Source organism: Lissotriton vulgaris, chromosome 10, assembly GCF_964263255.1.
Source record: "Lissotriton vulgaris chromosome 10, aLisVul1.2, whole genome shotgun sequence".
In the NCBI taxonomy this organism is placed as follows: domain Eukaryota; kingdom Metazoa; phylum Chordata; class Amphibia; order Caudata; family Salamandridae; genus Lissotriton; species Lissotriton vulgaris.
The window spans coordinates 769,191,682-769,263,770 of NC_141698.1; positions in this window are offsets into that span (position 1 = coordinate 769,191,682).

Below are 72,089 nucleotides of genomic sequence, written 5' to 3' on the forward strand. Positions count from 1 at the left end.
CTTCGGGGGACCGGTAGGGAATTGCAGCGCCGGCCCTACGAGGAGCAACTGCCCGATGATGAAGCATGACACCTTTCGGGGTGTGTGAGGGCAACAGAGGACAACAATTTGGTTTTCCTATCACTGGTGGGGGCTGTTACCTAGGATTTCTGTTCCTTTTCCCTTTTCATTCCCTGTTTTTAAATGGGTGACTTTTTGCACCCTGTTGCATGGGTGACTTTTGCACCTTGCATTGGGAACAGTGTCCCTTTTTTGGTATACATTTTCAAGGGGAGCCATGCCACCTAGCGTTCAAACAGCAGAAGTGTAGTTGTGCTAAAGAGAAGTTTTGCTTTGACTAAGCATGCAGAGGTAAATAACTGGAAGTATCTAGCATCCCCAGCTTCCACTGCTGATACATTTGCCGCAGTTCTGGCGCATTTGCCCCATCCCTGCCGTCCGTATTGCTGCTGCCACCCCGGCTGCCCATGCGTGTCTGTGCCTAGACTGCCCACTGTCTAAGATTTTACACATCTTTAAAATATCACCTTACACCTATTCTGCGACCTGGATGTATTGTGCGCAAGACTGCACTTGTGAGAGCCTATAGCTGTGTATATGTGCTGTGAGTGTTCGGCCTGGGTGGCCTATGCCTCTGTGTTGATCAATATGTGCGCATGGATTTAGGTTACCATGTCTGACTGTTCATGTGTGTTTGTGTAGGGTGTGTGTGCACCTTCGTGTGCTCTGTGTGTGCCCCAGGATCTATTTATCTGTGCGCCTTTGTTTCTCTGGGTATGGTCTTATGTTTGTTTGTTAACAGAAATATATCAATTCTAAGTCCCCAGGTGTGGATCTCATTGGCTCTCACAATTTGCCAGTCTTATTGTAGAAGGTGGGTATACAAATTAGCAATGTCGGGACTTCCTTCGAAAAGCTACGACTGGTGCGAGTTAAAGAATCAACCCTGTACAAGAGCTTGCTTACACCTTTTACATCCTGCAACCCAGCCCTTGCATTGCTGAAAATCTTTTTCAAGTCCATTGACTGTGTATGCTTCCTGTGTAAGCCACTTGGGAACCAGTGCCAAAAGCCCTGGTTAGTGACAGTCCAGCAAAGCATGAACGAAAAAAAACAATATGACTTGTTCATCGGCTCTGTATGTACATAGTAGGCTGCTTTTGAACAGAGTGCATGTCAAAGTAGATTTGGAACACACTGAGTTCCTGCAGGAGTAGAAACTGTACTTAATGAATAGAACTTCATCATACGGTAAATCATTTATTATTTAAAAAGCTTCAATTCATTACATATTACATTTACTAGCTTAACGTGAGAACAACTAATCAGTTCACCACGTTTATAGATGGTACTGGTCCCCATCTTGGTTGGCGGGCTAGACGATCGCATAGGCGGTCTCCCACGCTCTGCTTCGCATCTTGGTATTTAAGGTGATCCCTTACATCAGCAGGTAGATCTCATAGAACCTGCACGCACGCTACCGCTTCTGCTAGCTTTTTAATCTTTATTTTAACTTTAAATCGCCATAACCTGGCTTTTACTCTCGCTTCGCGCTAGTGCTGTAATTTGCGCAGACGCGCCTGTACTTGGAGGGGTAAATTAGAGAGGCTTACCTGCACGTTAATTTGTGGAAAACCCACCCACATTTGTGGGATTTAGTCAGTGGGGCTACTTTGAGGCTCGGGAGGCTTACATCGCGGCGCTAGCCGCCATCTTGGGTGAGTGGTTTGGGAAAGTGGGCCGGTGACTAGGCGCTATCTTGGTTGGCGGGCTAGACGATCGCATAGGCGGTCTCCCGCGCTTCACGGTGATAAATAACTATGGAGGACCCAGCGCGCAGCGTTGGCGCGCAGCGGGCGCGTCGTAGGCGCGCCGGAGGTGCGCCAGAGGTAAGCCCGTTTGCACCCGTTCGCGCACAGGACGCGCTGGCGGCTGGAAATGCTGCCTCCGCCCCCCTTGCGCCCCTAACTCATACCAAAGAAGATCTACTAGTTCTGACCCCTGTTGTCACGGGAGAAACTCTTCCTTCTACTACTGCTGAAAACCACAATTCTCTGGTCTGTGGCCTGCTAAATGTGCGATCTTTGTGCAGGCATCATACAGAGATAGCGCTACTCATAGAACAACATGAGTTAGACGCCTTATTCATGACTGAAACATGGACGAGGACAGATAGCGGTATAGAACTGGGACAAGCATGCCCCCCAGGATACAGGATTAGACATAACCCTCGTGTTGGGGCTAGAGGAGGAGGTGTAGGACTGATTTACAGGGACTCACTGGACTTCTCCCAGTTAGAAATCAAGCAAATCAAGGATTATGAACTGATGGGTTTCTCTCTGAAGGGACAGGGTGGGGTACTATTAACTGGTCTCTTGTGTTATAGACCCCCGGCTGGCGGTACATCGGCTGTGTCCGACCTTACCGATCTAATCTTCGACCTTTCCAACTCCCATGCCAGATTGATGGTACTGGGAGATTTTAATATGTGGCCAGATGGACCAACAGATTCAGCCTTCACATACCTCACACAGGCTTGTCGCAATATCAATCTAGAGCAGTTGGTTCTCTCTAAGACTCATCAGATGGGATATGTTTTGGATTTGGTCTTTGCTGACGCTGGCCAGGTAAAGGTTAGTAATATCCTTCCGCAATGCTGGACGGACCACGCCCTAGGCCTCTTTTCGGTAGCTTTCCCGACGGGCTGCTCTAAATCTAGCAACACAGAAATGGCTAGGCCGGGGAGACAATGGTCCACGCTTCTGAGAGGCGCAATCCTTCCAAATCTGCTCGCTGAAGCCTTTCAGCTGGCAGACAACGCGGAGGAAAGCTACAACGCGCTCACCCAGCAAATTACGACCTCCTTGGATAGGTTGGCTCCGCTAAGAAAAACGCGAGACAGAACAAAAACTGCCATGCCATGGTTTTCGAGGGAACTTCTTCAACTTAAACAGCAGTGCAAACAGGCAGAGCGGAGATGGAGGAGACACTATCTGACATCAGATAAGATTCTCTTCAAACAGGAATTTGCAGCCTACAAAACACAGATTAAGTGTGCAAAAGCGAGGTTTCTGGAGGAGACTTTACTGTCAGCCTCAAACAAAGCACAGGCTTTGTTTAAAATTGTCAACGAGCTGTCACGACCGGCCTGTGCTACCACCGCTATCCCAGCCTCTCAGTTATTATGCGATTCATTGGCCAAGGCCTTTGAAGACAAGATCGCGACCATCTTGAGTAACCTGAATCCCACGACATCTGGGGCTGCTCATCCTCCTATTTCGGAGATGGAGGCTGGGAAAGCCAGGCTGGAAAGTTTCCCTCTCCCGTCTTTTGCAGAGTTTGGTGCTCTAGCGGATAGTGTATCCTCTGGGTCTCCCCTTGATGTACTTCCGGACAAACTCTGGAAAGTCTTTAGGGAAGAGTTGTTCCTTCCTCTCCACGCAATCTGTTGCCAATCTCTTGGCTCCGCCCAGGTCCCGGACAGCTGGAAATTAGCAGTTGTTTCTCCATTACTGAAGAAAGAATCACTGGACCCCTTATGCCCCGCTAATTACAGACCCATATCATTACTTCCCTTTCCGATTAAGATCCTGGAAAAACTGGTCACAAAACACCTGTCCAGTTTATTGGAAGTTAATGAATGTCTGGATGCGGCGCAGTTTGGCTTCAGACCAGCGCATGGAACCGAATCAGCCTTGGTGACTGTCTTGAGTGACCTTCGTTCGCGCGCCGACCATGGACGAGCAGCCTTCTTAGTGCTGCTCGACATGTCGGCAGCGTTCGATACGGTCAGTCATGCCATCCTGACCGGGAGACTGGAGGAGGTTGGTGTGACGGACTTGGCCCGGGATTGGCTCGTTTCATACTTGGCCAATAGACATCAGGTGGTTGCCCTGCCCCCCTTTAAGTCCACCATTAAAAGGGTTGGTCAGGGAGTACCCCAGGGCTCGGCCATCAGCCCTATTCTTTTTAATCTTTACCTTCACCCCCTGGTCAAGCTAATCAAATCGTTCGGCATTTCAGTCACCAATTACGCTGACAACACCCAGCTTATTTTCTCCTTCGAAGGGGAGAACGCAGTGTCCCAGGAGACCTTTCACCATTGCATGGTCACCACGGCAACATGGCTGAGTAACAACTTGCTGCAATTTAACAGCTCAAAGACAGAGGTGCTACACTGCTCAGTGGACCGGGTCCCTCGACCTCTACCACAGGACTTCTGGCCCCCCTCTTTTCAGGGCACGGCAGCAGCAGCTACCTCGGTTCGGAACTTGGGAGGGACAATGGAACCGAGTCTTCAACTGGACAGTTTCATTGACAAAACAGTATCCACCTGTATGGGCATGCTGCGTTCCCTTAGGAAGATTCTCCCTCTGCTCCCTGTCCATGCTAGACCAGACGTAGTGCGCAGCATCATTCTAAGCAGACTAGATTACTGCAATGCACTGCTTCTGGGGGCACCTGTTACGGCGATAGGAAAGCTACAACGAGTGCAGAACTTCGCGGCTAAGCTAGCACTCTCCCGCCGTCGTTTTGACTCATCTTCCGCAGCTCTTAGAGACTTGCATTGGCTCCCCATCCCTCAACGGATCGAATTCAAGGCGTTATGTCTGGTTTTCCGGGCTTTGCATGGCTCGGGACCGCTGCCCTTACAGGAGATGTTCACTTGGTAGACCCCCGCAAGAGCTCTCCGATCTGCCTCTGCCTATTTGGCGGTTGTTCCTAAGTTTCGGAGAAAGCGAATGGGTGGAGGCTCTTTTGGCTTCACGGCATCTAAGCTGTGGAACGATCTGCCACTGTCGCTCAGATGCTCAGGAGACCTCCCTTCATTTAAAAAACTACTAAAAACTCATCTGTTTCCTAGGCCAGGATAATTCCTCTCTGATCCTTCTTTGATCGTGCTTCAGGATCTGCTTGATCTCAGCGCCAGGATGCCCGTTGGGTGACAGAATGCGCTCTATAAGTGTGTTATACATACATACATACATACATTCCAAATGCCTTGCTGGTTTCAGGTCAAAGTGGATGACACTGTCTTACTGGAATAGATGCAGGGTTGAGTTGGCAGAACAGAGATCTGCTACAAGAGAAGCAGTGTGTGTGGTGTAGGTTGCAACTGAGGCACATAACAGTCTTTTTGGGTCTGGGGGTGCCCTTCCCCCAGGCCGTCATGTCAGCAGTCACTCTTATTGGGTCACGATTTGTATGTAGTAAAAAGAGCCTCAGCATTAATCTCCCTTCATCCGCTCATGATAAAATCTCACACGTAAGGCACTGAAATGTCACACATAAGGGCAGAGAAAATATAAAACTGTCACACAAACTGAAATCTTAGCAACTATGCATTGGTTGATCTTGGTTATAACGTTGCTGCACGTTTTGATGAAAAATTCGAATTGCTTGATTATAAAAATCCTGGTATCAGTATGTCACAATGTTACAGGATTTCATTATTGCTGGCAATGATCTGCTTGTTATTAGGAACTTATACACTTGTAAGGCCCCAAAGGCGAGACCTATCGGCTATGCCAATGCTTGTTTAAGATGGTTATAATAGCTATTTTCAATGTTTTTGGCCCTTTTCATCATGGAGGATGTTTATGTGGCCTTGAATATTTTCTGTCCTTTTCCTATAAAATGATAGCACAATCTGAAGGTGCGCTGCAAAGCTACTGTAATTTGTTTGGCAGTTCCTCGCTCTACAGCCCAGCTACACCTAGTTATTCCTCAAATACATTGATTTTACCTTCCTCATCTCTGTACCGTTCTTCTTCACAACCTCACCTTCAGAATTATTTGTCCTCTTCTGGAATTTGTGGTCTGGAGATTTTTTATGCCACCGACCTTTTCCTCCAAGTACTGTGGCTTATTCTTGCAGGCAGTAAAAATAATTCCCCCCTTGGGAAAACCAATCAAGCATATATGGGTTTTCCTACCAACAAACAACACTCTTCTCTCAGACCTCAAAGATCAAAGATTTGCGATCATAAATCGTTACCACAACCAAATTTGTATGCAACAATTCGTTATTATAAGGTGTTCATATCTAATATGGTGAAATTCTATTTCCACTGATTAAAAACATGCAATATTAAAAAAGTAATAAAAAGAAGGGGCTCCACAGCTCCAAATGTCAATTATACAGGAGTTGATTTCCTCCCCATAATATGGTGCAAAAATGTATATAAAAGCAGAAATATTTTACAAGGGAGAAAATGCAAGACATTGCACATAAAACTATTCCAGTATTGCTGTCCCACTATAAGCATAAAGGTAATATGTTGTGTTTCGCTGGACTAGTCATCTACCATATTACAATGTATAGCAATCCCTGCTTGCAAAATATGTTGACGCGTTTCAGGGGTTCCTGTGACATGTTACCACCTTCTTCGGGACAAGAGACATACAATCTCCCACAACATTTCACAGTAAGATGATTAAAAACCTGCATTAAAAAGTGATAGCAATTATTCCACTGTACATTCCCAATGGTTAAAAGTCCCAGTGCAGACACTATCTCAGTGTCCCCAAATCACTCTCCCAAAGCATTGATCATTCATATCTCATTGTGCAAGGTCAACCTCCCTACAATCATCCTTTATTAGTCCAATTCTTACTGGGGTGATACTTTCCACCATTCAGTCGCAAACATACAGCTGTGCCTATAGGTACATAACCTATTAACTAACCCTTGAGTTGCCCACAAGCGTGCCAGATTTACCACTACAATCGGACAGTCGCCTCGTCAAAGGGAACACCATTCAATCCTCATCAGAGGTATACTATTACCATTAGAAAGCATTTCTTTCATGCTTGCAAAAAGACCCCTTCCCACACACCAAAGTGCAATGGAGAACTGTTCTTATCCGGCCTTTCATAATCAAACAAAGTGCCTGATTAGCACTTCTCATTTAGTATCCGCAAATTGCAATCATTATATAATCACCTTGGAGGGACACAAAGAATATTAATGTTTGCTCAACGATATGTACTTCTTTTATTTTCCCTATTTCTACTTGGGGTAGTTCCACAACTACTTCCCCTACTGGTGAGTATTTATATTTTTCCATTTCTTACCTTTTAGAGAGAGAGAGAGAGAAATAGAGAGCGCGAGAGAGAAAGAGAGAGAGAGAGAGAGAGAGAGAGAGTGTGTGTGTGTGTGTGTGTGTGTGTGTGTATATATATATATATATATATATATATATGTATTACCTACTGGCGGTCGCCAGTAGGTTGTTATAGTTAGGACCTAGTTTCCATAGGAAGAGCATTTTTTGTTTTGCTTTTTACTTTGGTGTCGTTTGATGAATCTTTATGAAATTTTCAAAACAAATACTTATATCAGCTCCTATGTTGAAAGTCTGGGGGTGATTCGTCAAGGAGGGGCCGAGAAAAAAGGGGCGTCCCAAAACGTGTTTTCTCCATATTAATTTCCATAGGAAACTTTAGACAAGGCTACAGGTCGAACGGGTGCACGGAATTACCCCAAATTTGGCATGGAGAAGGGTCTTGGTCTAGAAAGCACACCTGTAGTTTATTTGGTGTAAATCCGTTCAGTAGTTTTTGAGAAATATCAAAATTTACAGATATCGATATTTGGGAATTCTGCCACCTGATTGACTGAGGCGTTACGAGCACGAGCTTGCTGCTGATTGGCTGCGGGCGCTGCAAGCGGTTGCAACTAGGAAGTATTGCCCTCTACTTTGTGATTCCGTTGAAGCGAGTAAGGGGAAAAAAAGGCAGAAAAAGTGGGAAAGAGTAGTTAGGAGCACTGTAACCTCTGTGGGGGAGTGCGAAGCAAAGTAGTCACTCTTACCGGTCTGAAAGTGCGGTTTGCTCAGAGTGACATGGTGCTGATATGATATGGTGCTACACTCGGGTATGAAACCGAGAGCCTAAACCGTGAACTCATTGATGTAAAGTGATGTGATCTGGTCTTTGTAGCATACGTGTGCAAGTAGTGTTAATAGGCGTTTATATCATACAGGGAGTGAGAAGCGAACTACTGACCACTATTGTGCGTTTATACTATACCGGAAGCGGGAAGCGAAGTACTCACGCCGACCGGTGTGAAGATTTGGGGATGAAACGGAGGTGATTGCAGTAAAGGGATGGGCTCTAGGTGCTGTAGTATACGTGTGCAAGTAGTGTTAGTAGGCGTTTATACCAAATAGGGAGTGGGAAGCGAACTACTGACCGCTATCGTGCGTTTATACTTTACTGGAAGCAGGAAGCGAAGTAGTTGGCTGCCATTTTGTGATTCTGTTGAAGCGAGTAAGAGGAGAAAAGGACGTAAAAAATCGGAAAGGAGGGTAGGAGCACTGTAATGTTCGTTGGGGGAGTGCGAAGCGAAGTAGTCACTCTTACCGGTCTGAAAGTGCGGTGTTGCTCAGAGTGACATGGTGCTGATATTATATGGTGCTACACTCGGGTATGAAACCGAGAGTCTAAACCGTGAGCTCATTGCTGTAAAGTGATGTGGTCTGGTCTTTGTAGCATATGTGTGCAAGTAGTGTTAGTAGGAGTTTATACCATAGAGGGAGTGGGAAGCGAACTACTGACCTCTATCGTGCGTTTATACTATACCGGAAGCAGGAAGCAAAGTACTCATGCCTACCGGTGTGAAGACTTGGGGATGAAACCGAGGTGATTGCTGTAAAGGGATGGGCTCTGGGCGCTGCAGTATATGTGTGCAAGTAGTGTTAGTATGCGTTTATACCATACAGAGATTTGGAAGCGAACTACTGACCGCTACTCTGCGTTTATAGTATACCAGAAGCGGGAAGTGAAGTACTCACGCCTACCGGTGTGAAGAGTCAGGGATGAAACCAAGCTGATTGTTGTAAAGTGATGGGATCTGAGTGCTGTAGGATACTAGCCGTTGTAGTATAACTGTGTAAGTAGTGTTAGTATGCGTTTATAGTATATAGGGAGTGGGAAGCGAAGTAGTCACCCCTACTGGTCTAAATACTCGGGGATTAAACTGTGAGCCAAAATTGTGAACTCATTGCTGTAAAGTGATGAGCTCTGGGCGCTGAAGCATACCTGTGGAAGTAGTGTTAGTTTGCGTTTATACAATACGGGGAGTGGGAAAGGAACTACACACCCCTCCTGTTCTCAAGACTCGTGGATGAAACCATGAGCTCATTACTGTAAAGTCATGTGCTCTGTGTAGTATTCCAATGTAAGTCATAGTAGAATGTTAGTATGTAATTCTACTAGAATGTAAGTATGTAATGTTAGAATGTAGAGCTGTCATGAGGGGAACCTTGGGGAGTTTGTACACGGTGCTGGAGAAGACGGTTGCCTTGCTGTGTGCTCCTGTTGGTGGCTATTTAAGGTGTCTTGTTTTCCTGCAATAAATCTACTTATCGGATCCACTGCTGTCTGCCTCTTCACTACATAGATTTGGCGACGAGCGGGAAAAGGTAAAAAGAAGGCAGCACTCACCAATATTTCAAAATTGCCTGCCTTGTGCTGAAAACCCGTTTTCTTTGTGTAGCTGCTTCTACTCATTCCAGGGTCGTCCGCTCATTGACATATGTCATCCGACCTCTGGTAAGATTTATATTTTTAGATTTTGCGCTGCCTCTGCCTCTTCACTACACTCTGGTCGCTGTACTACACGTGTGCAAGTAGTGTTATTATGCGTTTATACTAAATCTGTAGTTATGTAGTAACCAATGCATCATGGGCCTAGTGAGTGCGACCTCCCAAGCGCAGCTCATACAATGTCCCGTGGTGAGCATCCGCAGGACATGTGTGTTTGCTATTAGAGGGCGGGTGCATGGCTTCCACCCTGTGATAGCAAATCATTGTTTGACTGGTTGAATCGAGAGGAGGAAAACCTTGTATTGCTTTAATAGAGCTGATACGATGGTAAAAATGGGAGAGAAGAAAAAAAAAGAAAAGCGGAGTCTCACCCGTTCATTTAAATGAGGCCCCTGGTGGGTAATGTTCCGTGGCTTATCCTAATATTATATTGCTGGGTCTCTGTAGGACTGGGGATCTTAATGTCACGTGTAAATTAGGCGCAGGAGGGCACAGAGACGTTTCACAGCCTATGGGACCGTCACCTTCCCGGGCATTGTTTACTAGTTGTTTGGAGGGTTCGAGGTCAACGGAAGTCCGGGGATCGCCATGCTCCAGGGCTTTACTTAAATATGCAGGGTGGGCCTCGGCAGTCCCTGAAGCCTCGGTGGTCCTAGGCAGTGCCTTATTGGTTCTATAATCACATGGGCAGTACTCATGGTGTTATAAAGTGATACACTCATAGAACCCATGCAGTTATAGATTTACGCAGGCTTCATTTGTGTAATAGTCAGTCGGATTATGTTTGGTCGGTGCACTGCTAGATTACAAATATTTTCCTCATAATCTCCTATAAACAGATGATTTTCACAGTAAACTAAGTTGTCAAAAAAAGAAGGCCTATACACTCAGTTATTTATTGGAAAAAAAATAACCTTTATTAAAACACAAATAAATGGAAACGTACGTTTATTAGAACAAACAACAGTATAAAATAAAATACGTGGGCTGGACTCCTGTGGAAGCAGCGTTCAAAACCTGCAAGACGAAAATGAAACAGAAGTGTGTGTGCAATGTGGAAGAGGTAAAGAAAGGTAGTCCGAATGAAAGGACGATACTGAGAATGGGAAGGAGAGGGAGTGGGTGGAAGGGACAGGGAAGGGAGAGTCAAAAGAACAGAGGGAAGAGAAGACAGAACGTCAGCCTACTGTACCCAGCCATCAGTGTTTACCCTCCCGTCACCTGTTTGTGTAGGACGCTGGGGTGCGCAAGAAAGAGTGTGGACCAGCAAGTCCTTAACCCCTTCGACGCTGATGACGAGCTGGGTTCGTCATGGCGTAGCCTCCTCGCACGCTGATGACGAGCCCAGCTCGTCACGTAAAGTGCGTTTTTTAAAAACCCAGCGTGCGAGCGGAATTCTGCTAGCGCGCATGCGGTTAAAATGAAACATATGAATGAGGACAGAGATTACATTATTAGGTACAGGAAAATCGCTTGCCTGCACCCCAGTCCCTTCCCCCGCACTGTGCTCAATTGTAGGTCCTTTCGCACAGAGGCTTCACTGCTCTCCTGCAATCACCGGTGTGTCCAACGACGTCCTGGTGAAAGCTCTAAGTCCGGGGTGCCTCTGTAAGGTTGGTACAGCAGGTCTCCGGTTGGGGACAGTGTCTTTATACCACGATGCAAGGCGTCAGAATGCCCAGGGCATCAACGCAGGGTGAGCTCCCGCTCCACCCATTTTGGGTCCATCAATTCAGTGTCTGAAAAGAGAGAAATAATTTGCTGGTGGAAACGTCTGGAGGTAAATGAAGGTTTATTTCAAGCTTAATAGAAAACAGCAATTGAGTGCATCCTTCGTTTTTGAAGTACGATCTACCAACTGTTAGTGGTAATCGTGGTTCAAAGAGGAGTTGGAGTGCATGAGAATAGGCAAGGTTAAATAATAATATGTTATACGAAAGTTCATATATAAAGGAACAGAGCGCATGGTAGAAGCATAATGTGTGCATGTAATGCAGTGGCGAAAAGCTGTGTGCATGTACACTTAGTAATGAGCTCACTATAGTGCCCTAAAAGCCAACGCCACGTGTCTGTAGGAATGAGGTCAGAGATCTCATAATTATGCACGGCAACATCACTTATTCGCACGTGCGCAGCACCGTGCTCGATACATGTCTGTAGGGCAGCGCTGCCCGCTGGCTCAGGCCTACAGTATGGTCCAGCAGGTCTTTAAAATGAGATAGAGATGAGACTGAATCAGGTCAGAGATCACATCATTACGCACACCAACATCGCTTGTTCGCACCGCGTAGCCAGGGTGATGCACCCCACCCCTCCCGCCGCACCATGCTCAATTGGAGCCCCTGTGCACCCAGGCGGATCTGCTCACCTGCTGTCATTGTTGTGTGAGCAAACACTATGGGCAGTAGTGCTCACAATTCAGAGGAAGTGTTGACTGCAGGATAGTGTACACCTCATGGATCCGTTTCGAAGACGACGGGCAGTAGGACTCACAATTTAGAGCCAGTGTGGATTGCCAGGATGGTGTACAACTCATGGATCCCTTTTCTTATTGCACATTGTGATATGCAAGGTGAATGCGGCCATATCACCTGAGGCAGTGTGGAAGAAGTGGGACATGTGTCGTTATCCTATTTATACGTACGCAAAGTGGGCTGGGCTTGCGTACGCCAGGCCAGCGTAGGGGTGTGAATAATTATTCCGGGGACCTGGGCGTTGTTCAGTTCCTGCCTGGCCCGGAAGTGTACATATGTGTGTCTCTTTTGTAGTTTTGACGTCGCAGAATGCGCAATTTACATTAATGTAGCGTGTGTCGGGAGGGCGGCAAGTATTGCTAATGAGATGCTGTTCGAAAAGATTGAATGGCGAACATTACATGCTGTTGTCAAGGTTGTGGATATGTGCAGACACGCACGTCAATGGTGTGCAGTATTATTGAAAGTGTTGGTATCGCGAAGCGTACACATGTGAATGTGTTCAGATGGAGGGAGGATCAGCAGTGAGGCTTCGTCATACACAGTGATATCGCTCATTACAGTCAAGCAATGCATGTCAAACGTGAATCTGAAAGTCTCACATATCACACACTACTATACTGGTGAAGCCTGACAACAGAGCGTACAGCAAAATAAATCTACACATTGCTGTTTACTGTTTGTCACATGTGATCTAGGATGTGCACTCTGCCCTTGGCTTCTGATACTTCTTAGAGCCACCAATACTCTGGCCGAAAGGGAGCACAAAAATGGGCACACACACACCAGGGGCATCGTGTAACACACATTTGTTTTTTGATGTAATGCATGTCCATCACACGTGGAAGGCTAATCTACAGACCATGCATATTGACCAAGATGATTGTTGCATGTTATGTGTAGTTTAAGATATGTCTATACAGGAAAAGGTTTTCAAAAAAGCTCTCTAAGCAGAAGAGATATCTCTCATTAAAAGCTGTAGAGAGAATGACTAAAATAGGTGTGGTCCTCTAACTGTTACAGTGGGGAATGTTATAAACAAATCAAATGCTTTGTTTTAAGGTCACAGGGCAATCGCGCACCGAGCGCACAAGGAGGCCGCACCCAACACGATTTTGACAAAATATATTTACCATAATATAAGTTTATTACAGTAGAAATATATAAATGTTTAAAATATTTTAGATTATCGCTTGCTCTCATATACACTTTAAAGTTATTTAGATATACATTTGAGACAAAAAAAAACCAAAGGAATGGCGTAACCGGCGCAACACTATACGTATGTGACATAACACAGGGCCTGGCAGCGTGTACTCATCGCATATGCAACACGCAGCGGCCGCGACCCCATACGTGCATAACGTAATGCGTGGCTTGGTACCGCGTAGTGCGTACCCGTTGGATACCAAAGTAGGAGCTGGGGCGACTTCATGCGTATATGATGTTACGCCGGACGCGGTGCTACGAACTCGTAGATACAAAATGCGCATCATTTACGAGTTTAGCAATATGGTGGATCGGATTCGCGTGCTGATGGAGATTGGTACGCTACCGGTATGGGAGTGCAGTTTAAAAAAAATATATATATATACATATTTTTGGGGGAAGATATAAAACATTGCAACATTTTTAAAGTTGAAAAAAAATGTATAATAGAGTTCCAAAATATAAAAAAGGTAATAGAAAAAATATAGGTTTTATAAACATTAAAATATGAAATTAAATTTTTTAAAACCTTTGAAATTCACTGAAAAAACCATAGGTTTTACAGACGTTATAGTTAGGAATTAGCATTTAAAAAACCTTGGGCAAGTTGTAATTAGCTCAACTAACTATAACAGGCGAATTTCTCTGGTTTTATATGAGTCAAAGGGCCCCTAACTATAACATCCCTGAAACCTGTTTTTTTAAGTGAATTTCAAAGGTTTTTTAAATGCTAAAAGCTAAAGAACTGGATCAGTCGAGCAAGTTCAGATACATATATATATATATATTAAAAAGGGTGGGACTGAGCAGGGACCCCAGCGGGACCCCTCATGGTAGCAAGAATGTTTTGGAGCAGAACGTTTCTAACATCACTCTATTTTCCCTGTCCATAAGGAAAGATCAAAGTAGGTATAGAGCTGAACCCCTTATGCCAAAATTCTTGAGCCCTTGGCATAGTGTAAATTGATCTACGGTATCAAAGGCCGCAGATAAATACAACAAGATCAGAGCAGCATTGCCTCCTTCATGAAGGATAGCTTTGAGTTCACCAGTTGCTTTGATGAGCGCTGTCTCTGTACAGTGGTCTCATCTAAAACCAAACTATGTAGGGTCTAACAAATGCTTTTTAATTAATTGAGTATATTTATGATTTATGATTTTTTCAACGATTTTAGCAGGAAAAGGAAGTCTGGAGATAGGTCGATAGATAGACAGAACGTCAGGATTAAGATTGGATTTTGTTTAGGAGTAGAATGATAGTAGCTTTCTTCCACGGTGCGAGAAAGCAGCCTGATAGAAACATAGAGTTAAAGATGCTCGTCGGAACGTTAGCAATTAGTTCAGTGATTTGTTTAAGCGCTGAGGGGGGCAAGGTTAATTGGGGATCGATCTAGATTTAGTGGTCTGAATAAGATGCTCCACCTGAGTCATAGAGACTGGGCTGAAACTAAGAAATTCTAAAGGGTGAGTTTCGCAATATTTCCTCTTCATGACTGAAAGTTCAGCAGGTTGTGAAATAAGGTGGTTGTTTCCAGATAAATTAAAACGATTGTAGATTTGATCTACCTTGTTTCTGAAATATTGAGAAATATCACCACAAAAGATTTGACTGCTATTATTTTCTTTAGCTATTGGAGTTTTTTTTAAGTTTCTTTATAACCTGAAAAAGTTCCCTTGGGGCGTTTTTTGAGGATTCTATTCGGGACGTAAATTACACAGTTTTTTTTTATCAGAAGAGTTTTGTGTTTTGACAGAGTCTGTCTATATATTGCTTCTCGTGAACTTCATATTTAAGTCTCCATTACCTCTCTTGCTGTCTACGGTTTTGTTTTTCTAGTTGAAGAGCCTCTGAGTAACAAGGCTAAGAGGGTTTGCTCCTCTTTTGTCGAATGTCTTTGGGGGAAGCTAGATGTGAGAAAGCAGCATCTAGCCAGGTTGAGAAATTCTGTGCGGCCTTACCCGCGTCCGGAGACGAGGGAAGCAAACTTTCTGAAAGCTGCGTCTGAAGTTGGCTGAAGTTTAAATTCTTTCATGCTCTATAGGAGATCAGGCCCATTTGTTTGTTGATGACGGGAGTCTCTATAAGAATTTCTAGCTCAAAAAGATAGTGAAATGGGCGGACCATGCGAGGGCCATAAGATGTCTAATCTAGTGAGCGGATCATTGTTGCTAAAGATGGTATCCAGTGTGTGGCCTGCTATTATGTGGGTGGGATTCTAAATCAACTGAGTGAGGCCGAAATCATTCATAGTTTCCAGGAGTTCCCTAGTGTCTTTTTCTTCATTCAATGAATGGAGATAGGAAATTATTTTCCTCGTATCTTCACTCCTTCTGTTACTTGACGTTTTTTTATAATTCTCCGAGCAGCTCCTTGATTAGATTCTGGCTTTGAATCACTGTAATGGGCCATGTTAATGACTGCTGGCCAGCAAGAGGCTTGATACATCTGCCCCACTGTGTTGGGGTTCAGGGGGGGCAGATGCCTTCTGTCTAGACCCCCGTTCACTGGTTTTAGCATATTGTGCCAAGTGCATGTACGAATTTATGGACGCTCCCTTGTGCTCGCTTTAAAAGGGCTGGTCTGCAGGAAACCGGTGCTTGGTTCCTTTGATGGTCCCTTGCCGTGTGATTTCCAGATCCTGTTTCCCTACCTTGTTCCTTTTCTATTGCGGTCCACGTCTGTGGGTCTCTAGAGGGCTGGTTTTTGACATCCCTTTTCCCTTTTCCTACGAACCCTGTTTTCTTGACCTTTGGGGTTTTTGAACCGTTAGTGGGGACCTGTTTGGTTACAGGAGACGCCAGGGGATACGCGGCTGCGTTTCCCTTGAGAGCTGGGCATCCCATTTTCCTCTTTTTGTAGTCAATCCACCTTGTTGTGTATCCTGTGGGTTGTTTCACGAAGGAGCTGAATAACGTCCGTTTTTTGTGCTACCTTCGTGTTTTTTAGATATAGGGGTTTTTTGGGTGTCTTTTTAGTTCTTGGACACCTTTTTCCCCTATCCCTTCCTAGTCCTTTTTTTGTTTCTTGTTGGTTTCACCCCCTTTGTTATTCTCTGTGTTTCCCGAGGGGGCGTGGTTGGTCTGGGTTGACGCAAGAAAGATCCGATACAAAAGCAGGCGATTGATTCCTGTTTCTATTGAGCTACTCCAGAGTTGTGACTGGGGTAAGCGGGGAGGTCGGTGGGTTCGTGTGTGTACTTGGCACTCATTAGGTTGGTAGGGTGTGTCTAATCTTGTCCCCCTTTTCTTTTTTAGTGGTCTCGACTGGGGTCAAGCAGTCCGCTACCAGGGAATCTGAAGAGACACGCTGTATTCCCCAAGACCTTGTGTTTCCCTGTTTTGTTTACCCACCCTCTCCCCGTGTCGTGGTCTCCATCACCCGGAATATACCTGTGGGTGTTGGGGGGTCTCCATCACCCGGAATATACCTGTGGGTGTTGGGGGGTCACGGCGAGGGTGGGGGATTAGGACTTTCTTCACTCCTGCAGTGTTTGGCTGGTTGGCAGGCGGAACAGAAAACCAAGCCCACGAATTGATACACCGCCCGAGTGAAGAATGGTTGAAGAGGCAGCGGGAGGGGCGACTTCCGTACAGGATCTCATGCAGGCCTTTGCGATTATGCAGGGTGCGGTCCAATCCCTTAGACAAGAGAATCATGAGTTAAGGGTGGCATTGAGTGAGGTTAGCGCTAAGGAGAACACCAAGAGGAGAGGGAGGGATCCCTCTGTGAAAGTTAAGACCCCAGTGATACAGCCTGCTACCTTTCAGTATGAGAGGGGTGGGGGTCAGAGCAGGTCTCCTTTGTCTGTTGCCTTTAACACTTCAGTGCCGGTGCCTCTGGCTGCCCCTGAGAGGTTTTCTGGGGATAGTAGTAGATACGCTATCTTCATGAATCAGTGTCATTTGCACTTTATGTGTCGACCAGCTGCATTTCCCGACGACACCACGAAGGTAGCGTTTGTGATCTCATATCTCTCGGGTACTGCAGCTGGTTGGGCGGTTCCCTTAGTTGAAAGTAATGACGCCGTATTGAGTAATCTTCCGGCGTTTAATCTCCAAATGCATAGTTTGTTCGCTAAGCATGCGTTCATGCAAGCAAGCGATGCAGAGTTGTTAAAGCTAAGGCAGGGGAAGCAGGACCTTCTGGCGTATGTGGCCACCTTTAACCGCTTAGTAGTAGAAACCCAATGGCCCGTTGCGAAAAGAACATCCTTGTTTTATCAGGGCTTGTGCGAAGACTTAAAGGATATAGTCCCGCAGGTAGTGGACCCTCCCGAGGATTGTGTCGAGTTCATCGATTTGGTTGTAAAGCTCAACCATAGGTTGTGTGAGAGGAAGGGGGAGAGGATCAGGTTTCAACCCTCGAGGGCAATCATCACCAAAAGAGAGACACCGGAAACTGGGGATGTAAAGACGGATCCAGAACCGATGCAGTTAGGTTGGGTGCGAGGTCCCTTAACTAAGGAGGAAAAGGAGCGGAGACGATTGTTGCAGTTGTGCTTGTATTGCGGGAGGGGTGGGCACTATGCTCGAGTGTGTCCCGTGAAGCCATCCCGGCTGAATGTGAATAAGGCTGTGGCTTTCATAGGAGGGGGGTGTGAGAGGCCTTCTGTCCTAGAGAGTAGCAGTTGTAATCCTTATGATGTACAAGGAGCAGTACAGAGAGTCCCACACCATTTCACGGTGTCAGCTTGCTTTGCATTTTCATCTAGTAGTAGACCATCCCTGTCGGTGTTATTGGATTGTGGGGCCACAGGGAACTTTATGGATATCAGTTTGAGAAGTTGATGGTTCCGTGTGTGATGAAGAGACAACCCGAACCTGTGAGGGCCATCGATGGGACGGAACTGTCCTCTGGGTCAATTGTCCGGCAGACAGAACCTTTGCTGATGACAATTGATAACGGGCATTCTGAGACTGTTTGTTTCGATCTCATAGCCGCACCAGCATTTGGAGTGGTACTTGGGGTGCCCTGGTTACAGGCCCATAATCCTAGGATTGATTGGGCATGGAGGTTGGTCACGCTCGATTCGGAATATTGTCTTCTGCACTGTTATTGTGAAGCGACCGATTGGGTGACTCCGTTATCTTGTGCAGCGAGTGGAGGTGATCTGGATAATCTGCCTTCTTCCTTTGTGGCATACAAGGAAGTGTTTGATAAGGATCAGGCGTGTGTTCTGCCCCCACACAGGGCTTTTGATTGCCGTATTGATTTGGTTCCGGGGGCTGTCTTACCCTGTAGTAGGGTATATGCGCTGTCGGAGCCGGAGGAGAAGCATCTACGGCAGTACTTGGACGAAATGTTGAAGTATGGGTTCATTCGACCATCTTCTTCGCCTGTATCTTCCTCCATCTTTTTCATACCTAAGAAGGAGGGTGATCTCCGCACTTGCGTGGATTACAGGGCGTTGAATAAAGTTACGATTAAAAACAAGTATCCATTACCGCTCATACCGGTGTTGTTAGACCAGCTGCGACATGCCAAGGTTTTTACAAAGCTTGATCTGAGAGGTGCTTACCATCTCATTCGCGTCCGCGAGGGCGACGAATGGAAAACGGCGTTCCGCACTAAGTTTGGTTTATTTGAGTATTGTGTTATGCCTTTTGGTTTATGTAATGCCCCTGCCACTTTTCAGTTTTTTATTAATGAGGTTTTGCGTGAATTTTTGGATATCAGTGTGATTGTGTACATTGATGATATTTTGGTTTTTTCCCAGTCTCTCGAGAATCATCACACTCATGTTTCGCAGGTTTTGTCTAAGTTGTTGGAACACCGTTTATTTGTCAAGTTGGATAAGTGCACGTTTGGTGCGAAGCATGTTGAGTTTTTGGGTTTCTTGATTTCGGAGGATGGTATAAAAATGGATCCCAGAAAAATCGAAGCCATTATCAACTGGCCCATTCCTGCATGTGTCAAGGATATACAGGTACTTCTTGGATTCGCCAATTTCTATAGGCGTTTCATCAGCCATTTTTCGGAAATAGTATCGCCTATGGCGTCTTTGTTGAAGGACGGAGTGGTTTTTGAGTGGATGTCTGCGGCGCAGTCAGCGTTGGAATGCTTGATTGGGCAATTTACATCAGCACCAGTGTTAATTCATCCTGATCCGGCCCTCCCGTTTTACGTTGAGGCGGATGTGTCTCAGTTGGCAGTTGGAGGTGTGCTGTCTCAGCGTGATAGCATGACAGGGTTGATGCATCCAATTGCGTTTTTCTCAAAAAAGCTGTTACCTGCTGAGCAGAATTACACCGTGGCCGAGAGGGAGCTGATGGCCATAAAGCTGTCTTTTGAAGAATGGTGTCACTATCTTTGGGGGGCTCGGCACCCCATTACGATCTATACTGATCATAAGAACTTGAAGTTTTTCTGTTCTGCTAGGGCTTTGACTCCCAGGCAGATGAGATGGGTGTTGTTTTTTAATGAATACGATTTTACCATCATGTATAGGCCAGCAGCCCAACAGAGGAAATCTGATGCTTTATCTCGGATCTATGCGGATCCGTCGCAGGGAGGGCAGGTAGAAGATATCCAATTCATGATACCAAGAGAAAAGATCATTGGTTGTGCCTCCATGGACGACTTTTTGGTTAAAGTTCAGGATGAAATGAGACAATTGGGTCAATCTCCCTGGTTGGCGGAACCAGGGATTACGTTAAGGGATGGGTTGTTGTACCAGGCTAACAAGTTGTTTCTGCCCCCTGAGTTACGTATACTGGTCCTTACCTATTGTCATTCTTCGTCTTTGGCTGGGCATCCTGGGGTTAATAAGACCAAGGAGATGTGTTTGTGTTGGTTCTGGTGGAAGTCCTTAGCCCACGATGTGCAGGTATGTGTGGCCTCATGTCCGGTGTGTGCAGTTAGTAAGTCCTCACACATGTCCCCGTCTGGTTTGTTACATCCTTTGCCAGTGCCTCCCTCCCCCTGGCATACAATCAGTATGGAATTTGTGACCAATCTGCCGCCTGATTCAGGGTTTACGACCATATTGGTCGTAGTGGATTTATTCACAAAGACAGCGCATTTCATTCCCTTGCTTAAGTTGCCCACGTCTAGGGAATTGGCTGATGTATTCATGGCACAAGTGATAAGACTACATGGAGTGCCTACTGCCATTGTTTCAGACAGAGGGGCACAATTTGTATCACACTTTTGGACTGCTCTATGCCTGTCTCTAAAAATGGAAGTACGGTTGTCATCAGCCTATCATACACAAAGTGACGGGCAAACGGAACGTACCAACCAAACGATGGAACAGTATTTGCGATGTTTGTTAGCGTCGTTGACGGGCAGTTGGATACATGCCCTTCCTGTGGCTGAGTTTGCCTATAACAATAGTATGCACTCAGCATTAGGTATGTCGCCGTTTTACTGTTCTATGGGGCTCCATCCCAAAACTATTCCCATTCAACCATCTGAGAGGGTGCCTGCAGTGGACTCCCTTAGTAGGGATTTGATTGACATCTGGAAGAAGGCTCAACAGCAGTTGTTTGAATCTAAGAGGGCCATGAAGGCACAGGCAGATAGGCATAGACGGCCAGCTCCCCTGTATGCAGTGGGTGATAGGGTTTGGCTCGCAACGAAAAATCTGAGATTGCTGGGAACGGGGAAATTACAGCTCGGTTTGTGGGTCCAATTCTTGTCCAGAAGGTGGTGAATCCTGTTGCAATTAGGCTGACCTTACCGGATGAATATTGCATCCATCCGGTGTTTCACACATCTTTATTGAAGCCTTATGCCACCACCACTCAGGAGTTGCGGCCTCCTTCTCCTGTTTTGATTGATGATAATGAGGAGTATGAGGTTAATGCTGTATTGGACTCCAGGAGGAGAAGGGGATGATTGTATTACCTTATAGACCGGAAAGGGTATGCCCCCGAGGATCACTCCTGGGAACCAGTGAGTCAGGTGCATGCTGCTCGGTTGGTGCGTTTGTTTCATCGTCAGCACCCTGGGAAGCCTAGGCCGGTGGGATGGCTTTGGGGGGGGTACTGTTGGTGTTCTGGGGGGGGCAGGTGCCTTCTGTCTAGACCCCCGTTCACTGGTTTTAGCGTATTGTGCCAAGTGTTTGTACGAATTTATGGACGCTCCCTTGGGCTCGCTTTAAAAGGGCTTGCCCGCAGGAAACCGGTGCTTGGTTTCTTTGATGGTCCCTTGCCGTGTGATTTCCAGTTCCTGTTTCCCTACCTTGTTCCTTTCCTATTGCGGTTCACGTCTGTGGGTCTCTAGAGGGCTGGTTTTTGACATCTCTTTTCCTACGAACCCTGTTTTCTTGACCTTTGGGGTTTTTGAACCGTTAGTGGGGACCTGTTTTGTTACAGGAGACGCCAGGGGATACGCGGCTGCGTTTCCCTTGAGAGCTGGGCGTCCCATTTTCCTCTTTTTGTAGTCAATCCACCTTGTTGTGTATCCTGTGGGTGGTTTCACGAAGGAGCTGAATAACGGCCGTTTTTTGTGCTACCTTCGTGTTTTTTAGATATAGGGTTTTTTTGGGTGCCTTTTTAGTTCTTGGACACCTTTTTTCCCCTATCCCTTCCTAGTCCTTTTTTTGTTTCTTGTTGGTTCCACCCCCTTTGTTATTCTCGGTGTTTCCCGAGGGGGCGTGGTTGGTCTGGGTTGACGGAAGAAAGATCCGATACGAAAGCAGGCGATTGATTCCTGTTTCTATTGAGCTACTCCCGAGTTGTGACTGGGGTACGCGGGGAGGTCGGTGGGTTCGTGTGTGTACTTGGCACTCATTAGGTTGGTAGGGTATGTCTAATCTTGTCCCCCTTTTCTTTTTTAGAGGTCTCGACTGGGGTCAAGCAGTCCGCTACCAGGGGATCTAAAGAGACACGCTGTATTCCCCAAGACCTTGTGCTTCCCTGTTTTGTTTACCCACCCTCTCCCGGTGTCGTGGTCTCCATCACCCGGAATATACCTGTGGGTGTTGGGGGGTCACGGCGAGGGTAGGGGATTGGGACTTTCTTCACTCCTGAGGTGTTTGGCTGATTGGCAGGCGGAACACACTGGAAGTCTAGAAATTCTAAGGGTAGTCACTGTAGGTGAAATACATTTGTAAAAGCTCACATTTACTTGAAGGTGTCAAGGACCTGCTACCATACTCAGACCTAAAGCCCATGAATCTGATAGAATGAAAAGCCAGTTTTTAAGAGCTTTCCTGAAGGCCATGTGTCTTTCCAGGCTAGTAATATGACATGGGAGGGTATTTCAAACCTTGGCAGTAGCCTCAGCAAAGGATCTACCTCACCATCTTGCTTTCCAAAATTTAGGGATCACCACCAGGTTATGATTAGCTGAGCAGAGAGACCTGGTTGGCGCATACCAGTGGAACATTGCTTTGACTGCTTTAGTTCCTGAGTTATGTAAAGACTTATGAGCAGTTCACACAGCCTTGAACATATTTCACTTTCTATATGGCATCCAGTGAAGCTTAATCAGATCTGCTGAGATTGACTGAAATTTAGGCATATCCAGTGTCAACCTCGTTGCTGCATTCTGGACAGTTTGCAGCTTATTGAGTGACGATTTATTAATGTTTAGGTAGAGCGCATTGCAATAATCAAGTTGTGAGAAAATCAGGGCCAGAACAATAAATGTTCTAGCTGGCACTGGGATATAAGGAAATACTTATATCCTGAAGATATTAAAGCAGGTAGAAACAGATTGTTTAACTTGCAGATCAAACGCAAGATGCTGATTCACACAGACACCCAGATTTTTTTCCGATTTAGTAGGTTGAGGCAGGGTTCCAAGTGCATCTGGCCACAATTGATTGTTCCAAATTGAAGGTTCACCTTTAAAAATAATGACCTGCATCTTGTTTGCATTTAATTTCAGACAGTTAACCCTCATCCACTTGGCAATAGCCTTCATGTAGTTGTTGAAATTGACGGCTATGGAATGCCCGTCATCCGTGATGGACACAACTATCTGTGTGTCATCTGCATATGAAAGGCCCTGTAGGCCGGAGAACTGAATCAGTTCAGCCAGAGGGGATACAGATAAATTGGACAGTGTAGGATTCAGGGAAGATCCCAGAGTACCCCATGTGGCAGATCAAAGGAATTTAATTTAAATTGAAAGTAGGTTTCTATTTGTGATTTCTCAATTAGGGAAGATTTCAAAAGCTTTTAGGTCTTTAAAACTTAAAATGCGCTAGGTGAGCGGTCAATAAAGTCGGGAAGGTCATATCATAGGCTGCGGACAGATCCAATAGCATTAGTGCCGCAGCCTGACCCACACTGACCAGCACACCGATACCATCCACTGCTGATAACAAGGCGATTTCAATGCCTTGGCAGCACCTGAAACCAAATTGGGAGCTATCCAATAGCTCATGTTTCCCAAAAAAGGACATGAGCTGGACATTCAGGTGTTTCACTAGGATTTTCATGGTAGTTGGAAGCAAAGCTAGGGGATGATGTTTTTTTAAGTCATTGGGAGTCCAGGTTAGGTTTATATTAGCAGAGGCCTAACTGCTGCTTCTTTCCTAAGTCTTGGGTAGCATGCCATGGCAATAGCTCTATTCATGATTGAGGCCAGAGGAGCGGCAATCATACTAACTACTAAATGAATAGTTTTAGGTTGGCAGGGTTCAAAAGGGGACCGTGACTTGACATTGAGAAGATAATTCTCTGGCTAATATTCCAATATATGTGCGAAGGAAGTAAGTATTGCTTCATTCTCTGCGATTCCCTCTCTGCTCTCCATGGGGTCTGGGTCAGCCTGTAAGTCAGAGTCTACAGAATTCTGTTTCAATATTGGTAGAGCCAAATTCTGAATAAATGAAGATTTTTGATTGAAAACAGTGACTCAGTTTATTACAGAAGGGCTGAGTTACATCCAAGTTAATTGAACTTTTAGGGGACAACATAAGATTTATCACTTTAAAGAGTTCCCTAGAGGAATTAGCGGTGTTTTTTGTTCTTGTTTTGAAGCTACATTTTCCTCTCTAATTGGTAATTTGTAATCTCTAATCAAGGTTCTATACATGTTTTTTCCTGGATTTTTTTGTTTGTTGCCGGTCCCGTTCTCATTGTTGACATGCTTGTCTAAGCAGTCTAAGTTGATCAAAGAACCACAGGGCTGTTGGCAGCTAAGAACCGATGTATAACAAAAACATTGTGTTAAAGGTAGGAACCAATACAACCTGTCAATTGCTAATCCTCTGTATCAGCGGATGCATGACCACATCTAGCTTGACCGGGGACTGGACCTCACCTCGTCTGTGGGGAGGCCCCATAGACTCAGGCTTGAGCTTTGAGGCACTGACGGACAGAGCGGGGCCTCGAGAAACCTGAGCACGGTCCAGGTGAGGTGAGGTCCAGTCCCCGGTCAAGCTGGATGTCGTCATGCATCCGCTGATACGGAGGATTAGCAATTGACAGGTTGTATTGGTTCCAACGTTTAACACAATTTTTTTGTTATACATCGGTTATACTTTATTTATCACCTTTCATGCAGTAGCAATACTTTAAGAGCAGAGGCCCTGACGAAAGCCGGGGGACCTTGTGCCCCGTTAGGCAGAAACATGTTGGCCTTATTTAACGACAGATATTTGTTTCTACTGTCGCTTGCACTGTTCTGGTTTTAACGAGAGGGGGTGCCCTTAGCTTAGTAAAAATATTCTCCCCTAGAACATCTCACTCTATTTTAATTCACAACTACTTTTTGTTGCACTGCGTGTTCACAACCTTTAGAACCATCAATGATCGGCTATCTTATGGTTGTTCATAAGTGCCTGTGGACTTGATCCTGCTCTATTACTGAGCTCGTGGTTAAATGGTCTCGATGATCAAGGGACCAACCACGTGAGACTGGTGAACCACATGATATGACTGATCACGAAGTTCATTTGATGGTAATCCACATACGAGTTTTTGGGATTCAGTAAACTGGCACTGTATGTACACATTTCCATGTATGCACACCCATCACCATAAGGCACTTTGTTAAGCAGGCTATCTACTGTGACTAGGGCACCTTTTCACACTCTTTATTGAAATTCAGGATAGCAAGCCACACTTGTGGCTTTTAGACCTTCTGTGTTCTTCTGTGTATATCATATGTTGGAGCTGGGGACCTGAACCAGGAGTGGTCTCTAAATATTTGTCTGTCCCTGCAACCCTCCTTCCCCCCGTTTTTTATGAAACTGTTGGCAGCTAAGCCAGGATGAGAACTCTACAGCGGCCAGATTAACATCTTTCAGGGTCAGTCCCGTTACTGTTTCTGAGGGCAGTGGAGAAGGAGGCCTCTGACAGACCTTTCAAAAACACTTGACCACTCTATTATTAGCCTTGCGAGAATCATCATTCAAGGACTACCAAGAAAGCACAAATCCAACTGCATGGTGGTCCGACCAGCTCAGAGGAAGCACCTCACTAATTTGCATCAGTGGATAATTCGAGACGATTCCTTCCAATATGTGCCCCACGCCATATGTGGGAGCAGTAACCAGATTGGAATCAGGGGATTCTCCAATTTCAGCTAACACACAGGTGCACTGCAAGTAATAAAAAGAGGTCGTGGAGAGTTCTATGATGAGTAAATTCCCATTCATGAACGAGGGTATAACTACACATGCATAGATTTTTTTTCAGACATATTGCTGGAGCTCCCATGTCATTCAGCTGAATAAAACTTAAGACTGCTCTCAAAGAACTATGAATTTTATTTAAAGTAGGACATTAAAAGTTGTGATGGAGAATAACGGCACACCATCAAAACTTATCATCTGAACAGAGGATCTGTGGCAGCCAAGACGCGGTGAACCCGGCAGACTTCGGAAGGCATGCCATACCGAGGGATATACCCCAAATATTCTGACCTCTGCTCGCAGGTCTAACTTGGCAGCATTGGTGAGTGGCATGCCTGTAACCCTAGCAGTTCCTTGAGAGCGACTACAGGCATAGGGCGGGAGATGGGAAATAAAGGTTACTCGAGGATCAAAAAGGTAGACTGCTGTTAGGTCACCTGTGAAAGGTAAAAGAAATACCAGTTTTTTCTGCCTACTCCCTCACCATGAAGTGAATGTTCAAGAGCAGTCAGGTGGCGGAAAAGTGTGGACCTTTTTTGCTCTTCCTCTTCCAGTCGGCGACGGCCTTCATTCCCTCGTGGAGGTTGGTTTTGGCGGTGTGCGGGTCCTTGGTGAGGGAGAGGATGAGCTAGGTGTCCCAAACCATCCTATGATTATGTCCCATCTTTGCAAAATTCTGCCAACCCAAAATGTTTCTCTCTTGAACAGCAACATACGCCTCGGTAAAGGTTTCCCTGCCAAGGCACAAAACCTTTGTTTTGAAATACCCAAGAATATCAATATCTTGCTACCCAAAAGCCTTTGGGTTAACATCTGTAGGAGAAAATGACAAATCAACACTCCAATGCTCATAAAAAGTAGAGTCACATAAAATGGTTATGGGCGACCCTGAATCAGCCATGACCCCATTAACTTGATATGATCCACAAGAACTTCACATAAAAGGCCTTTAACGGGTAACTAAAGTGTTGCATTCCAATGGTAACACAACATTGTTAAGTGAAGCAACACAATCCACCACATCTATGTCAACAATCCCCACTTTTGCTGTATGTTCCGCACTCCTGCACACACTACGAAAAAATGACCATATTATTTTACAGAGTGTACATTTGTTTCCAATAGCTTGAAAACTAGGAAAGGTACTAAGATGGGTTTTAGAACCACACCTGTAACAAGAGCCAAAGACCATCTTGTTAAATGTTTTAAATTGCTTCCCTTTAGATCTAATAGCAACCATTTCTTCAGTGCGCTCTTCTGTGGACGTAACAACATTAACCCTAGAAGAGTCTGGACGTAATATTTTTGAAGAAATCAGAGGCCTTTCAATGCTCATTGCTTGATCTAGTACCTCCATAAGTGTTGGGCTCCTAAAACATTAGAAATCTCTCCTGTATTTTCCAAGAGGAACAACTAAAAACAAATTGGTCACGAATGTAAGTGTGTAAATAAGCACCAAACTCACTAGTGAATGCCAGAACTCTTAGAGCTGATACATATTCCTTTGGAAATTGCTTTGTTTGATAGGTTCATCAGCAAACTATTTCTGTAATCTAAAAACCGCCTCAAACTAAATGTTGCATTGGTCATCACCCAAAGGCATACTGTAACAAATTTGCTGCGCTGCATAACAAAGACTTCCATATAATTAGGGAACTTTACATGCAGAATTGCAGCCAGTTGCATCTATGGCAACCAAATGGTTCTCAAGTAACTTGAACCAATATGTCAATTTCATTACAGGTTTGCATGGATGAGTTAGAAAGGGTGGAGTTTGAGATATCGATTGCTGCAAACTTGTAATAAAAGAATTACTACCTGTGTTCACCCCAGAATTTGAGGTGGTCATTATCAAACACAGTAAATAAATAAATATGAAGAAAATTAAATGAAAGCAATAATCAATAACCAGTTTAAATAAATAAGCAAGAGAACTACATAGACAGGAAAATTAATTAACAGTACCATGGTGTGCCTATCACAAAGTGTGAAGGCAGGCTACTAAAATATCTGCATGTGCTATGTCCAACACACAATATGCAGTTCAAGACACAATACTTGAGTTCCACTTGTACTTAAAGGGGTGCCTGTCACTGAATCCTGCAATCAAAATGCTGCTGTAAGGTAGGCCTGTCACCGATCGTGCAGGCAAAGCGCTGTTCTTGCTTAAGAAGGAAAAGAAAAAATAACCGTAGGTGTTCCTGACACCGAACATGCAGGCGGACTACGTAGAAACTGGCTTTCTGTACAACCTAAGATAGCCGCCGTGGGCGTCAACATATGACGTAGAATAGTAGTTAGGCATGCTTGACCCGAACCTTACATCGGCAAGATAGCCGTCAAGCATAACTGCAGTGACGACAGGCTGTGTCGTCACAGAGGTAGCCCTCTGCTCCCCCACAGCACAGCTGTGAAGTAGGGATTACCCAAAAACCACGCCCTGGGGGCATAAGCAGCGTGGTATGTGATAACAGGGACCATAATCTGAGATGTTCCCAGGAGTAGGCAGAAATCACATGAGGAAGAGCACAATCTGGCCAAGGATCCAAGTCACAAATGTTTCTGTGCAGTCGGTGGGCCTGCGAAGGACACCTCGTAACCAAATGAAATGAGTAACTTCGACAAGTAGGAAAGGTTTACTCCAAGGCAGGTTTATTTCAAAACCTATGGCCCATGATGCCGCGTGCCCTACTTACTAGCACTAGAATATTAATGAAACATGCGCCCGTGGTGCATCCTATTCCATTACAACATGGATACATTGACTGCCTAATGGAGGCCCGGCAGTGTCAGAATGAAGTCAAGATATGGCAGAGTGGAAGCGGGCAGAAGAAATGTGACTGAAAATGACGAAAGAACTAAAGGTGACATGACATTCTTGGCCAATGTGCTGCGGAATATGCTGGATGACCAGTATGATTGGGGTGGAGAAGCTGTAAACCCTGACAATCAGCAGATATGAAGTGAGCGACGACTGTCCCTTGGCCTGCTACACCAAACATTATGAGTGATGTGGGAGGGCGGGGCGTGGCTAGCAAGCCAAGATGGAAGTCGTCTCTCACTAGCGCTCCGTCACTGATCCCCTAATTATCCTGTAATTTGCCAGTTGGAGGTGCCCTGGTGATCCCTGTGTGCGGGGGGCGGTGTGCGGGCACCGAGGGGAGCCTGAGAAACCTGGAGGTCCTTACCGGGAGAGCGCTGAGGAGGCACCCGAGGCCAGATTGCCGCAGAGCGGACTCCGGGCCTTGGGCGCGAAACACAACCAGGGCTCAACGGTCACCGGTGTGCCTGGCGGAGGAGTCGCAGCATATCTGCAGCCGCCGGGACCCGCCCGACCGCCGCCCTGACGGAGCCCCACACCCCTGGCAGCGATGCTCGATTGGAGCGACAGGCAGGACTGGCTGTGCTTGTGGCCTGGGGATGCTGCTGAAGCGCGGTCCCATGAGACTGGTGGGCGCGTGGGGGCGACGCAACTGTGGCCGAAACTCCAGGCCTGGAAGCTGCTGGGGCCGGATGTGAGGGCCCGTGCGGAGTGTTGGGACAGGGAACTGCGGTGGTGGCTGCCGCAGACGTGAGGGCCGGCCGGGGAGCCCCCCTCCACGACCTCTCGCATTTCAAAAAGACAGGAGCAGCGTCACCTGCCACGGCGCTCCAGGTGAGAAGTGCGGCCCTGGGGGCAGATAGAAGGCCTGGGAGGACTTGGTGACACCCTGCCCTGAGGAAGGCAAAGGTACCCGGTGAGCTGTTTACTATCTGTGGCGGCCATTTGAGAGCTCTGGTCCCTGGGAGCAGAGCCAAGAGAGGACGCCCCTGGGAGCTTGGGGGGGCTGGCAGTGGTGCCGATCAGAAGCTGGGCATAGGCAAGCTGAGAGGAAGACTGGGCATGGCTCTTGCTCTGGCCCACTGTGGCGATGTGTCCCCAGGGAGGAGGTGAGGGTCTGCGATTCCCCCCTGCGGCTGGAGGAGCAGTGAAGTTTAGGAGGCTTGCAACAGTAGACGGAAGGTGTGGTGCAGCCCGACGGGGACCAGGCCTGCAAGACCTGGAAGACGGCAGCAGTCATACTACGGGGTGCGCCAACTGTGGAAGTGCAGGGCCCTTCCTAAAAATGGCAGGACAGTAACTACGGCGCTGCGCAGTGTTGGCTGGGACAGCTGAGGGGCAGTCTGCGAGTAAAGACAACACCGCTCCTGGTGAGTCGAGGGTGCCAGACGGCGCTGTGCAGATCCTGACTGGTGAGGCTCTGGTGGTGGTGGCTCGCCATCTTGCACCCGTGCGTCATTTTGGGGGCAGAGACTCCCTGGGTGCAAATAGAGCAGAGGCAGCGCACTCAGGGCGAGTTAGACGCAAAGTGAGGAGAGAAGGTCCAGAGAGGTCGGAAGTGGCTGAGTTGTGTCAAGCACCAAGTGATCTGCGATGTCCTGGGCATGCTGGACTGCTCCCTACGACACAGAAGAGCTTATCATTTGGGGGGCTACGTTGGAGTCCTAACGGGCGCCTGCTGGTGGAGGGGTGACGCGAATGAGACCAAGGTTCCCAGGCCTGGAGCAGCTGGGGCCGTGAAGAGGCAGTATTCGGGGGCAGTGGAGATGGCAGTCCCCGGCGAACTGGGGGTAGGCGAGCCCATCACATGGGCCAACTTTTGACCCTGTCACATTGACCGGGGGAGGGACCCCTGCCAGCGGTGACACCTGCCTTGGGGAGTGTGCAGCCCACTTCTGCCACCTAAGTGGAGATTGGGAACGCGGAGTTGGCGAATGACTGTGCGTGACCGGCTTGGTGGATGCCTGCTGCGCAGCAGCTGGTAATGGGCAGGCTTAGGGATAAGTCGCAACATAAACAGCAGGTGGCTGATGTTCTTGGCTCCTCACGCGGACATCAGAGTGATAGCATGGAGCCGGCGGCAGCCCTCGCAGCTAAGATGGACTCTGTGCTAGTGGCGGTGGAGTGCATTGGCACTACACTGGAGCAAACTAAAGTGTAATTGGAGGCCCGGATCGATAAGGTCACGTCCGACTTTACTCTTCTTCATGCTGACCATCGCAAGTTGTTGGAGTCAGTTACTGAGCAAAGTCAGTCGCTCCAAGAACTGCAGCCTTCGGTGCAAAATCCTGCTTCAGCACTCCAAGATATAATAGACAGGGTTCATGTGCTGGAGGATCGCATTGAGGATGCGGATGGGCACTCTCTGCTCAATAATGTCCGGGTAGTCAGGCTTCCGGAGGGAGAAGAAGGGAAAGACCAAGAGCATTATGCTGAGAATTGATTGCGGGAACTCTTACCCCGGGGGGATGTTGTCCCCGCACTTTGTGGTAGACAGAGCGCACAGAGTGCCAGCGCAGAAGCCTCGACCCGGAGTTCGGCCTCATCCGTTCCTCTTCAAACTCCTCAATTATCGAGATCGGGACGTGGTGCTCCGTGAAACCAGGAATCTGGGTGATCTCAAAGAGGGGAACAGCCGTGTGATGTTCTTTACAGATTACACGGCAACAGTACAAAGAAGGAGGAGCACGTACATGGCTGTGAAGAGACAACTGAGGAAACTAGAGCTGCCCTACTCCTTGTTGTTCCCCTCTCGCCTCTGTGTGATCTTGAAGGAGGGTGCCCGCTTCTTTGATGCCCCATCGGACGTCTGGGACTGGCTAGAGGAGACGGGACAGTGGAAAGGAGCAAGACCTGCAGGCCCGGAGGAGGGTGGGTGGCAGGAGCAGCGATCGAGGAGGAGCAGAAGGAGAGGGGCTCGCCGGGGCTCGGGCCTTGGCCCAGTTGCACCCAGCCCGGAGAAGATGCAACTGGAATGACAGGAATCGCGTGAAGCGGTTGCGACCCTGGGAGCGGTGAACAGTGTTGCCCGCTTGGACTCCCAGCCACACAGTGACCTGGAAATAAGTGGCTCGTCATACCCATCCACGGTGCTTTCTGAAGACATGAACATGCCTGTGGTGACACCCCAAATGGCTGACCAGCTTATGTGACTGAGCAGTGGACTGTGGCAGCCATACAGGGGCCTCTGTCTCTGAAAATTCTATTTGTTATATCCTTCTAGCAATATTGATATGCGCGCTGTTGCAATGTGTCCTCTGCCAAGTGCGTTTGCGCTGCCATGCGTTGATGCACAGTTAAATACATGCGGGTGTACCTGTCGGCCCTTGGTTGGAGAACGCTACGCAATTACTACATTCATGGGCTCCTCTATTGGTGGTCCGCACCAACCCTGCGCGTTTAAATAACCTGTACTTCCCCATGCACCTCTTGAATGCCCGGGAGGTCTGAGATAGGGGCGTAACACAGTTTGGTTGTTGATAGCACACCCATCCAGACAGCCACTGCGCTGGACTAACACTTATTTAAGTGGTGGATCTTCTTGAGGTTTGGACGTATACCCCATTGGGGACTCGCCCTTTTAGTTACACTGTTTGTAATTGTTCTCATGTTTCAGTTGCGGCACACTGATACCCCCATCCCTGATGGTGCCCATAGGCCCCCCTTCGAGGTGCTCCCCGGGCCCTGTACGGGTGTGACGCGTCCAGACACATGACACACACTAACATAAGGAACTGGATCATTCACGGTATGCACACCCCGTCATGCCGTTATTCTGTCTTCTCCTATTTGCACATTGGGTGGGGGTTGCCCTCCTTCAGGAGACCCACATGACCCAGATAGAGCTCAACAAACTCCGCAGGCGCTGGAGGGGGCAAATCTATGGCACGGCCTTTTCTGCGCATGCGCACTGCACACTAATATGGGTGAGGGCGGGTGTCCCCTTAATTTGTAAAGACGTAAAGGTGGATCAGGAGGGGAGGTACTCCCTAGTGCGAGGGCGGCTAAATGGTCAGGAAATCCTGTTAGGATCCCTTTATGCCCCGAATACGGACTAACCCTCCTTCCTAGCAAGCTTGAATCAGGTCATTCACCCGTACGCTGGCCTTCCCTGGTTACTTGGCGGAGACTTCAATATGGTGCTGGACGTGCGCCTAGATCGCTCTTTCCCTCCCCTCCGAGCTGCAGCGGTGATGTCCAATGCGCAAGCGTTCCGGGACTGGCCTACACACTGGGAGGTACATGACCTGAGGCGCGCGCAACACCCCACAGACAGGATATACTCCTATTGCTCACCAGTTCACGGCTTGCATGTCCGGTTAGATCGGATAGTCGGTACCCAGTCACTGCTCCCACTACTCGCCAAATCAGAGTATCTGGGGAGAACACATTCCGATCCCCCCTATGGCTCCAAATTAGATGGGAGGCGGACCGCCCACCTGTGCCTACGTGGAGGCTACAGCCTGCCGCGCTCGAGGATCGTGAGTTCCGCTCTTCGCTGGGCACGCCCATCCTTGCATATTTTGAGGTCAATGAAGGGACTGCGATTAAACGTCAGGGTGGGATGGGATGCACACAAAGTAGCCATCCGGGGGCACTGTATGGGGGGCCACGTGGAACATACGCAAAACACTGTCTTCTTCCCCTACGTGCCTGGAGGCTGAGCTCCTGCGGTATGAGAGGGAGGGTGAGGGGACAGGTGAGCACTTGGGCACACTTAGCGACCTCCGCGCTAAGCACGTGGTTCTTATGGAGCAACTGAAGTGCCATAATTATGCGGCGCACACAACTACAACACACACCAGGGCGGACAGAGCCGGCCAGCTGTTAGCCTGGTTGGTACAGAGAGAAAGACGTCGTGCCCTGATAGGAGCTCTTTGCACAGTGGAAGGGGAGATGGTATACACGCAATGCGAAATACATCGTGCCCTGACCGGTCATTACACGCAGTTATACAAAGCCCGAGGAACCGGCCCCAGACACGTGCTAGAAGGGTTCCTAGATTCTTTTACCTTGGCTGTGGCCTCTGAGGAACACAACAACGTGCTTAATGCCCCCCTTGCGCTCGAGGAAGTGGGAGAAGCGATTCAGGCTATGGCGACGGGAAAAACCCCAGGGCCAGATGGCCTGCCCGCCGAATACTATAAGGCAAACAAATCCATGCGGGAAGCATTCCTTGTCTCATTGCCCAAGCCGGACAGGGACTCCACAGCCCTGGGTTCATACAGACCATTGGCAATGCTCAACGTGGACTATAAGGTCTTCGCAAAAACACACTCTGAGCGGCTAGCGTCTGTGGTCCCCCACTTAATACACTCTGACCAAAACGGGTTTGTGCCAGCAAAATCCACGTCTTTGAACCACAGGAGATACTTAAGGGTGGCAGCCGAGGCAACGAGGGAATGGCCCAGGGCGGGGTGCCTGATATTAGACCTGGAGAAGGCTTTTGACTGCCTGGAGTGGGGTTACTTGTCCGCGGTACTATTGCGTTATGAGCTTGACATAGGCTTCCTACAGATGGTCGATCTTCTTTACAAAAACCCAGTAGTCCGTGTGCGGCTGGGCCCCTACATCTCAGAGGCGGTGGCGGTGGGCCGGGGCACCCGGCGGGGATGTCCCTTGTCCCTGCTACTGTTCGCGCTGGCCATCGAACCCCTGGCAGCGGCCATGCGGCAGACTCTAGGAGACGGAATCCCTTTGGGCGATTCAACTCATCAGGTAGCGCTTTATGCAGATGACCTGTTGGTGATTGTGAGGGACGTGGGATGCATACCGGAACAACTAGCTCAGTTGCTACGCATGTTCGCAGAGGTCTAGGGGCTCCAGGTGAATGTGGGTAAATCCTGCCTTTATGCGTTTGGCAATGAGGTAGAAGATCCGGGGTATTGCCTCGAAGGCACGAGAGTCCAATGGAAGGCTGCCACCTTTAAATACCTGGGGATCCAGATCTACCGTCAGCCGGCTGACTTATTTGATGGAAATCTGGGGTGGGCGGTGGCAGCGCTCAGTTCCAGATAGGCTTTTGGTCCACACTCCCACTGACAACCACGGGCAGAGTGGTCCTTGCCAAATTGATCATGCTCCCCCAACTCCTGTACTATTTTGTTAATCTGCCTCTATTTATCCCGGCCTCTTTCTTTTCTATGCTTAATGCTTTCCTGCGGGACTTTTTCTAGGGTACGTCCTGGCACCGACTGGCACTGGTGAAATTATTCCTGCTAACGGACAGGGGAAGACTGCCGCCCCCTGCTTCGAACATTATTATCTGGCCGTGCAGCTCCAATGGATTGCCCGCTGGTTGGCGGATAAGGGAAGAGACGATAAGCTACGGACATGCCGCCGTACTCTCTGGAGCGTGTCCCCAAACTATTCCACCCACTGGCAGCACCTGAGAGACCCACCCCGCTGCTGCTGGCAGTGGCGTATAAATGCTTCCGCAGAGCCCTGTTCCTCACACATAAAGTGCTTCCGTACGCACCTGCTATACCTTTCGAGGGTTCCCCAGGTGGGGAGGGGGTCCTCACACGCCCCATGCTAGAGCAGTGGAGGGAGGCAGATGTCCAAACGCTGGGCGATCTTTACAAAGACCGAGCGCTAGTGGCTTATGAGACGCTGGTCTCTGAGGACGGGCTTCCCCCTGGGGGGTTCATACTACATCGCTCCCTAGTAACGAAGCTGACAGCCAGGTGGTGAGATGTCGCGACGGAGCCTGAACAGCACCTAACCATGCAGTACCTCCACGTCATGGGGAGGGGCAAACATCTGGTCCGCTGGTTTGCTTCGTCGCTACGGATGCACACAGAGCCCAGTTTGGCCCCTGTTAGAGGCAAATGGGAGCGTGATTTGGGAAGGTCGCTCTCCGATAAAGAGTGGGAGAGAATTCTTAAAAGTCCGGTACGCATTCCCAGAAACATGCGCTTTCGCCAGATACAACTTTACGTGGTTCATAGAGCCTATCTCACACCTGAGCTAATCAACAAGTACTTCCATCGCTCAGACGCGTCCTGCCCCAGGTGCGGCGAGTTGGGTGACTCCTCCACCTTTTGTGGACCTGCCCTGGGCTGGGCACTTACTGGAGCACAATTAGTGAGCTGCTTAGGAAATGCACTGGTCGTATTATACCCTTTGATTGGCCTGAATACATTTTGTCGTCCCGTTTCTTAGACTTGGGGATGGTGGTGGCAAAGCGCCTCCTTACTAGGCGATGGAAGGCGCGTGACCCACCTGGAGTACAGGCGTGGACTTCTTCCCTTCAGGCATGGGCCCAGGCAGAGTGGACTGCCATACGTAAAGAGGAAACGTTGGGTCTCCGAAATGAACCCATAGCGGAGTGCTGGGAGCACATGCTTAATACCTTACAGTCGCCGGGTGGGGTTGGTGGCGCGGGTGATGTGGAGGTTTAGGGGGGCGCACTTGGGGGTTGGAGTGTACAGCAGGTTGTTCTCCTGTCCGGATAGTCTGTTAGGTACAACTATTGCCTCGCTGTGGCATACAGGTTTGAAAGTGCAGGAGCAGCCATGGCTGGGGGTGAGTGGGTGCGGCAAAGGGGGAGGTGGGTCAGGAGGGGGGTTAGTATGAGTATGTGTCTCTGGTTTTGCCACTGTTGTTTCAGTTCATTTACGGTTGTTGTATAAATATCACTTTTGTATGCAAGTCCAAGCTGGGGGTTCCACCCAAAACTCTGCTATTTGTACAGGGCTCGGCGCGAGGACAGTCATGGACCATTCTGGAGCTCCCTGCTTAGGCACCCCACGATCTAGCCAGCTTCGGGCGATTATCCTCTGTTTCTGTGATATCACAACTGTGCCATCATGATCCCAACTTGTAATGTTATTATTTATGTGAATGCTCAATTGACATGCTCAGATAGCTGTGCTGCATTGGTTGATGTTCATACTGTACTATGAAAACCGTACAATGGCAATAAACAGATTTGACAAAAAAAATGAGTGATGTGGGAGGGCGTGGCGCAATTGGAGGGGATGCAGGCAGCTGTTAAGGGCGCGAAAAGGATGGATGGGGAAGATCAGATGGGAACGGGTCCTGGAATTGCATTGCTACTGAAACTGATTTGCAAATGTAGTTGTGTGATGTTGCTCAGTACTGATCAAAATGTATACAAATGTCCAGGAGTGTATTGATGTTGTTTACTGTTGCTATCTTGTGGAAAAGCTGAAAAAACCCAAAATAAAGATATTTGAAAAAAAAGATAATACATACCAAAAAAATAAGCTATAGGCACATGGAATGAGAGTGGGAAAGGATGGAAAGGAGAATGCAAAGAAGGAGAAAAATATGGAAAGGGGAAAAAAGAATAGAATTGGGCAATTATGCCAATGCCCAGTCCTTAAAAGTGTCAGCTTCACTTGTTTAACTCACTAATGTTCATCCAGTGTTTCTGGCCCATGGTAGCAGGTTAGGTTTCCTCCTTTACTGGACCAATAAATCACTTACTTACTTTCTATCTTGGTCCTACAATGGATCTTTTATAAGTTGCACTGAGGGCAAAGAGAGTTAGCGTTACTAGTTCGATCAAGGTTCAATTAACAGTGCAACCAATTTGGCTACACAATGAGGACCAGGAATCAGTAGCCAAGTTGAAGGGTGCTAATGACAAATGATTAATTAGGTTTAAAGAGATCACTCCCAAGACCATACTATATAAGTGCAAGATGGCAATAGGGAGACCAGGTTTTCTGAAGAAATTAAGGCGAACAAGAATTAGACATACAAGTAGCTCGGTTGCTATAATACAGAACAATAACATGAGAATTCTATGCACATATAATAATCTCAATTGGCCTTTTCTATGCATTATCAATCCAATTCTTCCAAGCACAGGCCAAGGCACATAAATACTTAGAGTTCAGTAATCAAATAGCTCTATAGAAAACTATAGGGATAAGGCACAAGAATATTAGCAACGCCAACAGTAGCATTGCAGAAGTTTGGTCAGGAGTCTTCAATAAGTCGAAAATAAGTGTCAGTCTGAACCACACTGTGGGAAAGCATTGCGACATAGGGGAATGTCATAACCGCATCGCTGCGGCGCGAATTCCCTGCCCATGCTGACTCCGCCTTGCGCGGGCAGAGTCATGATGGAACGGTTCCGTCATCCGCACAGCTCACCCGACGTGCATGACGGAACCGTTCCGTCAACAGCATCGAAGGGGTTAAAGAGTCCATACAAAGGGCAATGGGGGTTCAGAAAATGGTTCGGGTACGAGTCCAAGGAAGGTTCTGCATAGGGTCCGCTGAAAACGTCTCCACAAAGAGTCAGCAAGGAAAGTCCGAAGTCATCAGCAGGATTACGGGTCAAGTCTGAAGAAGCTCAGGCCAAGTTCAACGGAGTAGTCAATAGGTTATAGTCCATAAGTTCGTAGGTCAACACCCCTTTGGTTCTATCATCAATAGAAGTCCATTGTATTTGTTTCAATCTCTTGTTGAATTCACATGTCACACACTAAAACTTTATCTAAAAATCCCACACTGGACATGGGAACACCGTCTTGGTTACACACTCAGGCTAGACCATAATAGTCCTTTATTCGTCCACAGGTTTCTCATGTGCTCGTAGTCATATTCCTTTCCCAGACATGTATCTATTGCTGTTACAAGAAATGTATCTAAACTAGCAATGCAAGAGAACCCCTGCAAGATCAGCAATTCAGCAGCATTTTGAAATAAAATACAACAAAATACAGGCCTTTGGTGTAAATGCTAACTTAAGACATTGAATCAATGGTGCACATTTGATATGAGTGTGCACATTTAAACATATAAAAATTTACTTTTAGTTTATATAGCATAAATCATACAATAAGCAATCAAACTGCACAATAGTAAGTATAGATGAGAACTAAGTTGATAGTACATATATGTAACATTAATGCATACATTGAATACATTTTATCGTTTGACTTCTACTAAGATAACACACATATAAGGATCACTGAGAGCTAAAAACGATATCCCGAACAATTACACAGTCAATATAGCACATATTTAGGAATTGTGAGTAATGTTTCAGCAGTAAAGTAAAGAGGATTACATATTACTGATTTTCATCTTTGCATTGTAGTACACATTATAATTGTAACTCTATTTAGTTGCAATGAAGCATGTGCGTTTTCTTATGGCATATCCGTCACTTTGTTTATCAACATCAAATGATTATTTCTAGCTCATGTTATTAAATGCATCTCTTATTTAGTAAAAGCCGGTTCCTAATTTAAACGTTCAAAAGTATTTCTTTCGACATTAGAAATCATTCTATATGAGAACTGTATAGTAAATATTCTCCTGCTACAGCAGTGTCAAATGCAACACGTGCATGAATCATTATGGCACGTAGTACTGATGTGCAATGTACACGTTTATTTTGTGTGTCAGGTGTCAATTGCATTTAGGTTTAAATGACGTGTAAGGAGTGGGCTGTTTTGGGCAGCACCTATCCACCCTCAGATGGTGAATTAAGCTATCACATCAATATCTTACCAGCTGTCCCGATTACAGCTTTGTTGTCTTCATCATTTTTCTTCTGGAATTCTAAAGAAATGTTATGTCATCATAAAGTTTACTCTGTCTTTCTTCTAGTTCCATATCTGATGTCTTTTTTTCACTCCCTTCCTCACCTGTGCACATCAGTACACTTTGAAAATCACAACCGAAAGTAATTCACAAAGAGCAATTATCACTAAAGGCCTCAAGATACTTCCAGTTATTCCACTCCCTAGATTACCAAACCATCTGCCTGCAGCAGAAAATGTATTCCCTATTGCTTCCCAAGCACTTGTTGCTATCAACACTTTCAAATCTTTCTTCAGGTTAGTAATGTTGCTAATGTATTTCTTCAAGTCTTTAGTCTGGGGGCGCTAGAGGGCGCCAGGCAAGATGGCCGCGCTTTAGTGCAGCTCTGCCAACCGAAGCATCAATCCTGCAATTCATGCCCGCAATCAACACCTCGGCACACGGGACCTGACTGAGCAACACCTGCGCCATCAAATGCTACAAAAGTTTTGAGTCCAACGGCCGCGGTGATACCCTAAGCCGCGACCTTCAGTGAGGGCTTCTATCCCTAACATGGCGGCCTAGATCTCGTGCCAGAGGTTGGCGCTGCCGCGGAGGCAGGCCCGGAGGCCGCAATCGATGGACAAAGCCGGGAGCTGGGTGGCTACCCGACGATTCCCTGGTGTCGAGCGGGCCGGTGAGAGGGCGCTGAGAGGGCGGGTGCGGACTGCCTCACCGCCCTGCCTGACAACAACTCTGTCGGCCTGCCCCGCGCGCAAGACACTGGAGAGCGGGGGAGGGTGCAGCTGCTCCTGGAGCACATAAGAGGTGAAGCACCGGACCCGTTAAGGCCGGAGGCGTCACCGCCTGGTGCCGAGGCGGCGGTCTGAGGGCCGGAGCACGAGACGGCCGACGGATTGAGGGATCCCAGCCGGGCCTACGTTAGGGCCTACATCCACTCCTCAAGCCTGAGCCTACAGTGAGTTGAGCAGAAGGGAACCCGGCGCGTCTCTGCAGACGCTGCGGCCTCCCTCAACGTAAACTTTTCCTATCCAAGCAATCATCGGGCCAGAGCGTGTGTCAGAGTTGCCGGACCGCCTGGGGTTCATAGGGACAGCATTGCGGGGTGCCAACAAACAACACTCGACATCCTCTTACACACGCGGGCCCGCCATGAATCGCAGTGAGGACCTATGGCGGCGTAGGTGGGCCGTATATACCCCAACATAATTTGAATATTGGACCTTCTAAGAGCTCTCCGACCCTCCAGATCGGCACTCGCACAGTAAAGGCATCTTACTGCGGTCAGCTGCTGCACTCTCACCCGCCCCATCAAAAAGTGTGCACCGCGGGTCACCAAGAAGCTGGCCCTAACACAACAGGGGCATGATAGCACACTGCATGAGTCAGAGGGTCCGATCAGTGGAGCCCACTGACCCCAGATCTGGCAGGGGTGGTGCCACTGGCAGGACAGGATCAGCTGTGTAGGAAGCTGTGGGGTGTGGAGACCACCACATCACAGTTAGGCCTTTGGATTGCCCTCTTTGCTGCCGATTAATCCTTGCTCGTAGAGCACCACGCCAGACATCAATCAGGCTTAGCGGGACCCTCGTACGCCGTTTCTGTGCAATTCAAATTAGGGCATGTCCTCCATCTCCTTCCACGTGCAGCACGCACACAAGCACAAGGTAAAAAATGGGCAAAACAGAAGGCAACCAGCCTCGGCTCTTGTTCGAACCTCGCAAATCAAGCAAGTCTCGACAATGTGCCACATCGGATTCTGAGATGGACACCCCCACGGACAGCTTATCTGTGATTGAAAAAATGCTCATGGCGGTCTAATCTAGCCTGCAGATCATAGATGGCAAGACAGACAATCTAAATTTGAGAATGGACCATATGTCCGCCCAGCAGGATAAGCAAGCACTGCATATTGGAGAGGCGGAAACACGCATATCGGACGCTGAGGATGGATTACAGCAGTTGGCATCTAAAACGTCGGCCATGGAGAAGGTGCTCGCTGTAAACAGGCCAAAAATGAGGACCTTGAGGCCAGGTCGAAGCGTAAAAATCTGCGCATCACAGGCCTACCAGAAACCACAAACACGGGCCACCTCAAAACATACATCGAGTAGTCTCTTGCAGGCGGTTTTTGGGGCCGAAAATTTCTCACCTGTGTTGATCGTCGAAAGAGCACATTGATCATTGGCTGCTAGACCGCCGCTAGGGCCTCCCCGCGTCTCATAATCGCGTGTCTTCTCAATTACAGAGACGGCGACGTCATCCTCCGCATGGCCAGAGAGAAGGGGAACATTGTTCACAAAGGCAACTCCATCGCTTTTTACCCAGATTTCACCGCAGCGGTGCAAGCGGCACAGAAGGAATACCAACCGTCAAAGAAAATACTCATGGCGGAAAAAGTTCTCTACGCAATGCTGTATCCAGCGCGTTTGCGTGTTGAGTTGAACGGTAAATCAAGGATATTCACCTCGCCGAAATCCGCAATGGAGTATGCCAAGACTCTGTCTCCGGCCACCTCCCTTTACACCTGGGAGGGATTTTGCACCCCAGCGCTCCACTATGGGTGATCCCCACTGCTGCCAAGGCAGCTCCTTTATTTCAAGGGTTACTTTTAGGGGTGGTTTGGGATTGCTTTGGCAGGTTGGGGTTGCTGAAGTGGATGGGGGAGGACAGGGAGTTTGTTGTTGCGGCTACAGGGCACTGGGACATTTTATCCCATGATATGTAGAGTTACAGACATGCATCTTATGGTGCATCTCAATTACTATATGTGATGGTTATACATGGCTCATGAAAAAATTGTATGTCTAAAGTGGAATGTGAGGGGGCTCAACTCTCCCCAAAATATACGACAGGTACTGGCCTACTTGGATCGTCACGAAGTCAAAATCGCCCTCATACAAAAAAAACACTTAACATGGCACACTGAGGCGAAGATAGGGGTCAAGTGGGCGGAATACACACAGGCCTCCTCGTTTTTGTCGTATGCCAGGGGGCACTCACCCTTATAAAGAAAAATGTGCCCTTTATTATCATCAAAAGCTGTATCGACGAAGCAGGCCGGTATGCCATAGCTCATGGCAAGCTGGCGAGGGCCCTTAATCACCTTGGTGAATGTGTATCGTCTAATGTAGTAGACCCTGTTTTTTACGAACGGATATTCTCCATATTGCGGGAATGGCCGGAAGCTACAATTCTGTGGGGCAGAGATCTGAACACCCACCTAGACCCAGGTAAAGACAAGTCCAGTGGGATGGGGGTCATTCTCCCAGATCTGCTAGAGTTATCAACGAAGGCATTGCAGAGCTAGCTTTGTCAGATGTATGGCGTTTGCGTAACCTGTTCAAACTTGAAGGCACACATATTTCCACCATGCACGCTAGCTGGTCTCAGCTTGACTACTGGTTACTGAGTGATCTCAGTACAACCTGGGTCTCAGATGTGGAGGAGCTTCCCAGGACGCTGTCAAACCATAATCCTGTCAGGTTAGAATTGCATGTCCCACAAACCTTTTCCTGACAGTTTACCTGGCGTTTCCGCTCTGAAGCGCTGCTTGACCCGCTATACACACACACCATTAGGGAGGCTATCACACAATACTTTGCACATAACAAGGGGTCGGTAGACAGTGATGGAACCCCGTGGGAAGCATTTAAAGCCACGATCCATTGAGTGTGCATTGGTACGGCCGCAGGAATACCTAAGACATCTGGGGCCAATTATTTAAGACCGAACACACCCTACAGCGCCTTGAGCGGGACTATGGGCGATCCCCTAGCACGGCTCTCCTTGCTCAAATCAAGGAATCAATCACTGAATATAATAAGTTAGCGGACAACGAAATTCGCTACTTATCCAGGTGCCACATAGCCCGTGCATATGGCGAGGTGGGCAGACCGGGACACACATTAACAATCAAAATTAAGGCCTGGGAACACACACACACCATCACTAAAATAACGGACGCCTTCGAGGTAGACCAATATTCCACGAGAGACATTGTCAAGCAATTCCAAACAGCGTACGCAGACATGTATTCATCACAAACTAACACACTGGCGACAGAACTGGACGAGTATATATATCAGATGTCGCCCTTGCGTGGCTCTCAGATAGCCATAGAGATTACATTTGTCAATCCATAACTGAAGACGATGTTAAGACAGCAATAAAATCTCTTCCGAATAGCCCCGGGCCCCGACAGGCTCACCTGCGAGTTTTATAAGGAATTCGTGGCAGAGCTAACGCCTCACCTTCTAGAAAGTATGCCAAGGCTGTTGAGGTGGGCTCGCTCCCTCCAACACTCAGAGAGGCCCTCATCATTCCTCTGCTTAAAAAGGACAAACCACCACACAGATGTGGCTCGTATCGTCCGCTGTCACTTATAAATATAGATGCGCAGATATTAGCGAAAATACTGGCAACCAGACTAACACTGTTGATGCCCCTCTTAGTCCTGTCAGACCAGTCCGGATTTATACCTGAACGATCCACATCGCATAACTTGCGGACACTGTTTGCCATGCACCACACACCACATCCTTGACCCTGACCTCCAGGCGGCAGCTGTGATGCTTGATGCAGCCAAAGCCTTTGACTCCAGAGTGGAGTTATCTTTTCAGCATTCTTCACCGGATGGGTTTTCCCCCACTCTTCCTCAATTGGATACAACTGTTGCACACTGCTCCATCAGCGCGCGTGCGTGTAGAGGGTATTACGTCAGACCCCATTCCAATTTGCAGGGGTACGAGATAGGGCTGTCCCCTTTCACCGCCCCTATTCGCGATAATGATAGAACCAATGGCCTGTAGTATTAGCCAACGGCATAGGGCGGCAGCGCTGCAAATTGCCCACTGCCCAGTGAGCATAACCCTATAAGCAGATTATATGGATTTTATTGTGAGGGAGCCACAGACTTTCCTGGCACCGGTACTCAGAGAATATATCCAACATACACCTATAGTATCTCTGCGCACAGGATCAGTTTGCCTATTACTGGTATCACACTCACAACTACATCCCACATGTTGCTGTGGAGGTGTTTCAATGCACACCCTATCTCCCTGGGCTCCATACTAACTTACACGCGTAGGGACATACATCGCTCAGAAAACAATTCCATTGATGCTACCATCGCCACCTGGCAAGCACTGGGCCGCAGGGTGGATAAACTTCAGTTATACTCCCCACTTATGCCTCTGGCATATCATGCAGGTATATCAGTCACTTGAGAAAGTGGGGCCATGCACACTTTAACGCTAGCTAGCATTTCCAAAATGCAGGACCTCTTTCCCGGTGGCAGTTTTTTTTAGAGCAAGCTGACCTTTGCTATGTACAAAATCAGACGCCTCTATTTATTTTCACCATTCACAGGCTCAAAAAGGCACTACAGGCACACTACCCTACGTTCTCGGCAGAACTTACGACGCTGCAACTCCTGCACACAATGCTCACCAGCCCCACAAAACATAAGCTGGTGACTAAACTATACCGAGCAGCCAGAGACGAAACCCCCCTGCCGCAGAGTTTGGAGCAATGAAACAAGCAACTAGACCTGCCACTTACACAGAAGGACTGGGAGTACTGCTGCCGGCTAACTCAGGCACTTACCTCTAATGCCAATTTACGGATAATTCATTTTAGGTACATACACCAGGTTTATCACACACCACACAAGCTATTCAAATACAGTCTCAGAGACGATGACAGACGCAAGCGGTGTGGTGCCTCGGGTGCAGACGTCTGGCACCTCATGTGGGAATGCGGGAAAGTGGCGGCATTTTGGGCAGCTGTGATTAAAATACTGCAAGAAATGACTGACCTTGTCCTGGATTGCACCCTGCATGTGTGCCTAGTGGGCCTGGTACCATCCCTGAAGGGATCGTTGTGCAGATTTATACAAATTGCGCTATTACTGACTAAACGCAGGGTGGCTGTGTCCTGAGAGAGTCGTGCAAGTCTCTCTACCACACAGTGGCTAAAAGAAATGGTATACTGTTGGGAGACCTAAACCTTGTATGTTGAAGAACTGCCCACCACTTCTAAGCCCAAGAACATTTGGGAACCACTTCTGCAATACCTTCACTCACAGAACAATGATACACCACTTGACTCTGTATAGCTATGATGTACCATATTGGCTTACTACAAACGTTGCACAGCACTTTATGTATCATGTTCTACTAGAACGTAAACACCACTGTGCCTTTTTATTGCGGCGAGTTGTATGTTTGTTGTATTGACTAAAGTGATTTACAATGCTGTGTATGTAATATGCATAAACTTCAATAAAACCTTAAAAACAGTCTTTAGTCTTTTTTGGGATATAAGTACAACATTGTTAAACTTTTAACATCTGGCAGACCCCACCCTCCTTTGCGATAAGGGCGTCTAGAACAAGCCTAGTCTGCAAAACCATGGACCTAATGTCAACTATTTCTGTGTCGGTAACTAGGAATCCTCCAGCTGTACTAGTAGCCAATTTATTAACTACAGTAGAAAGGTTTCTAATCTTGTGTGAGTTGAGTATAACTCCTACGGTTGGGATCAGGCACAAAAAATAGGTGCTGGCATGTTTCCCACTACTCAGTGTTTACTCTCTCCCTTTGCCCGGAGTGGAACTTTCGAATGATTAGAAGCTTTCGCTAAGATATCTCTTCTCCTATCCTCTACAGAGTCAATGAATTTATTTTCTACACTGGTTAAAGAACAGGTTAATTTGTGTCTGTGTGCATAGGCAGTATCCAGTGCCATAATGGGTCTAAAGAAAGGTCCCATTCTTCCAGCATTATTAGCATCAGGCAGTCTATTCAAGTGTGTCAGAACGGGAACTTCTGAAAGAATTAAATCTTGATTTGAGTAATAACATTGGAATTACCTTTCCATAGAATAGACTCAGCAACAAACTACAAGTAACTACATTTGTCAAGGGAAAGTGGTGATTTGAGTAATAATATTAGAATTACCTTTCCCATAGAATAGACTCCGCAACAAACTACAAGTAACTCCATATGTAAAGGGAAAGTTATGATAGGTGATTCCCCCAGCAACTTATGCAGGTAATTGCATGCATATGTAGCAATCTCTAACATCCGTAGTGTCGACATATTCATATAGCAGCTTTGTATATACATTCAATGAGTAATCTCCTCTAGAATAATCTATGTGTAAGTTCTTTTTGTATAGTACAAGTAAATTATTACTACAAAGATTATGCTTCTGGGGTGTGTGGGTAGGCTTAAGTTCTTCATCATGTAAGTGGTGAGGCAAACTCGGAATTATAAGCAAAATAACTAATATTATGGTGACAACCGCAAATACTCCGGCTGTTTTCGTCTAAGGGATTTTGCGTTAGACTCCATGAATTTACTAGTGACAGACCGTTCGGTTCAGAAGATGCAGCACAATTCTTTTTTGCAGTTAGTTCCCACTAGCATGGGCAGCAAAGCACAATCCAAATGTCTCTTTTCGAAGTTTAAAGTGCAACTTAGTAAATGTGCAGTTCGAACTTTCTTTTTTTTTTTTCTTCAGTTTCTTGTTCAAATCTGTTTTATTGATTTTTTTGGGTGCAACAATGTATAGGGAAACAGTTATTTATGTTGTCTTTTCATACATTCAGTATATCCGTATCGGTACATGTTTGGGCATTACTTATCATTTCAGTATAGCATCAACTGGTGTTTACACTCTACATAACAGACTGTCCATTGAGTCCTGACAGCTGTTTCTTCAACAAAAAAGAGACACATACATTACTAGAGTTTCAGTTATCTCTAAACATTATGTAGAGCCATGGCAGCTTGCAGCGAGCTATAAATGGTACAGGTGTAGTGCTCTACAAGAGTTCTTCCTGTTTCGACATCGTGATCTTATGAACAGATGAATCAAGCATGAACAAAGCAACGAGAACAAGAACAATGACCTGACCATAATATCCTCTCCTTTCCAGTTTTGCGCAAGTTTATGCAATTTCCCCCCATCTCCTGGCCAACGCAATACTCAATGTCCCACGTGTGTGGTGCCCGTGCTTGTTTACATTTTTATGTAATCTATATGTGCTCATGGAATATCGTGGTGTGTCCATTAGCACTGTGTGGGGTTCGCTACATCTACCATCTCGCCTCCTTCTATCTGGTGCAGTTCTTTTAAGGAGATGTCCCCACATACTGCTATGGGGTCTCCACGCAGTCCTAACATTTCTTCCCGCCTAATGGAGACGCTTTCAGCTTTGGTCCACGCCAACAATGAGTGTCGCCAGGCTTGTGCATGTGGCGGGTCCGCCGCTTTCCACCGCTTAGTTAGAAGCCTTTTAGCTACTATTATCCCTAAATCTAGGAACCTAGACACTACTTTGGTGGCAATCGTCCTCCTGAATTGGTGCAGCAGATATACTGGCCATTCAAAAGGTAATTCTCGGCCTGTGCAGGTATGTAATATTCTGGCGATCGTGTGCAGTTCCAATTCTCTCATATCCCCTCCAGAAAAAGTTGGGTCAGCCTGTTTAGTGGGAATGCAATTTAAAGTCTCAGTTTAGCCACAAAATTCAGTTCAAGGAGGATCAGGTGGGTGAGAACTGATATAGCAAAAGATATAAAACGCTTTCTCCCAATCATTGACTGCCAATAAGTACCTCTGGCAGGGTACTCCTGCTCTCTTTGATTTTCTTACTGTTGGCCCTTCTTCCTCTCTGTCACTCTGGCAAGATTTGTCGGTATCCTCTACGACAGTGTGGGGCACATGCACTTCTGTCAGATGGTGTCTTCTTTTCTCCTGTCTTCTGGGCCATCGGTCTCCGTGTAAAACTTGCATTACTATTGCACTAGGGCCTTCGCCAGAGTCCGAACCTCACGTAGTCAACTCTACTGGATTGGACCCTTCTGTACCGACAACAGTTGACTCTCTCAGACCCCCCTCAGTCCAAACAAGTGCTGAGCCAGCAGTTTGCTGATCCAGCTTGACTAATCTGCTCCCTCTGTCTCACGGTAACCACCGGCACATCAGGAACATGTGCTGTTATATCATCAAGGGGACATGGTACTCTGAGAGTATGGGTGACATGTACCCAGTTAGGGAGACCTCCACATTTTACAGCAGTTCTGGTTACCAGAATCACCTCGTACAGCCCATGCCACTGAGGCTCCAAGCACGACTTGTCAATGTGCTTCTTCACCATAACCCAGTCGCTGGGACTGAGATCATGGCACTACTCCTGGTGAGGCGGCAAGTTGCCTCTACAACCTGGCAAGACACAGAACGCACCACGTCAACAAATGATTTTCAGTAATCAAGAATCAGGTCATGTGTAATGTTCACAAGTGCATTTGCAGGCGCAGCTGGTTGTATCATAACTCTTGCAAAAAACAACTAAAGAGTGACTTGTCGGTGCTGTGGTCAGGAGAAAAAAGTCAAAGTCACCAGGAAAACAACCTCACAGCTTCAGTGACGAGGCGATATCAGAACTAAAGACAGGGAAAAGAGTGAAACACATACAAAGAGACAAAGACAATAACTTATATTTTGTTAAGAAGAACCCTCACTCACCCTAGTGGTGACATGCTTCATCATGGGGTTCCCACTGGAGGAACCGAATGTCCCTCCAGTGTGCTTCAACGCCTGATTTACAGCGGAGCAGGTTGTTGTGAATTTTTTTTTGTTTTTAGGTATGTGTTATGTGCAAGTGATAGTGAGGTTAAAAAATATCAGCTGTACCAAAAACAACTTTATTTAATGGTCAGCTAATATTGTTAAAAACAGTGTATTGGATACTAATAGTGGTAATATTCTTGACCACTTATATCCTTTAAGAATTAGGTCGACATGTTTCAGCTGTCTGAAATTATTAATGCAGCTTTCTTCAGGACCAAAAAAGTGAATAGACCCGGTGGTCCACGCTCGCTAAGGCGTGTCCATACCAGTGGATATATAGTATGTGAAAAGGTATATTGTTAAAAAAATACCGGAATTTTTCCGTGCCTGCAACCCTAGTATTTCCAGGGGCCAAAAATCTGTAATCATAAAGCACAACATTAATTAGACACATTCGTGCGTTTCAATGTTTCTCTGTCAATCATGTAGAATATAACTTTTAGTCTTATCATGCATATATCCCACTCAGTTCCAGCATTTATAGTCACTCCTTAGTGACCTGGTACTTCAAAACCCAAATTTAGGGTAAATAAAAGAAGGAACTCAAAATTGTCACTTCCCATTTTACGAATATGCTGTTATTTTTAAAAAACGCATTCACAATATTTTTTATAATGGATTAGGTCTCATCAATATAAACAGCCATAAGTGACATACTTTAAGTACACCTGGCTCAGATGAGTTTCCAAAGACTGTCTGTTGATAATACCTTAGTGCAAATGTGACCCAACTCACTAGTAAAACAGTTAAAATGAGTCCTTATACTCTTCACGCTCGCAGCGTGAACAAAGAATAAAGTGGGACTCAATGAAAATATAGGAAACCTTGGTTTGTTCACTTACAGCAAGATCCTATGGTGCTGTTGTCATAGGCTTAGCGGGGGAGGCCCTCTTCACGCTACGGCCACTGTGTAAGAGAATAATAGCGTCAAACTGAGTCTGAAGATAAAAATCCCCAAACTTCCATAACTCTAGCTCTTGAAAGGCTACCAATTAATCACGCAGCACTTACTTTGCTCGTAACGGCTCGCCGCCATGAACCTACTCGATCCACTGCCGCCGCCCGGATAGTAAAACTCCCAGCGCGGCGCGTCAGTAAAGAAGAGAGGTCAGGGGTGGGTCACGTGCTCAGCGTGCGCTGTGCGTGCCCTGAACCTTAAAGGTGTAAGGTCAGAAAATTGTAGTTTGATAAAACAAAACACTAAAGATCTTGCCTTTAAATCAGAATCAATAACAAATTACAAATCAATGAAATTGTCATTCATGCGATTCATTGAGGCCCTAAAATAACCTACTCATAGCACGTAAGGACATATCGTAGTGATTCTCAGATCCCTGTGCAAGCTTTTCGCTCTCTTTCTTTCTTACAAGGGGAAAAAAACTTTATTGAAAACATCACTCTATCATGTTTTGACCCCGTTTTTCTTAAAATAAATATATTTACACGGGTACTTCATTGCCAAACATACTATTAGGTCAGGAGCAACAAAAACGCAGTGTATAAACCCTGAGATGTTCCATGTTCCCAGTTTCATAACGATAATTTAAACTGGTGTCCTTAAATTAAAGCTAGTATCCTTAAATTACCCATAGTGTGATATGCAAGTAATTTCGGTATAATAACTCATGGGGAAAGACATGGGAGGCTGTGACGTTTAGCTTAAGGAAACAATGATAAATGCCATCTATATCACAGAAAGCCAAAGGGGAAATGGTTTTTCAATTATCATGCAATCGAGGTCATAGGTCTTTGCTAGGTCAATTACTAACAATAAGGAGCCTCTTTGGTTTTTAGGAACCCTAAGTGGAGTCCAAAAAGTCGCGAAAAAAGTAACAAGATCTAGAAGGACCTTAACTGGGGAATTAGGCAGTGGATAATGTTACAGATTTATGGAAATACTTTTGTTTCATCTCTTCATTACTGTCCCCCAAGGAATGTCATCGTTAAGGCCCGTTTGGTGGCACGAAAGGCGATATATCCACCTTTGCTCTTTTTCAAATAAACTAGCCTCAGAGCCCTGGGCCAGTTGTTCGATAACAGTCCATCTAAGTTCGTCCGGTGTATGATTCTGCTGCAAAAAATGAGATGTTAGTTTCGTGTTACTTTTATGACACCGGATATTACTCCGGTGTTCACCGATCCGTAATTTCACTCGTCTTGTTGCATTCCGATATATTTTAACCCGCAGGGGCAGGTGATTAGATAAATGACGTGACACGAGTTACAATTAGTGTGATTTCTTTGTTGCCACACCTTTCCCACTTCCAGATTCAGAGTTTTTGTGGTGCTTGTCAAAGGGCACACACTGCATCCTCCACATGGGTAATGTTCAGTTATTGGAGGTAAACCCCATGCATTTAAAAACCCATCAGTGTTGGAGATGTCTTGCTTTCTAGGGCGGGTGTGGACAAGAGCATCCTTCAAGCTTCTCGCTCGTTTGAACGAAAAAAGTGGCTTCTCCCAGTCATGATTAGTACTAGTGAGTACTCGCCAATGTTTGTTTACACACCGAGGGACTTCATTGGATAATGGGTTAAATGTAGTCACGCATGTGAGAGGGACTTCAGAAGGAGCTTCTTTCGGATGGTTCTCCAACAGGGCATCCCTATGTTGGTTACGGGCCCGATTACAACTTTTCTCCAAGAGACGATTCGGATAACCCTGGCGTTGTAATTTGCCTATCAGGTCCTGGGCTTGCTGTTTAAAATCGCTCAGGTCACTACAATTGCGTCGTATTCGCAGATACTGCCCGAAAGGAAGGTTTTCCCTCAGTGTTTGTGGATGGAAACTAGAATAGTGCAGTAGGTTGTTCTTTGACGTAGGTTTGTAGTAAGTTGTAGTTCGTAATTTATTGCCTGCGCGAAAGATTGTTACATCTAGAAACACAATCTTATCCGTAGCATAGTCGTGGGTGAACTTAAGATGATGATTCAGACCGTTTAACCAATCAAAAAACGATGTTAAGGAGGTTCTATCACCTCTCCAGATCAACAGAACGTCATCTATGTACCGTTGCCACAGTAACATATTTGACGAAAAAGGGTTCGATTGGGCCAGTATGTGTTCACACTCAAAATGGTACACATATAATCCTGCCACGCTGGGCGCAAACATGCTTCCCATTGAAGTCCCCGTTGCTTGTAAAAACAACTTCCCATTGTATTCAAAGAAGTTACGTTTTAGGGCCAAAGTCGCACATTCCACGACAAACGATCTTGTGGTGTTGTATTCCCAAGTTGTCTGTTGTAGCATCTCTGCCACTACCTCAATTGTCGCATCCTGTGGTATACAGGTATATAAACTCTCGATATCGAGAGTTACAAGAAAACAAGGATCGTCTGGTAACCTGATTGTCTGCAGCATAGCCAGTAGGCTCTTCGTGTCCTTGATATAGGTGCTTATGGCTTCAATAATTGGTCTCAAAAAGAAATTGCAGTATTTTGAAAGGGGTTCGAGTATAGAACCCAAACCCGAAACAATTGGACGACCAGGTGGTGGTAGGACGCCTTTGTGAGTTTTTGGGAGGGTATAAAAATATGGAATTTTGCCCTCTGTAGTGGTGAGGAAATCTGCCTCATGCTTACTAATAATGCCTTCATGTTCCACCGCAGTCACTAGTTCCAGAATTTCTATTTTTAAGCTCTCAGAGGGATTTCCCTGTAAGGGAATGTAATTGGTCTGGTTATTCAGAAGACGGCAACATTCTGTGTCATAATCTGTCCAATCCTGTATCACAATCCCGCCTCCCTTATCTGCACTCTTAATTACGATTTTGTTGTTTTTCTGTAGAGACTGAATTGCTTGGAATTCGGCTCCTGTCAGGTTCTTAAAGGGAGTTGGTTCTATAAGTAACTCTACCTCAGTAATAACCGCTTTCTCGAATGTCAATATTTCTGGTGGTACCAAATTCGGAGGAGGGGTGAAATTGGATTTTAATCTGAACATCGTGTCATTCGAAGAGTTTTGAGAAGAATCTTCTGATTGTTTTTGTTCAAAGAAGCTTTTTTATCTGATTTTCCTGAAAAACTCAGTCAATTCGCAATGTAGTTTGAAACGGTCTAATCTCGGAGTTGGCACAAAACCGAGACCTTTTTCCAAAGTATTCATCTCGGTAGGAGTCAACGTTATTGAAGATAGATTGGTGACTAGAGTCTCTGGTTGCTTGTGCCCGCTCTCTGTTCTTGTGTTTTGCTGCGGGTATTGTCACCCACAGTCTCCGTCTGGTCCCAGTGAACCTGGTTGCCGCCTTTTTGTTTGCCCCCTCTGCCCCGACCTCTCCCTAAAAAACGTTGTTGGGGAAATGCATTTGGGTAGTAGTGTGTGTGCGGGGGTGGTGGACCATACGGTGAATTCCAACCCATCATTGATGGGAACTGTTGTGGTTGGTGAAACATATTGGAGTGAAAGTTTGGCCCTTGTGGATAAGGCTGCCATATTGGAGTTTGGAAACCTCGGCCTCGCCCCCTGCCTCCTCCTCCCCTTCTGTTCCCGGTACTTCCTGTAGAAGACCCGCTAGCATTGGAATCCCCTGATGTCTCAGAGTTATCGTCAGTCATGTTTGGGGATGTGTAATCAGGACTGGAATAGGGATAGACCTTAACATAGGACCACAGTTTCAAATCTTTTTTACATTTCTGGGCTTTTGATTGAGATAAATTCTCCTTATACTCATTGACTTCTTTATTTAGGTCATCAAGACGTTTTTTATAACCAGTCAAGGTAGCTTTAAAATGACTTTCTGTCTGCTGTATCTCGACCATCAGTGCTTCTGACAAACGCAGGGCAGTTTTTATAATTAATATTGCCAAATCCCATGTGCAGTGCCAGGCAATTTGGGCCCATTCCTTCCTGAACACTGCGTCGTCAAGAAAGATTCTTGGGGCGTTAGTAACTAAAAGTCCCTTAGGGGCTAAATTATTGTTTAAATATTCTTTTAGCATGGTCCCATGCAAGATGGCCCTAATGCGACTACGTTTTTGTTCCCCAAGCTTATCCCATTCAGTAGTTTGGGCAATTGTCTGGGATATTAAAGGGTCGGAAAACAGTGAATTATCATTCATGATAGCATCAACCTCTTCTCTAGTGTAAGACAAACCAAGGTTTTCCATGTTGTGAGAGGGTCTGCACCAACAAGAAAAAAATCAACAAACAAACTCTCGCAGCTGCACGCTGCAAAGTATGTATCAACAACAAGAGAGTGAGGATAAACAAGAGGTCACTCCTATATCCCCAATGATAAATGCAAAAAACAACTAAAGAGTGACTTGTCGGTGCTGTGGTCAGGAGAATAAAGCCAAAGTCACCAGGAAAACAACCTCACAGCTTCAGTGACGAGGCGATATCAGAACTAAAGACAGGGAAAAGAGTGAAACACATACAAAGAGACAAAGACAATAATTTATATTTTGTTAAGAAGAACCCTCACTCACCCTAGTGGTGACATGCTTCATCATGGGGTTCCCACTGGAGGAACCGAATGTCCCTCCAGTGTGCTTCAACGCCTGATTTACAGCGGAGCAGGTTGTTGTGAACATTTTTTTTGTTTTTAGGTATGTGTTATGTGCAAGTGATAGTGAGGTTAAAAAATATCAGGTGTACCAAAAACAACTTTAATTAATGGTCAGCTAATATTGTTAAAAACAGTGTATTGGATACTAATAGTGGTAATATTCTTGACCACTTATATCCTTTAAGAATTAGGTCGACATGTTTCAGCTGTCTGAAATTATAATTGCAGCTTTCTTCAGGACCAAAAATATGAATATACCCGGTGGTCCACGCTCGCTAAGGCGTGTCCATACCAGTGGATATATAGTATGTGAAAAGATATATTGTTAAAAAATACCAGAATTTTTCCGTGTCTGCAACCCTAGTATTTCCAGGGGCTGAGATCATTGCACTACTCCTGGTGAGGCGGCAAGTTGCCTCTACAACCTGGCAAGACACAGAACGCACCACGTCAACAAATGATTTTCAGTAATCAAGAATCAGGTCATGTGTAATTTTCACAAGTGCATTTGCAGGCGCAGCTAATTGTATCATAACTCTTCCCATGATGATTTCATAGGGCGATAATCCTTACCTCCTGTCTGGAGTACTTTGCAGACTTATCAACACAAGTGGCAATGCATCATGCCACTTCCGAGATGTGGCAGCACATACTTTCACCAGTCTGGATTTCAACATGCCATTGACTTGCTCCACAATGCAAGGAGCTTCCGGACAGTAATTGCAGTGTAGTCTCTGCTCAACTTGCAGTGCTGCACATAACATCTTAAGGACCACATTGTTAAAATTAGTTCCTCTGTCTGACTCTAGAAAAGTCAGAAAACCTAAACATGGTATTATCTCCTTTAACAATAGCTTGGCCACTGTGAGGCTGTCCTTCCTCCTAGACAGGCAAGCCTCCAACCACTGTAAAAATACACGCAATATCTAGGGCATACTTCAATCCATTTCAAACGGGCATCTTTACTAAGCCCATTCACATTCTGTTGAAGGGACTTCCTGATCTCCCTTTGTGACTCATGGTTACAGGTGTTTTCCTGCCTTCATTTTGTTGTTGACACAAAACACATCTTTGACACAAATTTTCAGCCATTAATCTGAATCTCTGATTGAACTAGGGTTGCTTAAAGAGGTGCACCATTGTGTCTCCCCACATGTGCTGGACCATGGTAATGTCTTGCCATAGGTGGTAACAAGCTGTCTGGCAGCACTGGTCTTCCATCTGTTGAAACCCTCACTTCATCCTGATCTCTTTTGACACAGCCTGCTCTGATCCAACCTTGCTGGTCTGCCTCTGGCACGTCCTCCTGCAATCTCCTAACTTGCTCACAAGAATCAATGGCAGATTAGGGTGCGGAGCTTGCCGCGAGCGAAGATGGTCGCGTAGAAGGAGAGCTCTGCGAGCCATCGGCACCACAAATGTACGATCCGGCCATTTAACCACCATCTGCACCTGAAAAGTATTGCAAACTGCGCCTAAGCAGCTGTGTCACAGATCGCTGCAATTTGAGCCAGATTGGGCGAGTTGCGAGGCGGCGGCGGACAGTTCCTTCCTAGCTGAGTGACGAGGTGAGACGCGGCTGGTTTCTGCCTGCTCCTGTGCAGATGCCCTACCTGTAAGTCCGAGCTGTGTGGATCGTGGCGCGTGGGCCGTGCCGCTCGGCCCGGTGGCGAAACTGGACTGGAGCCTGTAATTGCCGGCAGATCCCGATCAGAGGTGAGGCCTTCGCGGGGTGCTGGAGCTGTCCTGCCGCGGCCGGCCTTGAGTGTGCTGCGGGGTGTGGGAGGTGTTATGAGACGTGGCCGGTCCTCCTCGCTCCCCCGCTGGGCGCGACGTGCTGCTGCGGAGACTCGAGGTCTGCGAGCGCCCAGGGATACGTGTGCCTTGTGATGCTGCAGTGTGTTAGAGGGCTGAGGTGCGACTGCAGTGCGGCACTGTGCTGCATATAGGGCCTCGAGCTGAGGCCTGCTGTGAACCATAACAATCAATAGCCTGCAGGTTGGGGGTCCTAGAGGGTTGCTGCTGCCTGAGAAAATATTGCTGCGAGGGGGCGGAGTGGACAGAGGCCTTGATTGGCTTCCATTTACCTCATAGCCTGAGGCACAACGAGCGGCAGGAGCGGTGACAGCCCCCTGGGGATTGCCCCGCTTTCAGTGCCCCCCCTGGTTGTGAAACAACATTAAAGATTTGCAAATCGCCATTGCTCTCTAGGGGCACACAGCTGACGCCCTGCCTGTTTTCTTATTTGCTGACTATGTAACTAGGCGTGCTCTGCTGCGAAGATACCCAGCCGCACCCAGCCATTCGCCTAGAAGGGAACCTATCATAAGTGCGACCGGAGTGCTTGCAGCCTCGCACTAACTGGACCTCTGGAGCTGACTGGTGCCGTCTTCCTCTGGACCTGAAGCCCTGCGCTCCTGAACTGAGCATATAGTAGCTAGAACCATGGGTTGAGAGGACAGAACACAAACTAAACTGCCTTTTGATGCCAAAACAACGAAGCCTAAAGAACCTGATCGGGCACGCTCTGCGTATGCCAGAACTGAGGAGGCGAAGGAGGAGGCTGGAGATGTTAGGCAGATGTTCGCCACAATCCAGAAGAGCCTGACAAGTATGGATGGGAAAATAGACTCATTAGTCTATTGTATGGCTAGAATGACGGAAAGGCTATATAAAAATGGGGACGCACTGATATGGCGGAAAGGCGCATCACCAAGGTAGAGGAGGCCCAAACTACATCAGACCAGATACAGAGGCAAAGGGCTAAAACCGTTTCGGACCTGCAAGACAAGACGGGAGACTTAGTGACCCGCTCACGGCGCAGCACCTTGCGCATCGTAGGCCTGCCAGAGACAACGTCCATGGGAAATGTTGAGCTCTTCAATGAAAAGCTCTTGGTCACCCTACTAGGCAGAGAGATTTTTTCGGACATGTTTGTGGTTGAGAGGGCGCCCCGCTCACTGGGTCCGAGACCTGCACCACGTGCCCCGCTGCACCCGATAATAGCTAAGCTCCTGAACAACCGAGACCGAGATTCGGCTCTGCGGCGGGCTAGAGACCTAGGAGAGCTCAAATATGAGGGATCGATCATCTCTCTTTATCCAGACTTTATGGCCAGAGTACAGGAAGCGGGCCACAAATTTAATCCTCTCAAACGACAGCTCAAAGATCACAACATCTCCTACGTCATGCTATATCCTGCCACGCTGAAAATTACCATGGATGGATCGGCGCTCATCTTCACAGACCCGAAGCAGCTGCAGAAAGCATTGAAGGACTTGCTTAAGAATGCGAGAAAGGTATCGACACAGGAAGGAGCAAAGGCGGCAGAGATGGAGGAGAGGGACAGCTCATTAGATAATACTGACTAGGACATTGTCTGTCAGATTCATTTTTCACATCATATATAATTTTTCAGTATTGTAATATCCCTGCGTAGTTGGTTACATGCTGCGATCGGCACCTAGGTGCTTCCCTCTATCGTTGATGCTGGGCAGCGACTGACTGGAGGAAGGAGGACTACAGTTATACACATTAACTGCAAGTTCAAAGTATCGATCTGTTTTTTTTCTGGTTAAATAACAATATTTTGTTGGGGAGTGCCCTGTGGCTACGTTTAGGATCAGTATTATGGGTTAATTATTCTGACCTACCCTTTATACTCCCTTCCTTATATGTTGCAGTTATGCTTAATAACGTTTTAAGGTGGTTAAGTGAAATGCTATTATTACAGTCTATATGTGTGGATCTGCTGAGGGCATCGCAAAGGTGCTCCGGCAACATCTGCCCCTGTGTGTTACACACTGTGTAGATATACACTGGGTTGGTCTTCAGTTGGGAGGGGGGGTGGTGGAGCTTCACGATGCACAGTTGGGGGGAGCATGATGTGGGAGGTGGGTGGGAGGCTGTATTTTAGTGTATATTTTCTGTTTTGGTTTTTGTTCCTATTTATCCTAGTCGCACCCCAAGAGGATCTCCACTTGCACTTACATACATTGACTATGATGCTTCATTCCACATGTCGAAACGGACACTTCAAGCCCCGAACATACCGTACGCGGAGCCAGGACTGCCCCCCCTACTCTCAACACTCGAGAGCAACTATAATGTAGTTCTAGCCAATGGGTACTAATCTGAGACTCCTGAAGTGGAACGTCAGAGGCCTTAACGATCAACGCAAAACTAGAAAGGTTATGTCTTATCTCAAACGACATAATGTGGATGTGGCACTCCTCCAGGAGACACGCCTCCTGATGTCGGATCTCCCACGACTTAAACATAACATAAGGGAAACACTACATGCGGCGGGATTCACATCACACCCGAGGGGTATTGACATGGATTAACCCTACATCCACTCTCACACTTGAAGAACTACATACAGATGCAAATGGTCGTTATGTGATATCTAGATGTAGAGGACAGAGTATAGACTACCTACTGATTAATGTATATGGCCCTAACATTGATTGCCCGCAATTCTACTCTGAATTCCTGAGAATTGCTAGAGTGGTGCCTAATGTGCCGCAGATTTGGGGAGGGGAATTCAATTGTAAGATCAACCCGGACCTCGACCGGTCTGGAGGCCCGTCATGACGCCACACACAGGCTGCAGAAGTCATATTAGACATGCTAACAGAGTTAAACATGTTTGATGGATGGAGTTTCCGATCACCCTAATCTGAGGGCTTTACGCACTACTCTGCACCCCACAACCTGCACACCAGAATAGATTACTGGTTTCTCTGGCGGACATTGCAGCACTCTCTTAAGGATTGCAAATTGTTCCCCCAAACCTATTCTGATCACTCTCCGGTGCTTTTGGTCTTGACCACCCCACATAGAAGGCCACCCCTGTTCACATGGCGTTTCCCTCCCTATGCATTATTAGACAAACCATTCCGTGCAGAGATGCAGGAGGCTATGGAAACCTTCTTTGAGACAAATATAGGATCTGTCCGACACTTCACAACAGTCTGGGAAACGTTCAATGTTTATGTAAGGGGTGTGGCAATATCTAAACATTCTGGCGTGCTAAAATCAATTAGGGACCGTCTAAAGCGCTTGGAACAAACGTTGACAGATCTGGTCCAGTTTAAATTCTTGAATTGCATTTACTACACACCAAAACGCCTCCATAAATATGGACTGCCTGACATGACTAGATGTGATCGTTGCGGGGTGCTAGAGGCTGACTTCCTGCACCTGGCATGGCTCTGTCCGCAGATAGCTAACTATTGGACACAAATATTCACTGAAATTCAGGCACTAACGCAGGTGGACCTTGCTCCAGACCCATTTTTAGAGCTACAAAGGTACTCAAAGAATTTGCAGAAACACATTAGGTGCTTGGTGGATATAGCGCTCCTGGTTGCCAAACAAGTTTTAGCTATACACTGGTCCAGAGGATCACCTCCTACGCTGAAACAATGGTCCAGGAACATGCTATATTGTAGCACACAAACAGAAACATATAGTGAGATACTTCCCCCTCGGAACCGGCCGAAGAATTTTTTGGGGCTTTATGCCACTTGCGCTGCGACTAAAGCTGTGGAACACGCTACAACACACACAATGGCAGAAAATGATCTGTTAGCACAATAGACATTATGGAGACATCAGAGTTATATCTTAATAAGATAACAGCCCAAGACTACCAGTCTGATAAGCAAATGACTTTGTCGTCCCTTGAGTGCTATATTCATTGGGTTATAAAATCCTGCAGGATCTGGTCGTTGGTGGTGTTGGACAGAGTGGGAATGCATCAATCAAACAATGTTTGGATGAAGTGACTATGTTTATCATGCTGTCATTATGTTTGTATTTTGCTGCAAAGTTGAACCTGACCCTCTATTCTGTTCATTTTCTTTAGTATTCTTCACCCCCTCTTCATTGCTCTCTTTATATATATATATTGTTTAACTTATTTTTCACATTAATGCCTTTATGTTTTGTTTGTATTGTATTATTGAAATGAAAAAAAAAAGTATCAATGGCAGACAACACCAGATTGCAATTTGTGACATCTGAACCTTCATTGATATATTCCCTATTAAAGGTGCAAGAATTTAGTGTGCAGTACCCTGCAGTTCCATCTGCATATTTGTTGCCCACTGTCACATAGTCTGTACCTGAACTATGGAAGGCTAATTTTACTGCAGCAATTTGGGCAGCCAATTATAGGGACTGGAGAAAGTTTTGTGCACTTTATCCATTTCAAGTTGTTGACCCCGAAGAGGTCATGAATCCTCGATCGGACCACAACTCCCAAAACTCACTCATGAACAACACCAAAGCCGTACTGACTATCAGTGACAATCGTCACTCTCAGCTGGTCTGAACCACAGCATGCTCTAGTAAGAGCAATCAATTCAGCCAAGTTTGCTGAAAACACTCCTTGAAGCCAGGAGGCTTCGACCACACCTGCAACAGTACAGACTGCATAGGCAGCTTTGCATTTTCATCATGGTCACGTACAGAGGAGCCATTAACAAACAGCACATTATCTGATTCAGGAACTGGCACATCTTGTATGTCAGGTCTTGCCTTTGTGCATAGCTCAGTACCATGTAGGCAGTCATGTTCAGTTCATCATCCACAGTTTCGTTTCCAGGAAGTGGTAACAGTGTAGCAGGATTTAGAATAGTACACCTCCTAAGGGTGACATTCTCGACACCCAGGATGATTTGCTCGTACCAGGTAAGCCAACTATTGGTCAGGTGTTGTGTCTGAGCACGGGTTAACAACACTTGAACTGAGTGGCGTACAAAGACTGTCAACAGGTGACCCATAACTATGTTCCCACATTGTTTGAGACTCACACAGGTAAAAGGAACAGCTTATAGGCAGCCAGGGAGCGTGGCGGCGACAGGGTCAAGTGTGGCAGAAAAATAAGCCACTGACTAGCGAGCATTGATATGAATTTGGGTAAGCACTGTGAGAGCGCAGCACTCTCTCACTGCAAAACAAAGCAAAACATTTGTTGTAATCAGGCATTCCCAGTGCTGGGGCACAGCTGAGACATTATTGCAGCTCTGATAAGGCACACATGTAAATATCATCCTATGGGACCGGATCTGATATATCTTTGTGTGTCAATCTCTGAAGAGGTTTGGCCATTAGGGAAAAGTTGGGAATCCACTGTCAGCAGTAGCCCACCATTATCAAGAACATTCAGACTTCTTTCTGGGTAGTTAGTGGGTTAATTTTCAGAATGCCGAGCTTCTCTCTTGGGACACCTTACTTGCTCCTTTCTCAATGTGGTGTCCCAGACACAGGACTTCTTTCTGGCGCAACAGCAATTTAGTTGGGGACTCTTTATGTCCATTCTCAGCTAAGTGGTTTAGCAAAGCAATAGTGTTACGTTTTCAAGCCTCATGCGCATTCGACGCCACCAATAGGTCGTCAATGTAATGGACTAGAACTGCATGCTGAGGCAGCACTAAAGACTTAAATTCTTTTTATGTATCTGATGGAAGACTGAGGCGCTCTCCGTATACCCTTGTGGGACTCAACACCATACCAAGACACAGCTACCGAAATGGAAAGCGAAGAGAGACTGCCTATTCCTCATGCAATGAAAGAGAGAAAAAGGCTTGACACATATCAATGACAAAGAACCACTCGGCCTCACAAGGAATCTGAAACAATGTCACAGCTGGATTCTGAACCACAGGACAACAAGGAACTATTATTGAATTTACTTTTTGCAGATCCTGAACTATGTGGTACTTGTAATTGGGTTTCTGCAAACCCATGATGGGCGAGTTACATGGACTCCCTATAATCTTCTTTAAAATGGCTTGTTCAATCATTGAGTCAATCACAGTAGTAATACCAGCACAGGTTTCAAGGGTCCGATTGGGTTGGAGGATTCTCTGACGCTCAGCATTTGGCATTAAAGTGATGCAGACTGGTTCAACACCTTTGAAAAGTGCAATGTCTTTACCTGAGAAGTCCCAACCTTCAGGCAACAATGAGTCTCTCAGATCGAGAGGCAAATCATCTTTAGTCAGTAAAGGTACATTCCGATGTCTGATCTCTGTCTAGGAAGCTAGAAGACAATAACCTCATCCCGAGTATGAAATTCAATACCATTTGGGGTCCAGTATATGGAACAATTTAGTTTACATAAAATAACAGGACTCAAATCCCACACCACAAATCAGTGATGATCCTCAAAAGACCCTATTTTGACTGGTACTGCTTCTGAAATTGGGCTAGTCATTTGTTTGTTAGCAACTACAACAACTTGGATTCTTTCTCCTGAGAGGGGTAGGTTGAGAACTTCTGCTGTTATCATGGTAGAGTGGGTAGCACCTGTGTTAACAAGGAATGAGACAGGATTTCCATTCACCTTGCCATCTACATGTGGACCACTCTGGTCTACCTCTAAGGTTGCACCAATTACACCATCCTCCTACCCTATAAAGTCCAGTCACTGTGACATTTATAAGTTGAAATCATCTGTTTGAAGCACATAATATTGTTGAGACACGTTCTGATTCACAAAGGTATTATTGTTTGCATTGGGGCCCTGATTCATACTGTATCTCTGGACATTCACCTTTTGCTGTGGCATCGGGGCTTGTGGAACTTGCATTGCTTCAGCTTTGGGTACATTAGGATTCGGAACTCTTTACCTGCTGCAAATGAACCATGTCATTTCCCTGAGACTGCACAAATTCACCATTCTGAACATGATTTTCATTTACCATGTTTCCAGTATTAAGTCGATATTTGTGCTTCCAATGCTGTAACTTGACGCAGACATGGCCACAGATTAGTTTTCTTCAAAGTTGGCACATCAACACATGTTCTCGGATCAATCGGCACACGTTGTCCTCTACCCTGCGATGGTAACCCTTAACACCTTGCATCATCGGTACTTGCTGATATCTAGGATTTGTAAGGTACTGGCTGTTGGGTCGAAATCCATGACCTGTAGTAGGCAGAGCAAATCCTTGGTATCCTTTAGGTACGTAGATGTTTGTTGTATTTTTGTTTTAAGTAGAAGTCGCAGAACCGGGATAGGGGTTTTAGTACTGACCCTATCCCGAGGACTATATATCTTCCTGGTGGTGGGTTCTTGTTTTTATGAATTTTTGGTAGAATGTAAAAGTATGTTTTTTTGGGATTATGAGTGATAAGAAATTCTGCTTGGAATTCCAGTCCCATTCTGCACCACTTCCACTAGGTGTTTTATCTCCAACTGTAGTTTTTCTGTGGGGTTTTCCTGTAGATTGTTATAGTTTTTTTTGTCTGATGGTAGTCGGAGGCATTCCTGTTGGTAGTCTTGCTGCTTTTGTGGGAATATGCCGCCCCCTTTATCTGATTTTATGATCACATTCGTCTCTTCTCTAAGTTCTTTCAGAGATGTCGATTCCTTCTTTGTCATGTTATGAAAGACTTCTTTGTCTTTCAATGGCTCAGTTTCATTATATACAGCCTGTTCAAATGCGATTATTTCTGCTCGGACCTTCGATGTATGGGGCAAAATGTTGATTTTATATTAAAATCAGTATGAACTTTAGGGTGGCGTTCTCTGCTATAAGTATTATTTTTTCAAAAAAAGGCTTCAATTTCAGTTTTCTAAAGAATTCTGCTAGATCGCAGTGGAGGCGGGAGATGGGTACAAAGCCCAGCCCTTGTCGCAGACATGGCCACAGATTAGTTTTCTTCAAATTTGGCACATCAACCCCTGTTCTCGGATCAATCGGCACACGTTGTCCTCTACCCTGCGATGGTAACCCTTAACCCTTGCATCATCGGTACTTGCTGATATCTAGGATTTGTAAGGTACTGGTTGTTGGGTCGAAATCCATGTCCTGCAGTAGGCATAGCAAATCCTTGGTATCCTTTAGGTACGTAGATGTTTGTTGTATTTTTGTTTTAAGTAGAAGTCGCAGAACCGGGATAGGGGTTTTAGTACTGACCCTATCCCGAGGACTATATGTCTTCCTGGTGGTGGGTTCTTGTTTTTATGAATTTTTGGTAGAATATAAAAGTATGTTTTTTTTGGATTATGAGTGATAAGAAATTCTGCTTGGAAATCCAGTCCCATTCTTCCACCACTTCCACTAGGTGTTTTATCTCCAACTGTAGTTTTTCTGTGGGGTTTTCCTGTAGAATGTTATAGTTTTTTTCTGTCTGATAGTAGTCGGAGGCATTCCTGTTGGTAGTCTTGCTGCTTTTGTAGGAATATGCCGCCCCCTTTATCTAATTTTATGATCACATTTGTCTCTTCTCTAAGTTCTTTCAGAGATGTCGATTCCTCCTTTGTCATGTTATGAAAGGCTTCTTTGTCTTTCAATGGCTCAGTTTCATTATATACAGCTTGTTCAAATGCGATTATTTCTGCTGGGATCTTCGATGTATGGGGCAAAATGTTGATTTTACATTAAAATCAGTATGACCTTTAGGGTGGCGTTCTCCGCTATAAGTATTATTTTTTCAAAAAAAGGCTTCAATTTCAGTTTTCTAAAGAATTCTGCTAGATCGCAGTGGAGGCGGGCGATGAGTACAAAGCCCAGCCCCTTGTTCAATACTCCTCTTTGTGTGTCTGTCAGTACCAGTGCAGAGAGGTTGGTTACTATTTTGGGCCCCTGCGGGTCCCCGGTTGGTTGTCTTTTGACATACTCCCGGTGGTTACTCTCTCGTGGGTCTTCCCAATGTACATGGTTTTCTCTTCTTTTCCTCCCGCAACCGCTGCCATCCCTCCATAAAAACGGTGGGTAGGAAGGTATTCGGTGCACTGTTAGGGAAAGGTGCACCCCATCCAAAGTGTTGCAGTGGGATTGCTTGCTGGAAGAATGGTTGTTGTGGTGCTCCCATTTGGTTAAGTATATATATTTTTCCTTATCGTGGTTATTGCTGCCTTTTTCCTCTTTGTCTGGTTTTGATTTTGTTCTGGTTGTCATCATCACTGGACCAACTCCCTGTGTCTGAAGTCTCTTCCTCTAAGGCAGAGGTCTTCAAACTTTTGGATGCCGAGACCCCCCTGTCAACATTGTCAAACGTAAGGACCCCCTCCTGACAAAAATTTCTAAACCTCTAGGTTATGAGGAAGGTGAGGACCAAATTATGCGACAGGCTTGACTAAATTGTGTGAGTAGAAAATGTAAATAATGTTCTGTGATGCTGCGTATTTTGGGGTAGCATTGCTTTATTATTTAGAATTTTTTAAACACAGTAATACTGAGGAAAGATTTCACCACATCAGTACCAGTTTATAACCAAAATACAGCAATTAACATCAGAAAGATGTCTAGTCAACCTCTGTGAAGGGCCTCCCAATCCGCAGGAATACGCGCTGCCACATTAGAAGCTCACCAGGCCATGGTGCATTCAAACCGTGGCGGTCTTGTGCAGAGTTAAACAGTTTAGCCATGCTGCTTTCCTCTCACCCCCTTCCTTCCATCCCTCTCTTCTCTCCTCTCTCAACCCAGGATCCCTCTCTCACATTGCAGGCAGATGGTTATTAGCCCCAGGACACCTTTTGGTAACAGTAGCACACTACAAATGTAAATAATAGGCAGAAGCAGGGAATCCAGTAGACCCGAACTTGGGGGGGAGTGGGAGGGGGGAGGGAGGGGGGGGGGGGTTAACATTCCCAGCCAGGGCTTGTTGAAGCACTGGTCGCACACGGTGCAAACGTTTTTGCCACCTTTCCATGAATTCCCTCACTACCACTCGCCAACAATACACCTCATCTCTTTATAGCACCTGTCTGACAAACATTTCATTTTTTTTATAGCGTTACTCATAGTTTACTCACACTCAGTTCTGTGATGTGCATGGTACATTTTCTTTGTACCAGGCACTTTAACCTTCTGCACTGTGTGGGTGACAAGAGTGCCCATGTGACTGCATGGTGAGCAATGAAACAGTGTGAGAGTAGGGTAAAAGGAGTGACTGCAGGGTGAGTGAGGGACCATATGAATTTGGGTTCGGCTGTAAGTGCAGAGTGGGACGAAGTAGTGCATGGTTAGTGATGGCCTTGTTTGAGTGAGCTACAGATTGAGCAGTAATGGGGGGGACAGGTGAGTGGAGTGTCACATGAGTGCAGGGTGAGAAGTGTGCTTGTGTGACTGCAGGGTGAGGTACAGAGTGAACAATGCAAGCACATTTTTAGTGCAAAGTGATCACTGTGAGAGCAGGCTGAGCGGGTGAATGGTGTGAGTGCATGGTGATCACTGTGAGTACATTATGATCACTGAGAGTTCAGGGCGAGCGGGTGAATGGTGTGAGTGCATGGTGATCAATGTGTGTGCATGGTGATCAGTGTGAGTGCATTGTGATCACGGTGAGTACATTATGATCACTGAGAGTGCAGGGTGAGCGGGTGAATGGTGTGAGTGCATGGTGATTGGTGTGAGTGCAGGGTGAGCGGGTGAATGATGTGAGTGCATTGTGATCAGTGTGAGTGCATTCTGATCAGTGTGAGTGCATTGTGATCAGTATGAGTGCATGGTGATCAGTGTGAGTGCATGGTGATCAGTGTGAGTGCATGGTGATCAGTGTGAGTGCATGGTGATCACTGTAGGTGCAGGGTGAGTGGGTGAATGTTGTGAGTGCATGGTGTGAGTGCATGGTGATCATTGTGAGTGCATGGTGATCAGTGTGAGTGCACTGTGATCAGTGTGAGTGCACTGATCAGTGTGAGTGCACTGTGATCAGTGTGAGTGCACTGTGATCTGTGTGAGTGCACTGTGATCAGTGTGAGTGCACTGTGATCAGTGTGAGTGCACTGTGATCGGTGTGAGTGCACTGTGATCACTGTGAGTGCAGGGTGAACGGGTGAATGGTGCGAGTGCATGGTGATTGGTGTGAGTGCATGGTGATTGGTGTGAGTGCATGGTGATTGGTGTGAGTGCATGGTGATTGGTGTGAGTGCATGGTGATCGGTGTGAGTGCATGGTGATCGGTGTGAGTGCATGGTGATCAGTGCGAGAATGAGAAGTGAGTAGTCTTAAAGCAGGGTGCATTCCCAGAAACTTGAAGCATAGGGTTTCAGATATAAGTTAAACTATTGCTATAATGGCATTAATCAGGGTTCAAGGGTGGAGGAAATAAATAATGTGCTGATCCTGCAACAAACTTCCAGTCTAGTGATTAGGGTTACCAGCTCATTCTTTTTGAGGCCCAGAAATAAGCAGTCACCTACAGCTGTATTTTTTGCACTTATCTGTGAATACGTAGAACAGCAAATATGAATAGAAAGCACTTTTAATTGTGTTCTAGGGATGCCTCAATGATCAATGACTAATAATTAAAGAGAATAAAAACAGAAAAGTCACATAACTAATTAATACATACTTCTTTTATTTATAACTCAATTTAGTGTCAAGAGCAGGTCTCTGCAGGACCTTTAAACAACACATAGCAGGCATGTTTTTTTTGGCAACACAACTTTATATTTCTTTTCATTAAATGCATTTTCACACTACAGCAGTAAGTGTAAAAATACAAATGTAAGGAATAGGCAGAGTGGGGGCCCAGGGGGTACTGAAACCATAAAAAACGAAGCGTTGGTAATGAGTTAACAAAGGCATGTAAATATGCTAATGGTCTTAAATGACCTGTGAAAAACTCGGGCCGGAGATAAGACTCCAGACACTGCCCAGCCGAGGCCCCAGGAGCGCGAGCTGCTCTGCAGCAGCCCGGGCTGAGCCACAGGATGGGGGAAGAGGGGGGGCTGAAGCCCTGGAGGCCAGGGCAGAAGTGACACTGTGAAGGCGCGACCCCCTTTGCATCGCTCCACGGCCCCCCTGGGGGTCGCGCCCCACAGTTTGAAGACCCCTGCTCTAAGGTATAATTGACTAATGAGTTGCCTCCTTTCTCCATTGTGGTGACGTTTGCTGCTAAATAAGGGTAGACTTTTCCAAAGGAATTTAAAAAAAAATCTTTTTGAAATGTTTGTATTTTTGATTGGGTTAGGTAGTCCTTGTATTCTGTAAGTTCTTTATGTATCTCCTCTTTCTTCTTGTTATGTGCAGAGATTGTGTTTTTTAAATGTATTTCAGTGAGTTTTATTTCTTTTAGCATTGTTTCTGAGAGACGTTTCGCATTTGGATGATCAGGATGAGCCAATCGTGAGTGCAATGCCAGGCAATTTGTGCCCTATCCTTCCGGAAGACTGAGCCTTTTAAGAAAATTCTAGGGGTGTTTGTAACTATTAGTCCCTTTGGAGCTGTGCTTGCTCTTAAGTATTCTGTCATTATGACCCCATGAAGAATGGTACAAATTCTGTTTCTTTTCAGTTCCGTTAGTGTGTCCCAATCTTTTGTCTGTGCAGTAGTCTGGGCCATGTTCAAGTGTGCCAACAAAGGTGGGCCTGAGAGAATCTCTTTCACATCGTCATCTGTGTATGTGAGACCCTGGTTGTCTGTCATTGTAGGTACTGTCAGGGAATGTATAAACAATTATTGTCTCAAGGTGTATTCAATATGGTAGTCTTTGTGGTATATTCCTGAGATTTTGTAGTCAGTTTTCTCTCACAGCTGTGCGCTGCACTAATATATCTAAACAACAATCTGAGAGTGAGAAGCAAGAAGATTAACCCATTCCTCTTCCCAAGTAATCAGTACAATGATATAATGAGAACAGGACTATTATTTCCTTCGCTACTATACCTATAACCCCCTATTCATGTTTTTTTTAGGTGTACTGCCTAGGAACCCATAGGATTTTTTTTTTAAACTCACTCACCTACATAGTAGGTGACATGCTTCATCATTGGGTTCCGACCCTAGTCACCGAATGTTTTCCAGGGTGTGCTGCAGCACCTGGCTACAGCGGAGATGGTTTGTTTTCGAGGGTAGAGCAGTGATGGTGAGTTAGTTAGTGAAAAAGTGCAGTTTTAAAATTTGCTCAAGATTTCCAGTCAATTAAACATAAATGTTAATCTTGGTCAATGTTAAAAAACTAAATAGTGGGGGATATGTGCAGGATATTAAAGTTATTCAATATATCCTCAAAACGGGTGCCTCTCCCGGTCAGAATGGCTTTCGTCACGACCAAACAGAAAAGGCCAGCATGCACGCTAAGGCTTGCAGGGATTGTGTGGGTGTATTGTACTTACAACCCACTGAATTATCAGGAAAATCACTGTTTTGTTTTTCTTCCTGAAAGAGATTGTAAACAACAGACATTAGTAGTGAATAGGAGACATAAATGATAAGCCAGATGGGTACCTTCCCCTCTGGTTCTTTCTGGTGACTAAATTACCAAGTTGTAGTTAACACATCTGTTTATCAATTCCAAGTAAAAGGACGTATGTATGAACATACATGAGTTTTTGTTTCATAAACAGACCATACAGCCTGGTAGCTATTTTACGCATATGTGATTTTAAATTTCGTAGACGAACCAGACAGCCAGGTAATATCACGGGTCTACATACAAATTAATAGTTTTACAGACAAGACATACAAACATGCAGTATTTTACATGAGTATTCCACCATCTAGACTGTGCTTATTATTGTAGACACATGTCTGGGGTAATCCGCAATTCAACATACATCTAGACCGGAACATGGTTAAACGTACTAAGTTTGTACATTTTGACTCTATAACCAGATTAAGTAAATTGATCAAACATTTGTTTTGTATTCTGTTGGATCAAAGACAATTCATTTTATAGTGTTCGGTGTTAACATACAAAATTCGTCTGACAGTGCTTATTATTTTTTATTATTATTATTATGTTCTTATATAGCGCCTGATTCGACCCCCGAAGGGGTATCTCCGCGCTTGCCTTGGGAACCCGTCCTGGCTTTTCCCTGTGAGATAGCCCCTAAAGGGCATCCCCAAGGTGAAAGCCAGGCATCCCGCCGCGGGGGGCCGTTGTGGAGATTAAGCAAGCTTAATGCCCAGAGTTGCAGAGTGTGAACCCATGATTAGGTCAGGCACCGAAGCGAGAATTATCGAGTCCATGGACATTTGAGCTCAAGACCCTGCCGCGTCGGGAATTGAACCCTGGTCCCGGGTCTGACCTCTGCTTCAGGGTCTGCCTGCTCTAACCAGTGAGCCACACTTCTCCACTTATCACCATTACGTTAAAAAGGGAGTCAATCATCAAGGTAATGTCGCTATTATTAATAAAAATATGTGATAATAAGGAATGGTAACTGACTTAGCGGTGGTAGCCTCTTGCTACCTAGAATGGGCCGAGGGGGTAGACCCTGTAGACACACTGTATACATTTTTTTAAGAAAGAGGAAAACCCTGTTAGTCCCACTTACTTCGTCAAGGCATCTCACCCTCCATGATACCTGCTTCACCTCGCCTGGATGAGAACACCTGCAGGAAAAGCAAGTCTGCAGGATACAGTAAATTATGAAATGAAATACAATGAAATACAGGCCTTTGGTGTGAATGTTAACTTAAGACATTAAATCAATGGCACACATTTAATATGCGTGTGCGCATTTAAACATATAGAAATGTAATATTTATTTTGTACTTTTAGTTCATATTGAATAAATCATGCAATAAGCAATCAAACTGCACAATAGTAGGTATATATGAAAGTTCATACATGTAACATTAATTCATACATTGAATACATTTTATTGTTTGCCTTCTACTAAGATAACACACATATAAGGATCATCGAGAGCTAAAAACGATATCCCTAACAGTTATACAGGCAATGTAGCACACATTTACGAATCATGAGTAAGGCTCCAAATTTTCAGTATTTACTGATTTTTACAGAAAAATACAGTCATAAAACAATGTGTTTCCTGTCTGTATTAATTTTTTTAAATATAAAAAATACAGAACATTTAGCTTCTATTGAGTGACTTTTCATTCTGTGTTTCATCAATTCCAGGCTAACAGCTGAGCAGAATGATGGTGTGGGGAGTTAAAAAAGTATGGTGAGAATTCCTTACATAACGACATATGTCAACTCCCATTCATAGTTTAGCCTCTTTTGTGCGTCGGACGGCCCCCGGCAGTCTGACATCGCGGTGGGCATGTGCGTCAGACGGCTGGGGGCCGTCTGATTTGCGCACGTGTAGAATTCGCCCGTACAGTGGGGAAATGAGCGCCGCTTCGAAGCCTGTAATGCAAATATTTATCTGCAGGTGTATTGTTATGTTATATTTGGTTGATTAATTTGCTGAAACACGCCAGGCGTCAGAGTATGACTGCACATTTATTAGTTAAATAAATGTGGAAATATACCATTTTACAACTTCATATATTCACAGAACAAAAAATACATATAGGTAAATACTGATAAGATGGCTAAAATTAAATATGGATAAACACAGACGAAATTGTTACAAAAATAAATACCATAAACCGGGAGCCCTAATCATGAGGAATGTTTCAGCAGTAAAGTAAAGAGGATGGTTCTTTGAGCAATTACACATTACTAATTTTCATCTTTGCACTGTAATACATGTTATAGTTGAACATCTGTTTGTTGCAATGAAGCATGTGTGTTTTATTATTGCATGTCAGTCGGTTTATTTATCTACATCAAATGATTATTTCTAGATTTTATGAAATGCATCTATTTAGTAAAGACGGCTTCTAAGTTAAACATTCAAAAGTCTTTCTTTGTTAAAATTATGACAACTATATAACAGGTGGTAGAGGAGACACTCCTCCCGGAGCCCAGACGTTGTCTTCTGAACCTATGGGAACCAAATGACCGCTCACACCCGCTCAGGATTGGGCGACGCTAAGTATGATGTACGCCAAACGTAATATAGCGAGATGTTGGGGGGCTGATTGGTGCTTAGACCGAGACGCAGCAATGATGGCAGAAAGGATGGTTTATTTGCACCAGGAGTG